Below are 72,089 nucleotides of genomic sequence, written 5' to 3'. Positions count from 1 at the left end.
CGCAGACCTGGGTAGCATTTATCATGCACTCCTACTAAGATACAGAACCTGGAGAAGGGGTGGTTCATTTGTTAGGATTAGATTCACTAGATTTACCTAAAATCTCGAAAATTAAATTTCAAAAGTGTCTCAAACAAGACAGAGTTTCTCTGTCACATAAATGAAGTATAGATATCACTAGTCCTGGGCCAGTAATCTCAACTCCTTAAAAAAGTGATGTCTTAAGTTGATACATATCCACTTACATCTTATTGGTAAAAATTTAGTCACATGGTCATTTACAGTTGTAAGCAACCTGGAAAATGTTGTATTTATTCTGAGCAGCAAAATAAAAACTTCTGAAAGAAGTACTTGAGACACTTTAAAGGACAAAAAGATAAAATTAAATCTATGGAGACTCAGCTTTGAGAGAACTACACAAAAATTAAAACAGACAATAAATTAAACTAGAAAGAATAAAAACACTTTATTGATTAAATAAGTATCTTTGGGTGCCTACTAGGCACCAGCATATTCTAGGCACTGGGATTCCTAAGTGAAAAACACACACACACACACACACACACACACACACACACACACACACACACAATCTCCGCCTTCATGTGGCTTGCATTTTAGTGGATGAAAAGTTTTTTTTTTTGTTTGTGTGTTTGTTTTGTTTTGCTATACTTCCATAGGTATACTGATTTTGCTAAAATTGAGTAATCATTCTGACTTTCTCCTGAGAAGCCTCCTGGTACCTAAAATTCCAGGTGGTTTTGTCTTGATAAAGTGGTCTGTGCCTCCAATCCTATGCCTGTGGCAACAAAGCATTCAACTCCATATTCCCATGTTGTTAATGGTACCATCCTCCTTCTTTGCTCACACTTACACACCTGTGTCTCTAATTTGTAGAGAAACAAAATACCAATTATTGTCTCCACAAGCTGATCTATACTATCCTTCATCTTTAAAAAACAACAATAACAACAAAACTCCAAGAAACCCAGGATTTTAATTTCCTGATTCTTCTTTCCACCAACAAATGGGATATTTGCACCATATTCTCCCCTCTCTCATAATCTAATCCTACACTGGATCCTGAGTTTTGTTGAGATGGATTTATTTGTTTAATTTCAGCCTATGACAGTCTTTTCTCTTTTGTGTGTTTATTCAATTTCAGGAATACTTATTAAGCATCATTATGATTTTTTCACCAATTTTGAACCTTGTGTGAGTTCATTGTTATCTTGCACTGTAATTGCAGTTAAAAATAGTTATAGCTCAGAAAAACAGCTTTATGGCAACATAAAGACTAAATATGACGGTGCATCAGTGTCAAAGAGCCTACTACACAGGGTGAAGTATTTAAGAAGATGCTATACCTCTTTATCCCTATCACTTGTTTAAGGCATGTGAAAGAAAACATGTGCCACCTGATATTCTCTGATAGGAAATTCTTGTGACAAAATAATTGCTGAGCATGCTTTTAACAGAAAAAGAGGGGAAAAAAGATTTGCTGTCTAAAAAGTAATGTAGCTTTTCAAGAGCTAGGAGGATAATTATAGATGTGTACATCTATGTGTATGTATATATATAAACATATAACATATATATATAAGGTATATATAATGCATTGTGTCATGCACTGTGAATATATGCATGACAAAGTAGGTGGAAGAAAGGGTAAAACTAGATTTGTATCAATTTACTTGCAGGTATATCCATTATATATAAAGTTGCTATCGATACATTGTTAAGCAAGTTTTAGATTTATTCATATAGTATGATTATATTCATATAAAACAAAAAAATTAAAATCCATATGTATCTGTGTACATATACAAATATATATGTGGAAACAAGGAGAACTTGGTAAAGGTATGAAAGACTGGACACCAAATTTCCTAACACTTTAACAATTAAGAGCACCTTCTGGAAAACATTTAAGTGCTGTTATTTATGAACTGCATTCTTTCCACTTTGATGCCCTGAGAGAAACAAGTAATAAGGTAACATTTTCAATTAGTATTCAACTGCTTTTTATTTTATTTCCAGAAAATGATAGAAAACCATTCAGAGGCATAACTACTTGGGCTCTGGTATACAATGGGACTAAACATGTTTAAAACATATTTTTCAGATTTTCAATTTGACAAAATACATAGACTCTTGGGTAACTCCTATTTTTCAATTTTAGCTTTCTGCATTTGGCAATATTTTTAGAGGAATATTAATATGTATAAAATTTAGTTTTTTATAAAATAAGTAACCGATTCACCATAAATAATAGTATGCCATGCATTTTAAATTCAATTGCAGAATTTCAGCCAGCTGTAACTGCCAAGATAATACTACAATCAGGCTTGTTTCTAAGTTAGTGATGTGGCCCTTAGTTATAACGTGCAACATGAAGACACTGATCCGCCAAAATACTTAGGGATATATCGGTCCTCACCAAGTTTTAAATTGCTACTTTAATTGGAGCAGAAAAAATTTAGTTTCTGCCAGGTATGTTAATTTGTGCCTATGAGAAACCCTATTAACTGGCTTCAGGTTTTAAATGTATTCCAGTGATCGCTTATCATCCTTGTAGATTGGAACCAGGCATCTGCCCAGTTGGCCCAGGACTTAATGAAGGACTACTCTCAACATCAGCTGGCAGTGAGTAGACAGCTCAGTAATGTGTAGACAGACAGACACACACACACACACACTCACAACCCCCTCCTAGATGCTCTCTGTGTAATTCAGCATCTGTGGGACATCTAAATATCTGGTTTTGCCTTTCATTCCCCATCTCATACTTGAGTTTCTATGCATATATAATCTCATTTCCACCATTCTGCATGAAGATCTGCACATCTTTCAAACAAGGATGGTAAATGGCCTTGACGCCTTTCGATGTACTTCCCATCATTCCATTAAAAGCCTCATTTACCTACAATCTACCTTCATATTCGACAAGGTTTTTTCTCCAGTGTTACTAAGATATCACTGACATAAAACATTGTCAATTTAAAGTGTACAACTTTAAAATTTCATATACATTACCATTTTTTGTGTGCAGTGAGAACTTCTAAGATTTACTCTCCCAGCGACTTTCAGGCATACGGTACAGTATTAACAATAGTCACCACACTGTACATTAGATCCCCAGCACTTACCTTATAACTGGAAGGTAAGTACCACCTTCACGCATTTTCCTCTCTCCCTCCACCACCACCCCCACCAATATTCTGTTTCTGTGAGTTTCGTTTTTTAGATTCCACATATAAGTGAAATCTAACTTATTTCAAGATTTTAAGTTGTGTATATGTTTTAGCTTTTCATTTTAAAACAGCCCTAGTGTTTCGCGCAGCTCTCAGCCTATCGATTGCATGGCTATCATCTAGAAATGCCTGGGGGCCCCGCTCCCAGGGCGCGAGTGGGACCTCCAAAGACATTTCCCCCTCAGAGGCGACCTGTGGCTGCACCAGCCCTTGTTGTTCCCGTTATGATTGCAAGAGGCACATCACCACCGTCAGGGAGCTTTGGAATAAAAGAAAAAGCTTTGTTACTCACACGTCCCACAGGATTCCACTCGCCCAACTCACAGGTAGAGAAAGCTGGCGCATGGGCGCCTGGGGCTCTGCTCTGATTGGGGGCGAGGGGAGGGGCGGGGGCGGTCTCAGGGGTCACTCTTTATTGGTGAATTCAAAACCTAAGGGCGGGAAATAAAGCCCAGGGAGGGAAAAACAAGTGACGAAGCGTCAGTTATCTACGTAAACTTGAGACCTCTAGTGCAAAGGAAACTTCAGGGCTGCGGCAGCCTGGCTCTTTTTCTAGTCATGTAGCTGGCAATGTGTTTATTTGAGATAGTTGTCTTTGAAAAGCTTAATGCCCGGCACCTGCGTTACAATCAAAAAAGCCGACTGTCAGGTGCTCACACGCCACATAGATTGGCAGCAAGTTCCAAAGATGAGAGAGGGCCCAGGTACTCTTCCCCAAGTTCGCCTTAAAGATTACCTCTTACGGGGCTTCCCTGGTGGCGCAGTGGTTGAGAGTCCGCCTGCCGATGCAGGGGACACGGGTTCGTGCCCCGGTCTGGGAAGATCCCACATGCCGCGGAGCGGCTGGGCCCGTGAGCCATGGCCGCTGAGCCTGCGCGTCCAGAGCCTGTGCTTCGCAACGGGAGAGGCCACAACAGTGAGAGGCCCGCGTAATGCAAAAAAAAAAAAAAAAAAAAAAAAGATTACCTCTTACGTAATTCTAGTACAAAATCAAAACCAGGAATCTGGAATTGGTACAAAGTGTGTCTACCTCTATGCCATTCGACCCATGTGTACATTTGTGTCATCACCAATTAAGTCAAGATACAGAACTCTTTCATAACCACAAAGATCTCCCTCATGCTACGCTTTACAGTCACACCCATCGCCCTCCCCCCACCATCCCTAACCCACGGTAAACACTAAAATGCTTTCCATTTCTATAATTTTGTCATTTTTACCTTTTTTTTTTTTTTTTTGCGGTACGCGGGCATCTCACTGTTGTGGCCTCTCCCGTCGTGGAGCACAGGCTCCGGACGCGCAGCCTCAGCGGCCATGGCTCACGGGCCCAGCCGCTCCGCGGACCGTGGGATCTTCCCGGACCGGGGCACGAACCCGTGTCCCCTGCATCGGCAGGCGGACTCTCAACCACTGTGCCACCACGGAAGCCCTAATTTTGTCATTTTTAAAATGTTATGTAAACTGAACCAGACAGGATGCAATATTTTACATTAGGGGCTTTTTACTTGGCATAACATCCTGGAGATCCATCCAGGGTCTATCCTTTATCCTTTTTATTCCTGAGTAGTATTTCATGGTGTGGTAGTACAGTTGACTCTTGAACAAGACAAATTCGAACTGTGCTGTCCCACTTATATGCTTATATATTCTTTTCAATAAGTACTACACAGATCCATCGTTGGTTGAATGCGAGAATGCAGAACTGCGGATTTGGAGGGCTGATTATAAAGTTATATACAGATTTTTGACTGCAGGGGGTGGGGTAAGCACCCCAACGTTTATGTTATCCATGGGTCAACTATACTATATTTTGTTTACTATAGTTGTTTCCAGATTTTGGTTATTTGCTGCTATGAACATTCACATACAGGTTTTTGTGTGGATATAAGTTTTCATTTCTCTAGGTTCAGAAGTACAATATCATATACTTGGGTCATATAGTAAATATATGTTTAGTTTTGGGGTTTTTTTTTTAAAGAAACTGCCAAATTATTTTTCCAGAGTTACTGTAACATTTTACATTTGCAGCAGCAGTATATGAGTGATCCAGTTTCTCTGTGTCTTTGCCAGCCATTGGTACTGTTTCTTTTAAAACTTTAGATGTTCTAATAGGTAATCTCATCATAGTCATGATTTGCATTTCCCTAGGCTAGTTATGTTGAACACCTTTCCAAGTGCTTATTGCTATCTTAGTGTCACCTGCAGTGAAATATCCCTTCATTTCTTTTGCCTATTTTCTAATTGGATTGTTTGGTTTTAACTGGTGGGTTTTGAGAGTTCTTTAAATATTCCAGATATGTTATCAGATAAGTAGTTTGCAAATATTTTCCCCAAGTTTCTCGCTTGTCTTTTCATTTTCTCATTAAGGTTTTTCACAGAACAGAAATGTTAATTTTGCTGCAGTCTGAGTTATATATATATATATTTTTTTCTTTTGTGGATCATGTTCTTTGTATCGAGTGTAGGAACTCTTGGCCTAACCCTTGCTCCTGAAGACCTTCTCCCACTTTCTTTGAAAAGTTTTAAAGTTTTACATTTAAGTCTGTGATCCATTTTGAGTTTATTTGTATAAAAGGGGTAAGGTTCAGGGTGAGGTTCACTTTTTTGCTTATAGATTTCCAGTTGTTCCAGCACCATTTATTTAAAAGTCTATCCTTCCTCCATTGAATTACATTTGCATCTTTGACAAAAATCACTTGGCCCTACTTCTGTGGGGCTATTTCTGGGTTCTTTATTCTGTCCCTTTGATCTCTGCATATATCTCTCTATCAAGAACACAGAATCTTGCATACTATAGCTATAGCATGTGTCCTGAAATCAGATAGAGTGATTCATCTCACATTTTCTTTTTAAATTGTTTCAAAATTGTTCCTTTGCCTTTCCATACAAATTTTAGAAAAATTTGTCTATAACTACAAAAAAACTTGCTGAGATTTTGAAAGAAATTGGTGGGAGTGAAAGTCCAGGCTCCTCAAGGTCTCTCCTTACACTCTAGAGGGATGGAGGGATCTTACTGTCCAGTGGGGAGAAAGTCCCTGCTCCCCAGTAGACCTCCTCTGACACCGATGGTAGATTGGGCTATGTTATTACAGCCTAGCAAATGTAAGTAACTAGGCTCTCTTCTCAGTCTTTACTGACAAAGTTGTAGGGGAACACAGTATTTTTCTGTGGTGTTTAGCTAGAATAAAGCAGTTATTTTCTAAAAGCTTTCTGTCTTGCTAAGCTCCTTTCCTGGTCTCATGGCTACAGAGAACAGCTTTACAGGCTTTTGTTACAGCGATTTTTTTTTTTTTCTGTGCTATTGGTGTTTTAGGGTTGCCAGCTTATTCAGACCCAAGTATGAGATATATGAGGGAAAAAGAAAACCCATGATACTCACCACTGTGCATTCCTTGGGTGATTATCCCATAGGTCTTCTTCTGTTTACCTTTCAGCTTCTTCTTATGGTTGCTTTATATATGATGTTTCAGTCTTTCAGTGTACCCAGTAGGGTACAAAGGAAAAGTATATCTATTCCATCTTCCTTGAAGCCAGCGTCATAAGTTTATAATTTAACATCTCTTATGTGCCCTGTATTGTGCTATACAAGGAAAGTTTAGACCTCAAGGAAATTATTTTCTACTAGAGAAGGAACAAACCTATATATATTATTCCTAAATGATGTAAGTGGGAAGAAATAGATATGTATACTTGTCTAGAAATCAGGGGAAGGAAAGCTACTCAGCTAAAACCAGAAGTTCAGAGACTTTTCTTATAGGGTATGATACCTGAAATGAGACTTAAAATATAAGCAAAATTCACCAGATGAATAGAGTAGAAAAAAAAATCCAATAAAAAATGTACTTACACGAAAAAAAGATAATTTGGCACAATTTATAAAAAAGCTGTTTCAGAATATGAGGATGAAGAAATAGGTAGAGATTAGACTTTGAAAGGCTTTGAATTATGTCATGAAGATCATATATATGTTTTTCTGAAAGCAAAGTTGAATCATTGAAATGTTTTATAAAACTTTAGGATAGGCCAGACTTCTTTTAAATGGAATTATCTAGAAGTTAGGTAAAGAATAAATAAAAAGGAGATGATATTAAAGACAAGGTGAACAAGAATGAAATTATTGCAATATTTCAAGATATGTATAATAATGGTATTAAACACAGAAATGGAAATAGGAATCTTATTAAGGGAAAATAGAAATATTCCGCAGGTAAAATTATCTGTATTAATTGTTGATTTTTGCCTATCCACTGCTATAAGAAAGTATGATATTAAATGTGAAGTTCAGAGGAGACGCCAAGATTTTGAAGGCCTCAATAATAAAAACAAAATAATTATAACATTGTATGGTATACAGAAGTAGAAATATAATGTTATACATATGAAAGTTATATTATAAGTCAATGTTACCTTAATAAAAAAGTAATTATAGTGAAACACACATTTTAAGGGGAACACAAACCAGGAATTTTAGAGTGAGAGTAAGCTAGGACAGAGAACTTTGAGAGAATAACATCTCTGTATTTGTGGGTATAGAGATATTTAACAAGGCAGTACCTATTACAATTATGAACATAGTATAGAAGCCCAGTAGGAAACCTGAAAAAATATGGTTGTTCATTTTGCCAATAAGATAGTTTTGGTGTTCCTCGTAAGAGCAGTTTCTCTGGTGTGTGTGTGTGTGTGTGTGTGTGTGTGTGTGTGTGTTGCAGTGGGGATTGCTTTACTTTGAGACAATGATTTTGACTTTATGAAAAGTGAATGTTAAGGGACAGAATAGTCCAATAATTTGGGGATAACATGCATAAAGTTCACATCTTTGTTATTTGAAATCCCAGGCAATAAATAGGCTTACTTACAAGCTGATATGAATGACTTAGCCGAAAAAGGAAAGGAATAATTAATTCTGAAGAAGGCTGAAGGAAGAAGGCAATCCAGCTTTAAACAGTGCTCCTCACAATGTGTGGCACAGAGCAAGTGCTTTTGAATTCCTTCTTGACTAAATAGAAACTGATTTCAGCCCTTGAAACTGTAGAATAGGAACTATTGATACTTTAGATCAAGTTCCAGATAAATATGTAAGGGTGAGTGGCGTGGCCAGGAATTTAAGATTGTCCGTATCTAGAAGCTTCAATTTCTCAGATTTCAATGGAAATCTTAGTCATCTGTTAAACATAAGAAGCTCGGTCTTGCATGGTAGTCTTGAGGAAAGAGGTTACATTTATAAAAATTGAGAGGAGACTAAGAAGAAAAATGATTAAGAACAAGGATAAAAACAAACTAAACCAAAAGACATATGGTTGTTAACCATGTTGCAGGATCAGTTGAAATTGAGAGAGTAGCAATTCATAAGTGAAGCATTCACAATATAGATTTGTCCTTCCTTTGTTCTTATATTTTAACTTTCCAAAACAAAATTTTTTGAATAAACTATTACTGGGTTTTATAAAAGAAAATTAAGAAATCCTAATTTGGTTTTTTTGTTTGTTCAATTTCAAAATTCTCCCTCATGAAAAAAGGATTTTATTAAAACTTTAACTAGCATCTATCAACTATCAAAGTGTATTAATTATAGCCACTTAATATTTGTTGAGCAGCAAATGGATCATTGAATGAATGGGGTTTTGACATTGTGAAATGGACACAAATATCTGTCCACTACCAAAATGTAGGCTTTTCATCATGTTAATAGTTTCAAGGACAGTGTTAGCCTCTGTTTCATCTATGTCATCCCTTCCTACTATTCATCATTTTCCAATGTTCAATTATTTTCTTTAGGATGGCAACTTGCCACTGTAATATTAAATTTATTAGAAGAGGCAAATCTAAGCAGTCATCTCATCCATCAATCTGTCTTCTGATTAGATTACATCTAAAATAATTCTATTTATAAACACCTGCAAAAGTGGAGATTCCACAGTTTCTCTTGACAACAATTTAAATACTTAATCTTCTTTGCTGCTAAAAAATGTCTTCCTTAGATTTTCTTCAAATGCCACATGTTCAAAAGGGAGCCAGCTTTCTTTTCTTCCATGTGTGTTTAAAAGATTTGGCCACAATTATAAAAGAATCTTGAGTTTATTCTTGAGAACTGAACCATAAGCAATCTGTGAGTGAACCCTGACTAACATGGTAACTAAATGAACACACTTCAAGGACATATTGTTTTATTATTGACTTTTACTATTTTTATTAAAAGACTATATATTTTAGGATAGTTTTAGATTTACAAAAAAAATTAAGCAGATACTACAGAGGGTTTCCCATATATTTCCTGCAGCCAGTTTCCTCTATTATTAACATCTTACAATAGTATGGTCCATTTGTTACATTAATGAACCAATTTTGATCCATTATTATTAAACTAAAGTCCATATTTTATTCAAATTGCCTTAGCTTTTCCAAATTCTCTTTTTCTGTTCTAGGATCTCAACCAAGATACCACATTATATTTAAAAGTCATGTCTTCTTAGTCTCCTCTTAACTGTGACAGATTCTCAATCTTTCCTTGTTTTTGACGACCTTGATAGTTTTGGGGAGTACTGGTCATATATATCACAGAGCCCCTCTTTTGAAATTTGTCCAGTGTTTTTCTCACAATTAAACTGATGTTATTTGTTTTGGAAAGGAAAACCACAGAGTTATAGTGTCATGTTCATCACATCATATCAAAGGTCCATACTTATCAAAATGATTTTTGACTATTGCTGCTGATGTAGGACAGAGATGAAGCGTAAGAAAAATGACCCTATTTAGCCCAATAAATTCCCTTGTTTGAAGTTGACTTTGTCTGAAATTAATATAGCTATACTAGCTTTCTTCTGGTGAGTGTTAGCATGGTGTATGTTTTCTCCTTCTCTTTACTTGTAATCTGTCCGTGTCCTTATGTATTTAAAGTGGGCTTCTTGTAATCAACATATATTTGGGCCTTGCTGTTTTATCCACTCTGCTAGTCTCTGTGTTTCATTGGTGTTTTCATACCATTTACATTTAAAGTAGTTATCCATACAGCATTGGCCTGTGAGGCTCCTCAATTTTACTCCACCCCAGTAGCACCACATAGAGCAGATTCAGAGGTCCCCTTTACAATCCAAGGGATCACCCTTTAGGATTGCAGTCATTTTGCTTTTTAATCCCTCAAACCCAAGGAAAAGGCTCAAATGTTAAAACCATTCTCTCTGTGAAGAAAAAGCTACTTGAAATGCACAAGCCTCTTTACTCTCCTCTAAATTGGGTTTGGCTGAGACTTAGAAAAACTAGGGACATAAACACCCTATTCCAAGTCAGGCAGGAGAGCTTTCTAGAGGTTTTACAATAAAGCAGTGAGAATAAATCTTCAAAATATCTCTCTACTAATTTAGGGTTTCTGCCATCATTGCATTACAGGTGGTTAAACAGCCAACTATGCTGGGGCCTGCTAAACATAATTTTAGTGATGCAACTATCCACCTCACATTATCATGTAGTATACTTTTTTCTCAAGTAACATGGCAGAAATATGAAATCTAGACTTTCCCTCACCTGGACACAAGCACAGACATCCCCTGCAACTATGCACCACATTCTTTTCTTCAGTTGTTGATTCAATGTCTTTCCTTATCTCAGAGTTGAACCTCTTGACCATACTTAACTTCTCAGCCAATCTCACCACAAAGCACGAACACAATCTAATTCAGCAATATGTGTGAACTTTTACTAGCTTTAGATATAGTTCATATGTTGTCTAACAAGCTAGGTGGCTTGTTTATGAACTATATTAGTATAACCCTTTCATGCCCTTTATGAAAAAGTCATGTGCCTAGATTCCAGAGCAGGAAAAAGCATGCTATTCTTGACCAATGCCATGTACTGCTATAAAAGAAAAGGGGAAACCAGCAAGGAAACAGCCTATTTTGAAAAGCAAAGGGATGCTTACTACTGGAGGGAGGGGAAGCTAAATGGAAGTTGATATGTAAATACTGAAGAATGCTCCTGGATTTATCAACAAGGAAGCACTTGGTAACCCCAGAAAGGGCAGATTCATTATGGTAGTAGAGTGAGGGTAGATTGTAATAGAGGAATGAACATGCAGTGAAGCGGTGGAGACATTGAATTTAGGGTTACATTTCACCCAGGAGTTTGAGTTTTTAAGGATCTTTTAAGTCAGGGTGCAAATATTGAGGAAAGCTTATCTCTCTTGTTTCTTCATGTTTTTGTTTGTTGAGTATTTCCCTTTAAAACTTTTACTTTCTATCTTTGAATGCAACCTGCCTCAAACTCTTTTTTCACAGTAAGCACAGCACAATGTATGAAAAAATAAATGAGTTGAAAAATACCCTTTTGTATGAGTTGTAGTCACTGTAATGTTTCAAGTATTTTATTCTTAAAGTCTCTTGTTCATCCTCTTTTTCTTTGAGATTCAATTATCTCTCTACTTTGAGAGAATCAGAAAATCTTAATATCACCATTTAATGACAATTTTATGGTTACAGGTATTTTTCTACATAGAGGATTTCTCCTCGAATGCTTAAATGACTTCTTTCTCTCTCTAGATCTGATTGATAATGTAGGAAATATGAACTAGACCTCATTATATTAAGCCTAGAAAAAAAAAGCACTCTCATCAGCTAGCTGAATGTAGAAGCATAAATAAGGAATATTTATTAAAATATTTGAAACTATATTCATAAATAAACTACCTTTGGGTGGTGATATATTACTCATTTTTCATGATGTAATCAGTTTTAAAGTTTGAATAATCACCAGTGGGGCCATCTGGAGTTACTTCCTTTAAACAGTTCTGTCGATGTGGTTTAAATTTCATATTTCAATTGTTATTCAAGTTGATTTACTAGCATTACTATTCAAATTGCTCTCACTAGCATTAGAGAGAGAAAAAGAAAAAGTGAAAAGAGTAAACTTCTAATTTCTACTAAGCTATACTGTTTAAATTATATATATACCTGTATGTACATATTTATGTAAAATAGAGTAAAACGTTATTTACTAAACCGAAATTACTTAGTGCCAGTTACAAACTGTATTTAGCAGAACTAGAAATAAGAATTGGATGAGCAGGAGAACTAAATGTCATCAAAATAAGATTCATTAATTAACGAAATAATAGATTTTTAGTTCTTCCTGAAGATTGAGGAATAATTACAATCAAACTCTGTTCCATGAAATTTGCATGGTTTTGAATTAAAATTCAATCCTTAGAGCAAGTAAATTCTAATTTGTTTGGAAGCTGATTTTGAAGGCTATACAACAAATTATCAAGCACAGTTCTTCATTCTTAAGTGCACAGTTTTTCTGTGGTACATTTTGTGGATTTTATATATTATTAAGGATTCATTTATGATGATAACTTAATTTGCATGGGCATTAAGATAACTTAGTTAAATTCTTGAGTCAATGAAATTCTCCAGTTATTTCATTTTGTCTTCATTCTTTGCCCAGAGTTTTATCTTTAGGCATGTATTCTTTTCCAAATAAGGTGCTTATTTTATAAACATAGAACTAACTGTCCTTAGTGTTTTCCTTACTGTTTTAACACTAATCCTGCAAATGGCACCTGAAGGAATGCTTTGATAACTAAAATATAGAACTAAAGTCATGTTCTTCAAACATAGAATTTAAAAGCATGCAAATAATATATATTTATTCTGCTGTTACTCATTACCCAACATCTTAATAAGCAAACTAAAGGCCAAAAGAATCAATATTTGCAATTTAAGAGATCAGAATGAATACTATTGCTTTAATTTAACAACTAAGAAATACAATAGACCAAATGTTGATTAATTTTTTAATTAAAAGATCAAAATAAAATATTAGTACCTTTATGATTATGAAGGTTATGTTTGTTTAATTGGTTTTCCCTTTATTTTGTTTCAGTTATCTTTAACTATGTAAGTGTGATTTTTCTACTGTGCTCAGAATTCAAGTTCACGATTGATTAGAGAGTTTGCTGGCTGTATTTTTTTAGATTAAAACCTGCAGTTCTCTCAGTCATTGGACCAAAGGGAATTCTGTTTACTTTTGTTTTCCAAGAGTCATCAAATTATCTACAGTGCTCACCTTTCCACTTTCTGAGGATTCCATGAAGAGAATGAAAGGAGTCATGGGAATCATTAGTGATGCCCAAATTCTAAAAGCATGCATATACACATACAAAAATCATATGAACACAAACACTCTCACAGGCGACTAAAGAATTCCAAGGCAAATAATAGGTACATATTGCCATTGAACTGGGAAAAAAGAAAGCAACAGCTTAATAAGCTAAAGTCATTTTCTTGTTGTTGTTGTTGCAGTGTATATTCAGAAGTCACAAGCAGTACCCTAGCGCTTCCTGAGAATTCTCCCCAAGGACTGTTGTTTAACTAGGTGATAAGGTCACCTTTGGCATCCTATCCAGCCTTGTTTCACATAGCTTTTGCCTGACAGCATCCTGAGTTTGTTGAGACATTTATGCCTCCCCTATGGAGGTCATGCCTGGTATTACTGGTATAATAAGAAAAAAAATAGTTTTACAAGTGCTATTGGATTCCAGAAAGGAGAGATTATTTCTAATCGGAAGAACATAAAAGGTATTACAGAAGATATAATATTTGATCTGAATGCTGAAGAATTTACTGAATTTATGGGATTTTGATGGGAGAGGTTAGAGAAAGAGGATTCCTCTTAAAGGGGAGAATATTGACCAAGAAATGGTGTAGTGAAAGTCTGGGTCATCACCAGGAAATAGCAGATAGTCCAGTTTGTCTAGATTACATGATATATCCAAGGAAAATGTCTAGAGGTAAGACAGATATTAATTGGCCTTGGGTAATTTGTGAAGAAATTTGGATTTTATTTTGTAAATAATTGGAAGTCATGTTTTAGAAATATAAACCTACACTAAGGCATAAGTAAAAGACATATAACATATCCTGAGGTTGGATTCAATTTTTATATTCTAGGATATATTTTGGATTCTAGTTTTTATATACTAGGAAGGTATATAAAAGATGTATTAGTCTGAAAGTTTCTTTAATAAAAGTCCATCAAATCATTCCATCACTTCTTTTTCTTACTGCTCTTATATCCTTTGTATTGTATTTCTATAAATATTTTTCCCTGAAATCAAATTATAAGACTTAATGATAGTTCTTTTCATTTATATGTATTTCTTCTTTAGCTCAAGTCCCTAACACACTCTCATATATAAGAAAACAAAATTACTTTCTCAGTAATTGGGAATAATCGCCCCCAATTTATACTAAGGTCCAAACATGCAGTACTCTAATTAAGAGTACAACTACTAAAAAACTGCTTTAAAGTGTATGATCAATAAGTACCTGCTAACAAGCTAAATAAAGACCCAAGGCTTGTATTTGCTATCCTTTATTTTGCCTCTAGAGAGACTAGAATTGATTGAGGGAAAGGAGAAAAGCTAGACAAACTTATTGTATAAAGCAATCCAGATACATGTCTGTTTTAAAAAAATTTTGCTGGAGAATCTGAGAAAGGAAAATGTTAAGTCCCTTGCTTAGAATAACATGTGATTTAGAAAAAAGAAAAAAAATAATAATATTAGTTATCTAGAAACCTACTCTGGTTTATGTTAGCTCACATCAAATTATATAGTCTCTCATCTATAGCAAGAAAGATTTCTCGAACTAAATCAAACTTATCAATATTTTAGCATTCAATATAGCTACATGAATTATTCTCATTTGTGATAAAAGGACATCCTTAATTTTCTTTTAGTCTACTCATACACTCAGCTCAATGCCATGCGCTGCACTTTGCACACGCTCACAGTGTTTGAAATCTTTAAGCAACCAATCAGATATTGTGAAGAATTTAGCCTTCTCTACATTCTATCATAAGAACTACATCAGGCCCAAGAAAAATAGCAGGCCATTAAAAAAAATGAAATAGAATGCTCTGCCAGAGGAATTATATCTCCTCTGCTATCATAATTTATTTGGCCACTGGAGGACATAAAATATTTGTTAAGGCTGTTTTCACTTGTCTCCCATTTCTTGGGTTAGAATGATACTACATACTCTCATAGCATCAAGTTTATTATGAGCATTGTGATGTGATAATATTTGCTAGACCACTAGGAAAAAAAGAAAACTACTTTGACAATCCATTTGAGATTTTGGAAGAGGTTTATTTATATTCAAACTGCAATTTGTTGGCCTTATGCCAAAAATTGATGCCATAAAACAGGAGGGACTCTACTTCAAAAAATACTAGTGTTTTTACTCTAAATATTAACTACTTGGTGACAGGTATAAACAAAGATCTTTAGGGATGCTTATTTAACTCCAAATATATAAGCTTAGGAAATGCTTATGAGCAGTTATCCCCTGATTTTTTCCATAGGCCAGCCTAGAGCTATCAATCTAAGTATATTTCTCCCAAATTAAAAAAGTGCATCTCTAATAAACTCATAAATGCCAGGCTTTCTGCCAAATCAAATGTTTTGGCTGGAACAGTGATAGATTATGCTGATAAGAACCTAATAAATTACCTGGTGAGGTGATCTGTCTCACAGCCAAGACACCCAGCTAGATTCTCTCTTTATGAAAAGGAAATGCAAGAGCAAGACAATTAAACTGCATGTTAATTTCTATGTTTGTTGAACCTGAAGTATAATTTAGTTTCTATTTCCTCTAGAGAATACTTCCATGTGAGAAAATATTTCTGTAGAGTGTAGCTTAAATATGTCAATTGGTCAGTGATAAACTCTTGAGTATATTCACCCAGGTAATAAAAACTGCTCTTTGATCATAAAATGATTAGTAATATTGAGATGCTTAGGCAGCACTGTGGTATATAAATGATGATTTCAAAATCATTATTAAACCAGTAAACTAATACTTTTATCATGAGGAGTGTTGTCACATCAAGAAAGCCATGTGTTTTTTATTAAGGAGTATATTAATATTTTGAGTTCATAAAGTCAATAAAACATCTTAATATAGAATAATTCTTTTCTTGGACTGGCTGACTTCAGATTATCAGTGCATATCATTTGCTGTTCTTATATATAACAATGAATTCATGTTGGAAATACACAATCATTACAAACAGTGCTCAGCACAATGTCATAAGAAGCTATTTTTCATTAAATCTCTGTAGTGCTGCTGACAAATATTAGGCAGTGTGTTTGTGTATGTGTGTGTGTGCGTGCACACACACACGCCCACATGCACGTGCTTATACATAAAGGATAAGGTAGAAATAGGAAATACACTTTTAGCCAACAGGGAAGAGGAGATATTTTAATGTACATGTTCTAAAAATGAAGTATCTTTACTTAGAGAACCTCAATTTCCTCATCTGTAGAATAAGGATTCAAAATAGTTCCTATATCATAGATGTTTTGTGAGGAATAAATGAAATAACGTATATGACATGTTTAGCACAAAACAGTATAATAGCATACAATTAATGTCCTTTTTTCTATCATTTTTTATCTTCATGTAATTGGTTAGATTCAGTTCATATATTATGTAAAGAGATTATATGTCTACCATATATCTTGAGATATTTTCTTAGTTTGTAGCTTTCCTTCAACTTTTATTAGAGTGTTTATTGCTATACAGATGTTTTTAGTTTGTACATAATTAATTCCGCCCAAGTTTTTCTATATGGCTTCTGGGTTTGTGTCAAAATTAGAGGGTTTCTCCTGTTCAACTTTATGAAAATATATGTTTTATATTTTCCTGTAGTCTTAAAATTTAAACCTTCAATATTTAATCCATTTGAGATTTATGAATGATGTCCAATGGGTATATAATTTATTTTTCCAAATAGTGAGTCAGTTGTTCCAAGTCACTGAAAGGTTAATTTATATATCCCCATAGATCTGAATTGTCATCTTGATAATATACTAAATTTCTCTAAATAATAGGCTATCTTCCTGAACTTCCTATTCTGTTTTGTTGACACCTTCTTTACCTTCATAACCAAGCCATCAAAAATTCCTACCAATTCTATTTCTAAAATATAGCTGGAATTCATCTTGATCCCCACAGACATCACACTAGTCCAAATTGCTATCTTTTTTTTCAAATTGGCTAAATAATAGCGTTCTAAACAATGTCCCCCATTCCAGTCTTGTCCCTCCCCACGTCTATTTTCTGCAATATGTACTGCATGATTTCAAAACACAAAAAGTCAGATCCTTTGCTTTAATTACTTCAGTGGTGTACCATTACAATTGTAAGAGTCAAACTCTTTTTAAAGACCTACAAGGCACTAAAGTCTAACCCTAGACTTCCTTCCTCTTCGAATTTATCTGGCAATATTGCTCTCACCCACCAAACTGGCTTTTTAATGGTTTTTCAGGCAGGCCAAAACCTTTTCATTTTCAGCACCTGTTTTCTTCAACTATGGGGTATTCTTTCATTAGTCCTTCATTGGACTATTTCCTAGTTAAAATTGTGTTTTCATTTCAGATGCCCTTCCCTAACTCATGCCTTCAAATCTAAATGAATGCATGCTCTGAATACAAATCCTATTGACAGATTTCTCTTAAATGTCAAAGACTTATCAGTTAATTTTAAAGATGTAATTGTTCCTTCTTCATAGCCGAATATTCATGTTTTATGAATATGTTGTCTTCCTACCTTTCACTTTGGATACTACTTTAATATTTTCAAAGTACCAGCTTATTTCCTGAGTTAGTTCTATTTCAGTGAGAAACATTTTCTCTGATAACTTGTTCTCCTCTTTTTGGAAGTAAATTTTCTTCAGTTGTTATTTTCTCATAGTCAAAAGTTCAGATTTAGATTAAGAAATAATATTAACAGGAATGGGTTTCCTCAGTATTGACATAGGGCACTTTTAAATTTACCCAGAACAACTCCCCAAAGCACTGCAGTTGACCAGAGAGGACAACAGAAGGAATCTGCCCTGGATGAAGTGAGTGGGTAGGAGTAGGCATCATGTAAGCCTCCTTCAAGTGTACAGCTTAATCCTTGTGATGGTTAATTTTATGCATCAACTTGACTGGGCTAAAGGATGTCCAAATAGCTGGTAAAACTATTTCTGAGTGTGTCTGTGACGTTGTTTCTGGAAGAGACTAGCATTTGATTCAGAAGACTGAGTTAAAAGAAATGCCCTCACCAAAGTGGGAATGTCATCCAATCCACTGAGTCTGAATGGAAAAAAAAAAAAAAAAAAAAAAGGAAAGGTGAATCCTCTCTTTCTCTTTTCTTGAGCTGGGATATTCATCTTTTCCTGACAATGGAACTCCTGGCTCTAGGGCCTTCGGACTCCAAGACTTACTTTACCAGCTCCTCTGATTCTCAGGCCTTCAGAGTCATACTGAATTATACCACCAACTTTCCTGGTTTTCCAGCTCACAAATAGCAGATTGTGGGATTTTTCAGCCTCCAAAACTACGTGAGCCAATTCTTATAATACATCTCACACACAGGCATACCTTAGAGATATTATGGGTTCAGTTCCAGACCACCGCAATAAAGTGAATATTGCAATAAAGCAAGTCACACAAATTTTTTGGTTTCCCAGCACATAAAAAAGTGATGTTTATACTATACTGTAGTCTGTTAAGTGCGCAATAGCATTATGCCTAAAAGAAGCAATGCACATACCTTTAATTAAAAAATAACACACCATTGGAAAAATGGTGCCAATAGAGTTGTTTGATTCAGGGTTGCCTCAAACCTTCAATTTGTAAAAAACACAATATAAGTGAAGCACAGTGAAGAGATACACAATAAAACAAAGCATGCCTCACAGGCATAGTATTTGCTCATGTCGTATCTGTCACATTTTGGTAATTCTTGCAACATTTCAATCTTTTTCATTATTATATTTGTTATGATGATCTGTGGTCAGTAATTTTTGATGTTACTATTGCAAAAAACATTACAACTCTCCGAGGTCTCAGATGATGGTTAGCCTTTTTAAGCAATAAAATAATATTTTTAAATTAAGGTATTACTTATATATGTATATATATATCCTATTGGATCTGTTTCTCTGAAGAACTCTGACTAATACAATCCTCCCTTAAATAAGGTGGAAGACAGACCTTTTGGCTTAGTTTCAATTATGTTGTTTTTCTGAAAAGCTAAGCCTGAGGCCTATGCCTGGACAAACTGCTCCACTTTTAAAACTCTGTGGAGTTCTGAATGCCTTTCAATATGCCACCCAGCGTGTTCTTGAAATATTAAGAATGTCTGCATTTAGCTAGAGATATAGTTGCAACTGGGGAAAAGGAGATTTGTCTGTAGAGTTAGTAAAACCATTTTTTTTCTTTCATCTCTGTTATTTTTTATAGAACTAGTCATAAATAATTATAGGAAAAAGAATGAATGATTTTGGTGCAGGAAAGAGAAATGAACAAGTGCCTAGTTAATTCAAATGAATTCATAAATATAGTACATTTTTCACATTTTTTTACTTTGGCTTAATAAATATCCTGAGGTTGTATTGTAATTAGCAAACTGTATACCAAGCCAGGACTTGTGTGGAAAATAAGGTGCTACTAGAGAAGGAGGTCTGTTGATTGATGAAGAGACTCCAAAGGGACTGAAAACAGAAAAAGAAACTTATAAAAAGATATGGTGGGCTTCCTGGTGGCGCAGTGGTTGAGAGTCCGCCTGCCGATGCAGGGGACACGGGTTCGTGCCCTGGTCCGGGAAGATCCCACCTGCCGCGGAGCGGCTGGGCCCGTGAGCCATGGCCGCTGAGCCTGCGCGTCCGGAGCCTGTGCTCTGCAACAGGAGAGGCCACAACAGTGAGAGGCCCACGTACCATAGCAAAAAGAAAAAAAAAAAAGATATGGCAACGCAGTACTTAAGTTAGAAACAAGTTAGAAGCTTGGAAGTCACTACTCCACACTAAACAAGTTAAAACTGAACACAGTGAAAAATCAACTCTTCTTACATCCATAAGAGAAGTGAGATCATGAGGCAAACAACTGCCCCCCAAGTTAGAGAGACCTACAGGCTAATACAGAGAATCACAGCTTACTAGAGAAGAAACCCACAAGCTGCAACCTCGCCAGGAACCAGTGCTGGGGTAGGAAAACCTGAACTGTAATTGACAAAGTACTGAATTTAACAATGACATACCACCCCTGTTAGAAAGTCCAAAATCCGGTAATACTGAATCAAATGCTGGCAAGGATGTGGAGCAACAGGGACTCATTGCTGGTGGGAATGCAAAAGAGTACAGCCACCTTGGAGAATGGTTTGACAGTTTTGTACAAAGCTAAACATACTCTTATTATACAGTTCAGCCATTGGGTTCCTTGACTTCAGTCACTGTGAGTTAGTGGAAGGGTGACTTTAGCATGGTTTTGATTGCAAGGAAAAGTTAACCTTCATGTTATCTACTAATTTTTCATGTGCACATGTTTGTGAGGAGTGGGCTTGGGTAGGTGCTTTATAAATATAATTATATACAGCAGCAGTGGCAGAATTTTTTTAAATTGAATAACAATATTGAATTTTACCTGAGCCCTGTGCTCTTGGAAACAGGAAAGGTTAAAAGAACCACTGTTCCTGGCGAATTAAAGTTCTTTCTTCTTCGCAAAAGAATTTGGAGACAAGCAGAGAGGTTAAGAAAGTATAGTAAGAGTTTCTTTAAGCAAGGATAGGCTCTCAGAGGGAGAGCGGGCAGACAGGTGAGGAACTGCTGCCCTGTTTCTTTGGCAAGCTGGTTATGAGGGGCACACAAATGAAGGGGAGGAATATTCACTGGGGAAAGAGAGGCTTGGGGGTTGTATTCCCTGATTTTCATCTCAGCTCCGTCTTCCCAAGAGGAGGAGGTATTTTTGTCGTTATTTAGCTTAGGTCAGAAGTGTCACGGCGTCGGTGCATGATGGGTACTTCTTACCTGTAAGGCTAATTGTATTGTAATGAGAGCATAATGAGAAACAGGTTACATACGGATGCAGGAGATTCCCGCCTTTCCCCCACCTTTCTTTGTCTGCTGCCTACACTTATCACCCAGAATGTGTGGCTTCCTGTCAGTCTGGAGGTTCCTGCTTTCCTTTGTCTGCCTATGGACCCCCCGCTGTTTACAAGCTGCGTGATTTCCTGCCACCTGGCTCCTGCCCCCATTTCTCTACTCTTACCTAGCTACCTGCCTGCTGTAACACCACCACCACCCTCCCCACCCTTTGTGTTCTGGAAAATAGCTTCCTGCAAAGAACTACACTTCCCAAAAGGGCTTAGACTAGATGCCACACTTGTTTATCTATGATAGGACCAGATACGGACTCTCAATGTTCCCTTTCTTTGCCTCATAAATGATTTTCTGAACTGCTTGTCCCCACTGATCAATTACAACAAAATGCTTTAAAACCAAATTTTGGTTAAGCTTCTCTCCTTCCTTCAGGACCCTGAACTTTGGCTCACTCGCAGCCTGAGCCAGCATACAGCCCCTCCTGAAAACAGACTGTCCTCAAGGTAAAATATTCTCTGATCTATTATCAATCCTCTCACCGTTTCTTCCCTCCCACTTCCTCACACCTGTTTTTTTCCCCTAGCATTATTTCCTCTCTATAAAAAACCAAACAACAACAATAAAACATTTTTTTTCTAACTCTTGAGCTGCTTGCAGACCTTGTGGTCAGAGCATTCTCCTTACTGCAATTGTCCCTTTCTCCCCTTGCAATAATCCTTTTGAATAAAAGTCTCTCCTAACTAAGTTTAGACTTGTTTGCTATTTACATGAGGATAAATACTAAAATATTTATTGTAAATATGGCTCTGTCATAATACCTGGAGGTATTAGTTTTGGGTTTTTTTTTTTTGCGGTACGCGGGCCTCTCACTGTTGTGGCCTCTCCCGCTGTGGAGCACAGGCTCCAGACGCGCAGGCTCAGCGGCCATGGCTCCGGGGCCTAGCCGCTCCGCGGCATGTGGGATCTTCCCGGACCGGGGCACGAACCCGTGTCCCTGCATCTGCAGGCGGACTCTCAACCACTGTGCCACCAGGGAAGCCCTGGAGGTATTAGTTTTTGATGTGCATTCTGAAATCTGAAATTATAAATATTACTGTCAAGTAAGTTGGTACCTCACTCAAAATATTCCTTCGGTTTTGCAAAATATGCAAAATAAATAAATACCTATGAACTTTTGCTTAATAATACTTACCCATGTACAGCAACCAATACCTGGGAAGTTTTTTGTTTCTTAGTTTGTTTTTCTTTCAAATTTACAAATCACTAAAAGCATTTGGCATATACTGGGCATGATTTGATTTTATGGAATTTTGTTCCTGATAATGTGTGTGATTTGAGATTTTAGGGCTAGAATCCCTAGGTACAGGTTTATTAATCAAACAACTAGTCTTTAAGGAAAAAGAAATTGAAAAATATATCTCATCAAAGTATCATTTCGATTAGCTATGGCTTCGGCTTTTTCCCATTCCTCACATATACTCAAATAACAATTTATTGTTTTATAATTTTTGAAAACTAGCATTACTTTTTAAAAGCCATAAGTTGGAAGAATTTTAATAAACTGAGGAAAAGTTCACAGTATTTAAGTGGAAAAAATGGTTACAGTAAGTTGTAAATAGGAAGGTCCAGATTGATTCCAGTTGTGTGCATATTTGTGGGTATAGATATAGATCTACATGAAAGAGAATATTAGCAATGGTGGTTATCTCTATAAAGTAGAACTTTAGATATTGATCACGTAGTCTTTGTACTTTTCCATAGGTCCCTCATTTTCTTCAATTAATATATTTTTAATCTATAAAAGTCTAAAAGGAATGCTATTCTTATTAATTTTAAAACTAATCTCTAAAATTTTATTTTTATAACAATGATTTTTTTCAAACATTTTTAGTTCATATCATGTAAATTTGATGCAATTTTATAACTATGGAGTGTTTCAAAATGTCAGTATTATTTTCTTGTATAAGGCGTGGTAAAATTTTAATTTTGGATTACTGAGAGGCTTAAATGAGGTGAGAAATATCACTAAGACAGTCTGGTAGGATATTCTACATATATATGTACACATAATTGTGTAATATATGTATAATTGATTCATAGTATATATATATATGGTATATACATAAACATTAAGACAAAATGATTTCTGTGGAGATATAACAATTATAAAAGCATAGATTCTATCTAAAAAAGAAGAACAATTTACTTTTCTGGCAGAAACTGTTCTACATTTCTACTGGCATGTATGGATGAGCCATCATGTCTTCTTTGTGGCCCACGTGTACCAGATAATCTTCCTGTAAGAAAAATCGAAAATACATGGAAATGTATAAGGTTAGAATTTGATGCAAAATCTCTTAAATAAATGTTATGACTGGGGCAAGACCACCCCTACTCTATTAGATAATACCTGTGGATGAAGGGAAAGGAAATTTACCTGAGCTTACAACAGAGACCTATGCTCTATGAATGATTAAAAGAACACAGAGAAGAATATTTTCTAGTGCATGTTGTGGGGTGACACTCAAATAACCCCTGACCAGGAAATGAGATGAGTTTCTTGACAGAGGAAGCTGAAAACAAGAGAGCAGTAGTCACGTAAGTGGAAGGGTGCTTCAGTCACTTCTGTGAAGCAGCTCAGCAGTGACATGAGGATTGCAGTGGAAGATTGGCAGTGACAGGAGGAGCCATGCCTCTGTGACAACGAAAGGAGAGCTATGTGCCAATAGTAATGTCAAGCATGAACCACGAGGCGGAACTTGTAACAGCTGGTGAAGGCCTAGAGGCAAATAAATGTATGTAGATGAGCACCAAGGACTGCAGCTAATTTTAATTGCTGTCAAGGCAACACTGTGGATTTTTTTTTAGTTTCTTACAGAGACAAAAATAAATAATAAATTTAAGATTTGAAATCTTATCAATTCCAAATGGCATAGGTTCAAAATAAAAGAGTATTATTGATATTACTACCAAAATGAATATTTCCTGCATTCATTAGGAAATTAGAATCAAAGGTTACTAAAGGGAGAGGGAATGGGATGTGGAGATGGGAAGGTGGTCAGGGAAACATTCTGAGATTCAAACTAGACAATTATTAAATTCGGTTAATCCAGTACCTTGTGTTGCAGCATGTCTCAAAGAATATTTTAGCATGTCTAATTTTAATTTTCTTCAGCAATGCAAGATATCACAGAAGGAAGGAGAGGTCAATTTCCCCTTTTCCTTCCAAGAAGAAAAGTTGAGCTTCGAATGAGAAAGAAATAGCGTTCCTTTGCACCAAGTAGAAAGATAGGGGAGTTCTGTTCTTCCAAGACTATGCAAAAAAGCAAGTAGTTGTATTGTGCCAGATGGACTGTTTCATACTAGCCAAGGATTCTGAGCCATGAGAAATAGAGAGAGGAACTCAGACCTTGGGAAGGGAGAAGAAAACTTTGAGGTTTTCCTCTAGTGCAGAGACCAGGACTCAGCAAATCATAAACTGATTATTTTTGGATGCTGATATAAAAAGCATCACGGACTTAGAATGTCATTAAGGGCAAGGACAGATGGAGAGTTTGTAAGTAAGTCGAGAAGCTTATACAGAATGCAACAAGGAAACTCTTCAAGAAAAAACCGAAAATTATGAACACAGTATTAAAATACATGTTTATTTAAATAAGAAAAAAAATCCCAACAAATTATAAATTTTTAAAGAACTGACAAATAGCATGATACAAATTCAAAATAAGAAAATAAGATTTTTTTTTTTTTTTTTTTTTTTTTTTTGCAGTACGCGAGTTTCTCACTGTTGGGGCCTCTCCCGTTGCGGAGCACAGACTCCGTACGCGCAGGCTCAGTGGCCATGGCTCACGGGCCCAGCCGCTCCGCGGCATGTGGGATCTTCCCAGACCGGGGCACGAACCCGTGTCCCCTGCATCGGCAGGCGGACTCTCAACCGCTGTGCTACCAGGGAAGCCCAGAAAATAAGATTTTATTAACTACCCTGTTATATCTCTGTAATACATTTTTGGTCTTTATTTTTGGCTATATACTCTAGTGTGTATATGTGTGTGTGTATATATATATATATATATATATATATATATACACTCTCCTTATATAAAAACTATTTTAAAATATGGTTTCTCTATGGAGGAAAAAGAAAAGTTAGTCTTTCTACAAAATTATCAATCAAAATTTAATTTTTGTCATTAGTAGTTTAATAAATTCTTCACAACTTGTTATTAATAATAGTATCTATATTTTCAGGATTATTGTCAAATCTGGGAAACCTTTATCAAAATGTAAGATATTCATGTATTTTAAGTTCATTTTGGCAGTGACTAATTCTAAGTAGTCTTTAAATTGGTAACATTCATTAACCTGTTTATCATAGATGTCTGTGTTATAGAAGCATTTTTTAAATTATACAAATCTCTATGTCAGGATTTCATGTCAAATCAATGAGCTTACATTTTTAATGTGTTCATGTGATCCACTCCTTAATATTAATTGGCTTATCAAACAAACTGACTTTACATTTTATTTCATTGAAATATATTCATTCCACTGAAGCAAATTCCTCTTATTATTTACCATGTGATCTAAAATACTTTTGTTACAAATAACTTCTTGATATCCGTATTAACGTCCTAAGGCTACTATAGTAAATTGCCACAAACTTGATGGCTTAAGACAACATAAATTTAGTCTCTCACAGTTCTAGAGGCAAGAAATCTAAAATCAAGTTTTCAGCAAGGCCACAGTCCCTACAGAAACATTAGAGGAGAATCCATTTTGTGCCTTTTCTAGCTTCTGGTGTTGACAGCTTCCTCAGCTTGTAGCCACGTCACTTCAGTCTACCTCTGTCCTCACATCACCTCCTCCTCTATGTCTGTCTTCTCATCTGGTATTTGACTCTTGTAAGAACACTCGTCACTTGATTTAGGGACGACACGGATCATACAAGATAATCTTGTCTCAAAATACTTAATTACATTTGCAAAGACCCTTTTTCCAAATAAGGTAACATTCACAAGTTTCAGGGATTAGGATGTAGACATATCTTTTTGGGGTCACCACACATTCAAACTTTTCTTATCTGAAGACCAGTAATTTTCATGAATAAACACTTTTCCACTATCTCAATCTCATCAGTCTTTTTCCAGAGCATCATAATGGTTGATTTGATACTTTTATTCAACTTTACAGTTGCTTTTTGGAGAAAGAATTTTTAGCCTCTTCACTCCATCATGCCAGAGCAAATCTCCAAACTTTGTTTTTCAATTTTCTCCCTATTTTGCATTGTTTCTAAAATCTTCTTGATGCTTAAGATAATAAAGAGAGTTGTTATTCTGATTAGTTTTTCAAGCACATGTATTTAGTAGTCCAAAAATTAGGGGCAATTAGATTTTTGTTTTGTTCAAATGGATAGTTTAAGTTTAAAATCTAGGCAAATGATACATCATATTTTATAAGATGTTTCTTAATCATTGCAAAATCAATTGGTTGCATTATGTATTCCGTACAGGTGCTGAGTCTTTATAAAACCCAAAGTGCATTCATTTTAATCAGCTTTTACATTGTCTACTAGAGATTTATTTATTTATTTACTTATTTATTTATTTATAGTTACAGCCTTGTCTCAATGTTATATGTCATTAAAATGTGATCTTACTTTGCTGGTTGAATTTAAAGAATACATCATTTCTGTGATGGTCAAGGTGAAAAATAAAGAATGTTAAATGCCAATGCCATTCTCACACATACTAGCTATAAACTATGAAATACCAGTGTGAAGATCAAGAAATAACAGGTATTTCACTCAAGGTCAGTAAGGTATCTCCAGGAAAATATACCAGCAAAGATTAGGTGTCAGTGAGGGTTAGGTTGCCTTGGTGGGAATCTTAGAATGGTTTCCTAATGGAAGTAAAAAAAAAAAAATTCTAAGGGAGATGGACTCTTCTGAGTTTTCATATGTTCATGAAAACATTAGGTTTAATATAATTAGCATGTGGAAGGAGAGAAAATTTTTACCAGACATTGCAGAACAAACTTTAAAAAAAAATCAAATAAAAATGATTTTTCAGGAACATTATTCCAGAGAATAATGTTCCTGGACACCATTCTATAATCATGGACAAAGGACGGTGGTAAAATCAGAGCATAGCATGGTGGAGAGTGTGTGGGAGTGAGGATGAGGAAGTCTTTGTCTAACTACAGGATAGAAGAGTTAATCCTAGGCACCATCAAAAGGAGAATTCTGTGTCTACACAAACACTATGCTTTTAAACAGGAAAAATCTTTTTCAAAATTAAACAAACCAAAGGAAAAAAAAAAAACTGTGCTGTGAAAGAGGAATCCCATAGAAAAATATAAAAATAGGTACCAAGGGAGATGAAAGAGAGACACTATATAGACAAGGGAAAACTTTTCTAAGTTTTCACAGTGGAGGTGGGTAAAAATGGGTACAGCTATTATGCTGGGCGTAAAAGTTGGGTACCTTCAATGTTTGCTCAAGTTGTGTTAATGGCATTCATATGTTTTTCTACTTCATTCCACACTTACAAGATTCTTTCTTATACCTGAAATACACTTTTCCTAAGTTCTATCCATATTTATGCATGAATTCAAATGTCATCTCTGTAAAATTTTAATATGCTAGCGTAAAAGAATTTAACCCATCTTCTCTTCTCTCTCCCTTTCAGTCTTATCTCCCATTATTCTGCTCTATAAACTTTGCGATCCTGCCTCATTCATTATTTGCTATTCCTCACTTTCTCTATTGTCTTCCCTTTCCATAAGCTATGCCCACTGTATGGAGTTGTCTTTCTCTGCCTCTCCTTGATTCTCTAGGCTTTCAAATCCTTTCAATATATTTTAAGACCTATATGAATTAGTAAATTCTGTTTGTGAAAAACTCATCGGGGGTTTAAATAGTGAGGGAAATGGGGCTGAAATTCTTTATTGAAAAAAAAATGAGAAATTTCAGGAAAGTTTAAATATTCTAATTGGGAAAGATAGAGTAAACAAACAAATGGATAAATAAATATAATAAAGTATACTATAATTTTGGTTAGTAAAAATTGATATGAAGAAATAAAAGAGGGTAATGGGTAATAATATAGGAGAGTAATATGACTGAAAGAAACTCAGACACAGGACAGACCAAGAGACAGGGTGGTCAGCTCATCTTGGTTAAAGAGATAATATTTGAATTAAGGCGTTAATTTTGAAAAGGAGCCAGCTGAGCTGAAACTGGTAGTAGAGGTGGGAACAGAACACATTCCAGACAGAGGTTACAGCAGTTACAAAGACACTGACATGGGAACTAACTTGAGCTATCTCAGTATCAGAAAGAAGATATATACTATTGGAACATAATATGGAAAAAAGTAGCAGAAAATGAATTCAGACAGACAGGTAGATATCACATCTTCTAAAATGTGTTCAGTATTGTCACAAAGTAGGGGTAGATGCCATATGAGTTACATCATTCTCCAATATCATCAAAATAAAACTTCATAGTTATTTGTTGACATAGTGTCTTCTCTTGAACCGTTCTATCATTTTGCAATTTAATTATGGATTTTACTGGTCTCTACACCATGTTATTCATGCAGGGTTTTAAGTTATTTAGCAGATAATCTCCCTGAACCTGAGGACCATATCACTTATTCATGTATCCTTGAAACACTTAATTTGGTATCTTTATCATGCATTAGTAATTGTTTTTTGGCATGTTTAGTATCTTGGGGATATGTTGCTACTTATAAATTAATCTGAAAAGAATTTTTGTTGGATTAACTGGCATGATTTACTATATTCTAGCAAGTTGTTATTCAGTGAAGAGTTTTTTTGATGTTATCCGTGATTCTTTGTTTACTTTAAAGTATAGTTGAGGTTCTTATAAATGACACTGGTAAAACAGTATCTAAGGACACGTTAGATTTACTGGAGTGTGGAACTTTATCTCATCAAACTTCATTAGCATACTTACTTTAGACATTAAAGCAATTTTAACAGTTAATAAATTCAAATGGAAATCTTCTGCGTGTTGCAAATTCTATAAAATTAATTAAAGGAAACTCAGGGTAGTAAATACCACAGATGCAATATATCAGATCTGAAGAAGTACAAGGAGACTAGATTACTGAATGCCAAGAACTTGCTTACATTTCAGGGATGAGGTAAATCAATGATGTGGGAAATAAAACTTTACAGCCCTTGTTGTCTTTAGTGTTCAGATTCTTTGTCCCAATCTTTAAGATGTAATGATAAGAATACTGCTATATTCTTGAAAGAACACTAAATTTGTATTTGAAAGGTTCTACTGCAAGGTAAGTCAAGTCGATAGAGCTGTATATAGAGACATTAAGTTAAATGCATTTAATAAACATGGAAAAATTTAAGAGGAGAGTAATAGTATTTTCTTCCAGTCTTGTAAACGTGACTGACATATACAGAAGTCTCTAAGTGTGGATTTCAACTATGTGGGCTTCAGTGTGTAGTATTTTATTTCCTGATGGTTCATAAAACTTTGTTCTTTGGGTCATTGTGAATAATGTGAAATAAATCACCTTTAATAAAATAAGTTCATTAAGTGACTTTTCTCCTTCCTTGTGTTAAACAGAAAATGGTTTCTGCACAATAGCACGTAGTTTCTCAAAAGAATACAAAAGAAAAGCAAGGCCTATCTTTAGTTTTGTTGGTGTCCTCTCTGTCAAAGAGTATCTTAATGTTAGACCACCATTGGTCACCGAGGAAATTAACAGCTTTTGTAAGGATTTTTAAAACATAACAAAGGAATTGTGAATGGCAAGTGTACATTTCTATATGTTTCTTTTGCAGTGAATGAAGTAAATAACATTCCTCTCTAAATTATAAAAATCTGCCAGTGTCAAGTGTTCTAAGGAAACATGTCTTTATTTCTAAATATTTACTTTTTGAAAAGTCCCATGTAGTCAAGCTGTTTCTTCCTATTTACCAGTTTACTTATTCTTTGTTAACCTGAACATAAAGCATAATTTTACAATTATAGGATTGGAAAAACTTTGTGTTCGAGTGTCTGTTGTCTTTGTGTGTGGGGTTCTTACCCTTTTGAGAATCTGATGAAAGTTGTGTACCCTCTCTTCAGAATAATACACTAAGACTCCCACCCACAAACTTCCGTATACAGTTTCAAAGGGTTTAGGACCTTTGATTTTGTTCATTCCATTGTCTGATAGACAAAAAAAACAAAAAAAACAAAAAACAGTTTTCTACCATGTTCCTAAAGCTCTTAAGAAAAGATATTTCATAACATCACTCGGTAATGCATTCCAAATGCTGCAAAAACTTTCTTAATCAGTACCATATCTCAGAAGGGATCAGATCTCGTAAGTCACTGTAGACAAAAACCAATTGCCCTCCTTTTCACTGTTCTTGGGTTAAATTGAACTTTTAAAATGATAGAAAAGCAACTAAAAGTAATCCAGATTTTCTTTGTGCCACATTGTCGGATGAAACTTTCCCTCTGAACTATTGAAAAACTGATAAATACAGAAATTACATGGTGACCTGTTTTATAATACAGACATCTGTATTAAAAATTTCCTCTAGTATAGTCAGGGAAATCTGGAGGCATTTCCCAAGATTACGGATCATAAAGAACTGAGGGTTGAAAGCAATGACTTTCTCAACAGATTTGAACATCTGCTCACTGTCAGTAATCTCAACATCTCATCTATTCTACATTCCCGCTATTTTTCCTTGGTTCTACCTGAAATATAAGTGAAAAGCAGCCTTGACACCATGCAATCTATATTTTGTCTTTACACTTAAGATATTTCAGCAGCATAAATTCAAAAAAATTATTTGTTTACATATAAGCTTGTTAGATTTTTGCCCTCCGTAAATTACAATAGTTTCTTTAGCCTTCTTCAATCTCTTTTTTTTTTTAATTGTTGGTTTCAAAAGTCACAGATTATCCTACAGATTTCCAACCTTGCCAAAAGAGGACAAAAAGAAAAGATTTAACTATCCTTACTATTACAGGCAGACATACAAGTGAGGGTAAACCTGATATGTAAAAAAGTGAAAATGTATGTCATTATCATATGCTACTGAATAATATGTAACATCGTTACCTTTATTTAAGACAAAATGAAATATTCTAGGACACTTCATTATTTCACTCATTTCTACCATTTCACCCACATTCTGTGTGATTCTATTTAAATCATATTTTGTTTTTAGAATTTACAAGCATTCTTTTTTTAAATTTATTTTTTAATTGAAGTATAGTTGATTTACCGTGTTGTGTTAGTTTTTGGTGTACAGCAAAGTGATTCAGTTTTATATTTTTTTATACTCTTTTTCATTATGGTTTATTACAGGATATTGAATATAGTTCCCTATGCTACACAATAGGACCTTGTTGTTTATCCACTCTATATATAACAGTTTGTGTCTGCTAATCCCAAACTCCTAATTTATCCCTCCCCTCCCTTTCCCCTTTGGTAACTGTTTCTTTTCTGTCTGTGCGTCTGTTCCTGTTTAGTAAATAAGTTCACTTGTGTCATTTTTTATATTCCACATATAAGTGATATCATATGATATTTGTCTTTCTCTCTCTTACTTCCTTCACTTAGTATGATAATCTATAGGTCCATCCATGTTGCTGCAAATGGCATTATTTCATTCTTTTTTATGGCTGAGTAATATTCCTTGTATATATGTACAACATCTTCTTTATCTATTTGTCTGTTGATGGATATTTAGGTTGCTTCCATGTCTTGGCTATTGTAAATAATGCTGCTATGAACATTGGGGTGCATGTATCTTTTTGAATTATGGTTTTCTCCAGATATAGGCCCAGGACTGGGATTGCTGGATCATATGTAAACTCTATTTTTAGTTGTTTGCGGAACCTGCATACTGCTTTCCATAGTGGCTGAACAAATTTACATTCCCACCAACAGTATTGGAGGGTTCCCTTTTCTCCACACCCTCTCCAGCATTTGTTATTTGTAGACTTTTTAATGATGGTCATTCTGACCAGTGTGAAGTGATACCTCATTGTAGTTTTGATTTGCATTTCTCTAATAATTAGCAATGTTGAGCATCTTTTCATATGCCTGTTGGCCATCTGTGTGTCTTCTTTGGAGAAATGTCTATTTACGTCTTCTGCCCATTTTTTGATTGGGTTGTTTTATTGTTGTTGTTGTTGAGTTTTTCAAGCTGTTTGTATATTTTGGAAATTAAGCCCTGTCAGTTGCATTGTCTGCAAATATTTTCTCCTGGTCCATAGGTTGTCTTTTTGTTTTGATTATGGTTTCCTTTGCTGTGCAAAAGCTTATAAGTTTGATTAGGTCCCATTTGTTTATTTTTGCTTTTATTTCTATTCCCTTAGGAGACTGACTAAATAATATTTTTAAATACAAAATTTAAAATACTTGTGTAATTTTAATAAAATTTTAATTCTCATGCCAAACAACTTTCTAGGAATGACTAGAATAATGATGCATAGACCATGGGACAAACAGGGGCTGGTAATTCACTGAGATATAACCAACACTACTTAGAGAAATGTGCTTCTCAAAAACCCACTGAAATGATGAATAAAATAATAAAATAACATTTAAATCCACAAAGAGAAGGATAGAGTGCAAACTATAGCCTATGAGAGGTACAAATATTTTTTCCCTTTTTTGAAGACTGATAACTGATTGAAAGATTTCTAGTTTTTGGAACATCAAAACCTACCAAAAATTTTTGTAAATGCCTTAAAAATAAAAATAGCTAAATATAAAGCTTTGTTTGAAAGAAAGCACAGGGAATCCCCTGGAGTGCATAGGAATCTGAAAATCAGAAGAGTAAGTACAAGATCCAAAACTGAGAATGCCATCTGGAGATGTCAAAGGAAAATAAGACATTTGGAAAATTTGTATCTACCACTATGACCTTGACATGTTCTCAATACTTAAAGACTATTCTGATGATATCAATAATTATACAATTTTTTGAAAGTATGTAATGAAATGTGGCAATGCTTGGAAGATATACATGATTCAATAAACCAATATTTTCCAAAATCATACATAGGTAAAGAATTCATTCAAAGTGTAAGATAGACTGATGAGTTTTAATATAACAGTAGGAACTTGTCCTTCATATGGTTTCAGTTTCCATATTGCAATGACCATTCAGAAACTATATATAGTGAGTTAAGGTTTAATATTAAAGAAGAATATCTATAATCATCTGAAAACTATATATCTGTGTGAAGCTGAATTTATTTCATATACTCCAAGCAAAACAGTATTTTCCAACACAATAAATACCAAAACAGGTATGGCAATATATTAAACAAGACATTCAAGAGATTTGGTGAAAATAAAAAGCAATGCCACTTTTCTCATTAAATTTTTGTGGGTTTAGGGCTTCCCTGGTGGCGCAGTGGTTGAGAGTCCACCTGCAGATACAGGGGACGCGGGTTTGTGCCCCGGTCCGGGAGGATCCCACATGCCGCGGAGCGGCTGGGCCCGTGAGCCATGGCTGCTGAGCCTGCGTGTCCGTAGCCTATGCTCCGCAATAGGAGAGGCCACAACAGTGAGAGGCCCGCGTACCGCAAAAAAAAAAAAAAAAAAAAAATTTTGTGGGTTTGGAAAAGATTATTAAAATGTAATAAGTTTATTATTGTCATTTTAAAATGAATTAATATATAAATATCTTTTAAATGTCTCTTTTTTTTTAAATGTCTCTGTTTTTTCTTTAACATAATAACTGTCAACATAGTACCACACAAAACAAAAGTTCTCTAGGGCTCTCAGTAATTTTACTAGCGTAGAGTCTTGAGGCCCAAAAGTTTGCGAACTGTTGAGTTAGAATGCTACGTAACTTGTCCAGTGATATACAGGAATAGAAATTAGTCTGACACTTCAAAACCCATACTTTTCTGACTCCACCAAGCTATTCTACCTCATCTCCTAATATCACCCAGATCTTTTGGGACTCAGATAGTCACCAAACAGAAAAATATAGTGTATGTATATATGTGGGCATCCATATCCTTTCTAGGTGTTGGTGTGTGTATGTGTATGTATGTTGTATGTTTGTATGTGTGTAGTTTGTGTGTGAGAGAATTCATAGATGTGTGTTGACAAAGGTTAATGGCTTTGCTCAATTATTCATATACCAGTAGCTTTTTCTGAGATAATCAAAAAAATATATGCATTTCTTTGAAATGCCAATCATTTTTAAACTTTTTCTTTTCTTTACTATTGGTCTTAATTATTTATAATTAAGTAAAGAGAGTGAGATATTTGAAAATATGCCCTAGAAGTTGAAAAATTTAATCGTATTTTCTTTACTTATGCTGTTTATTAGAATGCAAGCTCCGTGAAGTGTTTTTTGTTTGTTGGTTGGTTTACCAATTTTGTTGGCTACCTTATTAGGTAGTAGCTAGAAAAATCCATGACATTCAAAAATTGCTTTATAAATTAACAAGTAGTAAGAATATATAGCAGAGAAATTATAAAAACAACAACAACAAAAAAGAATCACAGATAAGGTGACATCTACATTTCTCACTATTGGATATTTCTTTCTATTTTTTTCTTTCTAAAGATTTTATTTCTTTACTTGGGTCCCTTTCTCTGCCAACTCAGTTCTGTCCTCTCTTGATTATACTTTTTTTTTCTCCAGTCAGTTCCAGGGTCCCCAAGCCTTGTTAACACAACCTCTAAGCAGATAATCTAAGTTCATATAACAGAATTACTATAATATCAGTGCAATATTTTGTTATTGTTGGCTAAGCCTCTTTTATCTGGGCTTGCCTTTCATGACCAAAATCACTAAATAAAGTTGTTTTTCTTTTTTTCCTGATGAAAAGAGTAACTAACCTTTATCATATCATAAAATACAGATTTTTATCTGTAAGAAATGGGGATCCTTATGACACTTTAATTAAAGGTATGACATCATGTGATATGTCCTTTAGAAAGATAATTGGCAGAATTTAGAAGAGAGACAGACCGGAACCAGAGAGACTTGTTAGGAAGCTATTGCAGTAAATAGGAAGAGTAAGACTATGAACTAAAACAAAAGCAATTAGCTTGGAGCAAAGGAGATAGATTCTAGAAACATGCAAGAGAAAATAATTACATGTGAGATAAGGGAGAACTCAGGAATGACTGAAATAATACGTTCACTTTCTGGGAGAATACAAAATGTTATGCTTGAGATACTGGCTATAAGAAAAAACCCATGTGTGTAGAAAGAAAAAATTAGTTTGGAAATCTTGACATGTGGTGCCTGTGAAGCAGTGAGATGAAGATGTCTAGAGGGGCTTCCCTGGTGGCACAGTGGTTGGGAGTCCGCCTGCCGATGCAGGGGACGCGGGTTCGTGCCCTGGTCTGGGAAGATCCCACGTGCCGCGGAGCGGCTGGGCCCGTGAGCCATGGCCGCTGAGCCTGCGCGTCCGGGGCCTGTGCTCCGCAACGGGGGAGGCCACAACAGTGAGAGGCCCACGTACCGCAAAAAAAAAAAAAGATGTCTAGGGAGTATTTAGAAATATGTGGTGATGACATTTAGGAGAAAGACCAGAGCTGGGGAAAGAGATTTGACAATCACATATTACAGGTGGAAGGAGGAGCCAATAAGAAGGATGCAATCAATTAACAAAGCAGAGAATGAGCCACAAAAGTCCCTAAGGGTAGAGACCTATGGCTCAATGTTCTCAAATATCTTTGGAAAGTTAAGTAGGACAAAGAAATATATTTTAAAAACCAAAAATGCAAAAGGACATTCTTTGTATCATCTATCCAATTACCTACAATTCAGCGATTCCCAACCATTTTGGCACCAGGGACTGGTTTCATGGAAGACAATTTTACCACAGATGGGAGAGCGGGGAAGGGGGATGGTTCAGGTGGTAATGCAAGTGATGGGTAGAGATGGGGAGCAGCAGATGGAGCTTTGCTGGCTTGCCTGCTGCTCACCTCCTTCTGTTCCTAACAGGCCACAGACCTGCATTGGTCCACAGTCCATGGGTTGGGGACTCCTGACCTACATCAATCCCAAAATATAAATTAAGAAAATTTGTGTATATCAAACTCCACAGATCATAATTGAATCATAAGATGACTGCACACTATATATTCATTAGGAAAATATAATACTAGACTAACTATAACATGGAATCATAAAATACTAAGTGCTATGTAGTATGTAATACTATGATTACACTGTATAAAAATGTCATCATATAAATAACTGTTGGGAAGCAGAAGGGAATATTTCAATATGGGCTCAATTACCAGATTATCCGGATTTGAATACAAACTTTGACAATATTTTCTGACTCCTGTAAGTGTTTTGCTATTTCTTTAAGCCTCAGTTTCCTCTTTTGTAAATTGGGAATAATAATAGTGTCTCTATCTTGCAGAGTTTTAAATGTGATAATTCATGTGTTTAGAACATAACTAGCACTTGGCAACTGCTAGATATAATTATTAATTTTGATTAGTGGAAGAAAATAGAGAAAATAAATTGCTATTTTTGGATTGTTGAATGCTATTTCTGAGAGAGTGGACACCGTGGTCAGTCTGTATTAGTTCAATTTCTGCATCCTGGGCAAGTTACTTAACCTCTCTCGGCAAATAATAAATAACAGTAGCATTTACCCAATAAGAGTGTTGTGAAAATTGAAGAAGATAAAACCTAGAATAGTGCTTTTACGTATTTAGAACTCAAATTTTGTGGTAATGTTCATAAATTTTAATTATTACTGTAAAATGGTCATGTTAGTTTTCTCACGTGTAAAAGGAAAATAATTATAATTACCTATAATAGTAATGCAACTCTTGGAACTATTATGAGTATTAAATGAATGAATGCATACATAGCACTTAAAACAGTGGCTAGCAAACAGTAAGCATGCAATAATCACAATAAGCATGATCTTCTATTAATATATACAAATGCATATGTGAACAGGCTTTGAAGCCTATGAATTTTTGCAGGTAATTTTTTCTGATGAACCAGTAATCCTTCCATAATAAAACTTCCACATCACATTTTAAATTATGGAATTTCTGGACTGCTACAGTTAATACATCATTAGAAGAGGTGTCTCTAGCTGATGATGTGAAAGTCTTGGAGCAGGTCAATAAGTTAATGTTTTCCTTCAGTCCAATTATATTAGTGAATCTATAATAATAGCCTTCATGGAGAAAAGATTATGTCATTTGGGGACTTCCCTGGCGGTCCAGTGGTTAAGACTCTGTGATTCCAGTGCAGGGGGCACGGGTTCAATCCCTGGTCAGGGAACTAAGATCCCACATGCTACACAGCACAGGCCAAAAAAATTTAAAATGTTCCTGGTTAAATATCAAGGCATATTGTACTGAGCCAATTTGGTACAAAGGATGTAACCATAATTCCTCATAAGTTCATGGGATGTGTCTAGTGTACCAAGAGTAAACCAAAAAAAAAAAAAACTATTAAAAAATTGTAGAAAAAGATTATGTCATTTGATGTTTTTGAACAATGTGGTAGGAAATAAGACAGCAGAAATATTTTACAAGAGCAATAGAATATAACAAAATGTTATATCCCTCGTTACCAGTTGAAAGCAACTTTCTCTCCAGTACAAATTTTCTTTTTCTCCACTATTTAGTGTTTGTGTGACCTTGTACTAGTTGTTTTTTTTTCTCTATATCAGTTTCTCATCCAAAAAAAAGGTGATAACATAGGATGTTTCTCATAATGTTGTGAAAATATGAGATGACACATGTAAACAGTTACCAACTCTAATATAGCAACATTCAATTATTGAACTTGTTACTCAGACCCAAAATTGAGTTGTCATCATTTACTCCTCTTTTTTGCTGAACTAATCATTTTGGATCTATATTCAAAATATGCTCTGAACTCCACTTTTCCCCACCATTTCTACTGAAATATCCCAGTTCAAGCTTCCAATAGCTTTAAGCTGGGCTCCCTGCAAAGTTGTTCTGACAGGTCAGTTGGCTTTACTGCGGCACCCCCTCCCTTTTCAGACTATTCTTACACACTAGCCAGAAAATGGTTTTCTTTTTTTCTTTATTTTGCTGTACGCGGGCCTCTCACCGTTGCGGCCTCTCCCGTTGCGGAGCACAGGCTCCAGACGCGCAGGCTCAGCGGCCATGGCTCACGGGCCCAGCCACTCCGCGGCATGTGGGATCTTCCCGGACCGGAGCACGAACCCGTGTCCCCTGCATCGGCAGGCGGACTCTCAACCACTGCGCCACCAGGGAAACCCCACAAAAATGGTTTTAAAATGTGAGTTAAATTGTTACTCCACATCTCATGAACTGCAGTGCTTCCTCATTGCATTTAGAATAACATTGAAAGTCTTTAATAAGATCTGGCTCCTCTTCCACTTGTTTATGACAAATCATCTACCTTCATCTTCTTGAGCTTCCTTGAATAACTCAGAGAAATTTCCACATCATGACCTTTGCACTTACCACTTTTGGTTTGGTTGATTATTGCCCAGAAATAATATATGACTCATTATTTCAGTTCATTCAGGCCTCTGCTCAAAATCCATACACTCTCTTTTCCCTTACTGTTCTCTGTCATTCTATTTATATGCCACTGCTTGACATATATTGTGAGCTTAATGAGCAGAAGTACTCTTTTTTATTCAAAGTTTTATCCCAGTGCCTAGAACAGTGCTTGGAATGCAGTAGGTACTAGTATTAATTAATTAATCTAATTGCTATTATAATTATTATGTAAATAAGATCCAGAGGGTATACATTTCTTTTTCTGATTGTTGAATTGTAACTGCTTATAAATTTATAAATTTCAGAAAATAATGTGGCAAAAATTATATTGTCAAGAATCATCATTCCCCACCCTTACTCCAAGAGATAATATTATTGAAACTTTTTGACATACTTTCATTCAGAATACTTTTAGTATATTTCTATTTTAAAGAATTGAGATGAAAAATAAGTCCTTTGTGCCAGTAAAACAGAAGTCATTAGAGCTATTTAAAACAAGAATAGCTTTAGTACAGGTAATTAGATGTATATAAAATCATTGAGTAATGAATATATAAAGGTACAAAAAGTCACTGTTTAATCGTATTTTCTTTACAATCTTCCCAGTTTGCTGCTTCCTCCCAAGATGTCAGGCTGTTGCAGTAATCACAGGAAGCTTCAAAGGATGTTTATAGCTGCTTACACCAATGAGGTAGGCAATATGGGGAAAACAACCAGAAGCACTGCAAGTCTTGTGTCTGCTGAAGTCCATGCTTGTCCACTAATGCTGGAAGAAAAATAATAAGTCCCAAACTGTTTCTCCTTCATTTTTCTCCCCCTTAATCAATGCTATCTGTTTCTCCAAGTTGCCCACGTCAATAATCTAGATGATATTATTAACGTTTAATCTCGCTTCTCCCAAATTTTTGTCCTACTTGAAGTGCTATTTATTCTAATTCCAAAATTATCTTAAATGTCCCCCTTTTTTTGCATCTTTACTTGTAGCAACTCATCTCATTACTCAATTACTGCAACGTTCTATATTCTAGCTCCCCTCAAATCTATTCTCCAAATGGGAGAAAGAACTTTTTGTGTTAACTTAAATGAGAAGCACTTACATTACACTTAGGGTAACATTAAAATTCTATTTGTGAAACACAAGATACAGCAATTGACTAAAGTATGTAAAATTTTAAAGGAAGGTGGGAGTGGTTTATGCACTTTAGAAGTAGACTGGATAAAGATATCAAGTAAGCATTTGAATTGTGTGTTTGGAGCATTGGTTAGAAATTGAAAATAATAATGAAAAAATGGAAATCAACAGAATTATTTCTTCTAAGTCCAACCTAGTGATAATAACCTTCCCAATACACTGAGTTCTTAGTGTATTAAAATGAAAGTAAGATTCAGTGATTAGTTCATGAAATGAAGCACAGAAAAACAGACTAAAGGTGAAGAAAAAAAGAGCAACAGCAGAAAGTTGTAAAGAGAAAAAAAATAAGATCCAGATGGTAAGCCTCTTTGTAAAAGTGAGTTAGATACCAGAGAAAAATCTATAACTTCATGCAGTGATTCTAGAGCTAAGCACTTCTATACGCTAATAAATTCTCACCAGTTTTAGTCTTTACCAGTGGGATGTTGGAAATCTGCTACACAACACAGATACACACACACAAAACCTCAATTTAAAGACAACCTCAAAGAAAAGTTATCAGAATCTATTGATTATAGTTCTTTTTATACTGTTTATTTCTGTCTTCCTCCTTAGATATTTGATCAAGAGTTATAGCACTCCAATTAAGTAACACTTGTAGTTTTTAAGAAGACATTCCATATAATAACACATAAAAAGCCAAAATGATATGAAATATATATTTGTTAACAAAAATATGCTGACCTATATGTAATCGTATTATAATTTTTAATTTTCTTTTGTCAAACAGGTTTTTTGTGTTTTTAAAATTTTACAGAAGCAGTGTTTTAAATCCATCTGCTAATGCCTCTAAGGTCAAAACCTGTTATTTCTTTCTCAATCCTTTGGTTTTAATATGTTATTTAAAGAAACCGGACATCAGCTTTAACATATCAGATGAAGCCAACTATGATCCAGGTATAGGCTTACCCTTTCATAGTCCCCAATTCTCCTATTTTATTTAACTCAGAACATTTGTTCAGAGATAATGATAGAAAACTGACAAAATGTTAACTGACAAGCATCTGGTACTTATTAAATAAGATCTACAATTAATCATAGATCATATACCTTTTTTTTCAGTAAAAAACTCAGCACAAAGAAACTGACTAAAGCCATTTTCAAATATAAGAAAATATTATTATGATGGAAATATAACTAAATAAACCAATGATTTTTCTAAAAAAATATAAAATTTAATGCTGTTAATGCCCCCCCCCGCCACTTTTACCTTAGGAACAACCTCTTAATTTCATCAGGAACAATTGCTGCTATCATTAGCTCACCAGCTAGAATGACAATCTCTTCAGCAAACCCATTGCAACTAACCATTAAACACCCAATGCAATCTAGTAACAAATCAACCACACGCCAATATGGAGATCACCATCACTGAATGTCTAAACGTTCTTCTCTCTAGCAAGAAACAACTCAACTGAGATAAAACCATGATTTTTAAAAGTCAATCTACCCAATCAGAGAGTCATCCTTTTCGTAAATTGGAAGCAGTTAACTAGTGGTCTAATAGTTAAAGACTAATTAGTACTAGAAAAAGAAAGAAGCTGAGAGTAGAAGTAGAACATTGATTTGCCAATGGCATCTAATATACACACTTATGGAACATCTGCTCTCTGGAAGTTCTGCTTTTCCAAATGAACCCACAACTTCTGTTAAAATTTTTCCGATGTATTTCTGCAGATCAAGGATGCAACAGAATTGCAGTCAAAGGATATTTATATTTATGCAGCCATCTCAGTTGAGACAGACTGGGGTACATTTTATCTAGAAAGTGAGGGAGGGAGAAAGAGAATAAATTTTCACTGCCCTAATTACTTGCAAAAATAGTCCTATATATGACATTCTTAAGATATTTTTATTTGCTGTCTTCTACAAAATGACATTTTATTCAGTTACATATAATCTTTAGAAATTGACCAGCTAAAAGTTAAGATTTCCTTACAGTTAATGCTCAGTTCTAAGATCTACAAATATGGAGATGATCATTCAAAACATCATTATTAGCTTTCTTTGAAACTAGTCCATTCTCCCTCAATATCTGTGAATAACATATACCCCAACTACATGCCCTATTGCATTGAGAGGGTAGTCCTATACACACCATCATCTGAATAACCCCAAGTAAAGAATTTGGGGGGCACACATTCAGTCCTTAGCAAGTATGTTGTGGAAGATGAAAGAAATAATGAGAGGAAAAAAGAAAATTCAGGAGTTCTGTTTTAAATATCATTTAAAGCAGTGCATGCTTTCAAATGAAAATATAATACATTCAATTATCAACCCAAGAAGTGGAAAATAACATGCAAGCTTTGAATATGAAAACATTTTTACTTTAATAAAACTTGTCTGCCAAATGTTATTATAACATATGTACGATGGAATGAATTTCAGCAAAAATAGATACTTTTCAACTTAAACATAAAGATGCAGCATTTGGAATTTTTGAATTCTATACTAATTGTTTAAGTAACACAAGTCACCAAAATAAAATCACAGCAGAATGAAAGAATAGGTTTTTATTTATTTATACAGCAATATCAGCAGCAGTCCTCAATCCATGCAAAGGTCAGATACAGGTTATTATGAATCATGCTGGTGCAGTTTTATGAGTAAAATGACCTTTGACCTTCACGTTTCCAGATGTTACTATTTGCTGTTTAATAGTCAAAACAGCTTTAATCCACACTGAGAACTGGAAGGAATTCATAGTATAGTAGGTTGGGGCTATTTATTTTACATATCAACAGAGTTTGGGCGTGTCCCCAGTCAGTATATTCTCATAAATCACTATTCTACACATGTTTTCTAAGGATTCTTTGAATTAATGGCTTTGTATTCGTCTCCTTTTTCTTTCCTCCCATCTCACTGTGAGTAAATTGTTTCAACTGCATTAGCAGAGAATACAACTTTCATTCACTTCATTCAAGAAAGATTGAGAAAAACAGATAACATTAATTCCTCTGATTTCTATGTATCAGAAGAAAAGTTTTGAGCACTCCACAGATGTAGATGTAAAACAGAATTTAAAACTAGTGCTGAGTAGGGCTTCCTTGGTGGTGCAGTGGTTGGGAATCCTCCTGCCAATGCAAGGGACACAGGTTCAAGCCCTGGTCCGGGAAGATCCCACATGCAGGGAGCAACTAAGCCCGTGTGCCACAACTACTGAGCCTGCGCTCTAGAGCCCGTGAACCACAACTACTGAAGCCCGTGCGCCTACAGCCCGTGCTCCGCAACAAAGAGAAGCCACCTCAATGAGAAGCCCGCGCACCGCAAGGAAGAGTAGCCCCCGCTCACCACAACTAGAGAAAGCCTGCACGCAGCAACAAAGACCCAACACAGCCAAAAAAAAAAAACAAAAGTAGTGCTAAATAAATGTGCTGTAACATATTTTATTTAGGAAAATGGGTTTGAGATAACATTATTATCACTTGCCTTTTTATCATAAGAAATACATTCTTAAACAGCACAGATTTATCATTAAGAATTTTTAATTTGTAAAAATAGTCATATGGGAAGTGGGTTTGTTTAATCCTTTCTATCTATCTGTAATTGGGGGCAATTTTTTACTTCTTTAAAGCTAGCAGAATCTTCATTCTCAATAACCTCAGATTGAAATCTCAAAATTGGGAAAAAATGAGAAATAGTTACCACATATTAATATATCATATGTATTTAAGCCAAAGAAAAGATTTTCATAATCATTCCCATACTTAGAATTTATAATATATTTATCTCAGTGTATAAGGATTATTTGCTATTTGCATAGTATTTGCTTAGTTTTATATAGTATATGCAGTGTATTTGTAAGTTTAATAAAAATGTTTAATCACTGCTTTTATTTTTATAGAAAAAACTTTTAGATTTTTATTAATACTATTATTTACTTTTAGAGTGCAGAATTGGGTAAGAAATATAAAAGTGCTGCTTAGTGTTTTCTGAAAAGTTATAATATTGTGTTTCCTCTTGAAATTAATGTGTAGCACATTGAATGTTTTTCCTCCTAAGGCTCTCCTTCTCTTCCTCTTTCTTTTTCTCTTCATCCTCTTACCAGTGATAAGTACATATCCTGTGGCATCATATCAAACACTTTATGTGGAGTCTATTATTAAACCTCACCACATGTACAAACACTAACAATCCAGATGTATCTTTCTTCTTTTATTGAGAAGGAAATCAAAATTTGGGGAGGTGAACTCACAGCCCTTTGAATAGTCGCCAAATATAAATGAACTCAACTTGTGAGCAATATTGCCTCGTTGGAGTTAACAACATTCCCTGTAAGATACTCAGATTTTACAGATTCTAGGGATAAAATATTCCAGTAAAAGGCAGAAAAAAGACTGTGTTAATGTGGTTCAGGATGGAAGAAAGAATTAATTCTCAGTGTCCATGCAGTCATTCTCAGTTCTTGTCCCTGGACCAACAATGTCAGCATCAAGTGGGTACTTATTAGAAATGCAGATTCCTGGGCCCCTTCCCAGATGTACTGAATCAAAACTAGTTGCAGCTCAGCAATCTGTGTTTTAACAAGGCTTCTGGGTGATTCTAGCTAAATTTGAGAACCAGAGTCTTTGTGTATCTTTTGATACTCTCCCTAACTGATTGAAATTTGCATCTCATAATGAAAATACTCCTTTTTTAGAAAAGCTCATTTGGAAGGACTTTCAATACCTGATCCGGGGCGGGGGAAAAGCTTATAATTAAGGAGAAAAGAGTGGAGAAAAATTAAGTGGACATCTTATACATTCCTTAAGGAGAGAAAGACTCTCACTCAAAATAATTCTCAGCCATTGTTTGTGTCCTCAAATTTATAAATATGAGTCTTTTTTCTATAGGTAAATGAAAGGGATATCTATATTAGGGTAAAAGCAGAAAGGATGCACACAGATGACAATGGAAGTGGATGAGGGTGCTATGTAGTGATGGGAACCTAAAGAGGAGCAAGCCCAACAGGAGCTACTTCCTAAGGCCGTGAGCCATTCCAGGGACTCTCTTATGAACTATTTTCTTTGGTTAAGTCATTTCGTCCTTTTTCCTATTTCTTTTCTGCTAGTTATCCTAGATTATTACTTACCTAATAGGGTTCATTTCCTTTTAGCCTTACTTCTATTAATATTTGCTTAATCTCTTAATCGGCCTTCTGTGTTTATCTTACTTAAAATTGTATTTAAATTTACCTAGATCAATTTATTTTGCTCTTAATTTTTATTTTAAATTATTCCAGATATTTCTTAGTTGCAGACTAATATTTTTGTTTATATATCTTTCATTTTTAATTTCATTCACTTTAAGACTCTACAGGATAATACAAACATTTATTTACATGTACATTCCAGTCTTGATCACCTGGCATTAAACTTAAGCTAAGATTCTAGTATTTGGGCCAAGTTCACTTTTCCAGAAGGAAAAGGACATAGTTTAAAAGTGATGGCCAAAACTTTTTCCATATATAGGTATGTTGGCTCTTTGTTCAACTTTTCCAGTACAGTCCTTATTTTCACCTGTTGTACCAAAATAATTATTAATAGCACCCAGTTCAGTGCTCAAATGTAGCCCGTTTGAATTATAAATTAAATGAATATCTGCATAGAAGAAGTTGAGCTAAGCTTTGGGCTCTTCTCTAAATATGTATTGGCCAGTGTGATATCGTGATATATGTAAGAAATATATATTTAGTTTTCGTCCCTGGTTCCTGGCACAGAGCTCCTAAAACCCTTGGAATTTCCTTAGTGATAGGATTGAGAGGATAGTCCTTTGTTTTTTATAATCAGCACCTTTCAACCATTCCTGAGTTTATAGTAGTTAAGTGACTCTTGGAGGATGGGGGCTGGTTACCAGAGAAACCAACCACATGATTAAAGAGCTAGAGATTGATTTAATCACCAATGGCTAATGACTTAATTAATCATGCCTATGTAATGAAGTCTCCATAAAAAATCTAGCCAAGGGAATTCAGAGAGCTCCTGGGTTGGTGAACACACTGAGGTTCAGGGAAGGTGGAATGCCTGGAGAAGGCGTGGAAGCTCCATGCCCCTAAATTATACCTTGTCCTGTGTACCTCTTTATCTGGCCTTTCATCTGTATCCTTTGTCGTATCCTTTACAGTAAACTCGTAAATGTAAATAAATGTGTTCCTGAGTCTATGACCTATTCTAGCAAATTATCAAACCAGGGAAGGGGGTCATGTGTGCTTACAATTTATAGCTGGTCAGTCAGCTACACAGGTGACAACCTAGCCTTTTTTTTTTTTTTTTACATGTGTATCACACTGCCTAGCACACAGTTGGCACTCAACAAGTTAGGTGATGATGATTCTTGAAAAGATGGTTCTAGTGATGAGTGCAGAGAGCAGGGCAAAACTGAGGGAGCAGACGGAGATGGGCAGTGAAATACGAGGCTAGGGGGTTTAGCTATCATTTTCAACTGAAGTGAATGGGGGGTCAGGGATAGAGTAATCTATCAATAAAACAGAATAGAAGGGGAAATAAGAGGGGACTTCCCTGGCGGTCCAGTGGTTAAGACTCCCTGCTTCCACTGCAGGGGATGCAGGTTTGATCCCTGACTGGGGAACTAATCTCCCACATGCCATGTGGCATGCCAAAAAAAAAAACCACACCAGAATAAAAGGCCCAGAAATAGATACAACATAAATTAGACTTTAGTTTATGATAGAATAAGCATTATAAATTAGTGGAGAAATTATGAGCTGTTTAATAAATATGTTAGGACAACTGGCTTCCTTTATGAAAAAAAATTACATTAGATCCCTACGTCACACCACACCCAAAAATAAACTCCAAACGCCTTAAAGACCCAGATACTTGAGGGAATGTTTTTATGACATGGAGACAGGGAAAGATTTATTTTATAAGATGTGAAAATCAGACATCAAAAAGGATAATGTCAAAATTTAAAGCTTCGGAAAAAATAAAGGCAAGTCATAAGGAAGGACTAATATTTGAAATCTATAAAGAAATTCTTTATGTCAATTTTTAAAAAGGACAAAGAGCCCAGCTAAAATATGAGTAAAGACTATAAACCAGTAATCTACAGAAGAAATCCAATAATCTGAATATCCAATAAACATATGAAAAAATGTCTGGGCCTCACCAGTAAACAGGGGTATTCAACTTAAACAAGGAAATTCAATTTTTCTTGGTAAAAATGGAAAATTATGACAATACAAAGTATTGGTGAAAATGCAGGGAAACAGGAATTCAGCAGGTATTTAAAATAACTTTGGAGAACTGTTTTGGCAAACTCTAATAAAATTGCAAATACACATACCCAGTGACTGAGCATTCCACTTCCAAGATATATCAGAGAAAATTTTGTACATGTTTTATAAACATTACTTATAGAAACCAAAAAATTTAAAAACCACAAAATGCCCACCAGTGAGATATGGATACAATGAATAAACTGTGGAGCATCCACATGGTGGAATACTATATAGCAACTAGAATACACGGATCCAATCTATATGTGACAATAGAGCCAGATCTAGACAACACAATGCTGAGTGATAAAAGCAAGTTGCAGAATCTTATGTATAGGAGATAACCATTTTTCTTTTTTATTTCGTTTTTTAATTTAAATGTAATTGCTTTACAATGTTGTGTTAGTTTCTGCTGTACAATGAAGTGAATCAGCTATATGTATACCTATATCCCCTCCCTCTTGGACCTCCTTCCCATCCCCACCCCCATCCCACCTATCTAGGTTGTCACAGAGCACCAATCTGAGCTTCCTGTGCCTTATAGCAAGTTCCTGTTAGCGATCTATTTTACGCATGGTAGTGTATATATCTCAGTCTTAATCTCCCAGTTCGTCCCACCCTCCTCTTTCCCCCCTGCCCCCATGTCTACATGTCCGTTCTCTATGTCTGTGTCTCTATTCCTGCCCTGCAACTAGGTATCTGTACCATTGGCTTCTGAAGTGGGGAGTAGTCTTGTGGGACTGATCTGTAGTATTTGTGTTTGTAGTTGCTTGTTTGGGCAGTTAGTATCTGAATGAATTAAATTGTAAGACAACCAGCTGGCGTCCACAGAAAGTTGGAGAATCAGTTGTTGTGGGAAAATCCCCACATTTTTGGTGTCAGAATGTTGTAAGAGAACAGGAAAAACTTTGCCTTTAGCCAGCAAACAAAGGGGAAAAATATATTTAACTCTCATGGCCACACTTTTAAAACTTGAAGCACCTTCTGAACATTCTCTGTTTCCATCCTCTGCTTTAATTTTTAACATGGCACTTAACACTGTACATTTTATTGAAATGTTTTTTGTTACTTCCCTCTAGAGTCTAAGTTCTCTGAGGCTAGGAGTTTGTCTCTTTATTCATTTCTCAAATAGTGTCCTCAGCTACTATTTGAGTGTTTTGCATATAACAGATGTAGTCACTTCACCTCTGAATCCAAGAGGAAGATGGCATAGGTTGGAAGAACAGCTAGCCAGTCGATATCACATAGTCTCTATCCAATAATTCTGTTCTGCAGTTCTTGACAGGTTAATCATGCAATTTGTTTCTGTCTGCTGCTGACTTTATGGTAGCTTGCTTCCTCTTGTATTTTGTTACTTTAGATTAAAAGATTATATTTGGTGGGACTTTATCTCAGAAATTCTATGTTGTCTGAGTTCCCAGATCTCACAAGTAACGTAGTATAAATGTTAATACAAAATCCATGTGAAACATGTGGTCACAAAATGTCATGGGGAATATTTTTTTCTAACCTATCCACAGCCCAAACTGAAACCCACAATATTTCTTTTCATTTCCTTTTAAAAGTGGGATTTTTTTTTCTGTCCACATTTACACAGAGGGCTGAGACCCTTTGAAAGTCCAGGCTTCATGCCAAAGTCTGTTTCTCAAATTCTCATATCCTACCTTGACCCTGTACCTGCATAGCCATAAGCACTCAAGCTCTTTGATTATCACTATCAGCAAATGCCACCAGGCACAGTTGAAGCATCAGTACTCACTTTCTGCCCTACTTTTCAACTTACCTACATTCTGTCCTTTGGACTTTTATCAGCCAAGCCTTTGGTTACCACTATAAAGACATGCCTCCTGGCACAGCTGCTGCATCTCATTTTCTGTGTGATGCGGTTGTTCTCACTTTCTACTCTAGCTTCCAGTTCGCTATTTGTTTTTGGACCCATGAGGTTGCGCTTAAAATCCTGAGAATTTCAGTATACATTTGCAATAATGTTTACTATATTCTAGTCAACATCCTAAGTGTTTTGTCATAAGAGATTTTCAAAGTACCTTGTCTTCTATATTTCTGAAACAAGTTTTTTTTTCTTGTATCTTCTTTCTCTTACTTTCATGATAGTTTAACAACTTCAATGAACATAATTTATCTAGCAATGTTCAAAGTTAGCTGTTATTATTAATCTTCTGCCACGATATATAATATGCTTGTTGTCTATTACCTCTAATTATGCCACTGCCTCCTGTCTTACACATTTTTCTTGTCCATAATTTTTCATATCTCCAAATTTTAGGTCAGCCTTAATTGGATTTATCCATATATTTAACATATCCTTTGATCATTATTGCACATAGCATCATACTCATTCCTAGTGTATAGAGAATTCCTTCCTCTTAAACATACTTAGTAAGTTTTTTATGAATGTCTATGAGTGGTGGATTCTCACTCATTGTTTCTTTAGAAATTTTCTATTTCGTGGCTACTCTTAATGGTAGTTTACCTGGGGTTGGAATTTTGGACTAATAATTACTTTTTCTAATCACCACGAATATATCATATTGTCTTCTGACACTTTGCTGATGTCAAGTTTAATGTCAAACTTATTGTTCTGAGTAGTTACCCTGTCCTTTTCACCAGTATGCTAAAAAGATCCCTCTGACTCTGAAATATCCTTTAGAATATTTCTAGGTATAGATTTACTGTTATTTATCCTTATGGGAACTGACTATACTCCTAGTATTTGACAATTTAAGATGTTCTGAAATATTGTAAATCATTTTTACATCATAAATTGCAACTATCCTTCTCTTAAAGAGATTCCATTAGTCTATGTTAGACCATGTAATTCTATCCCACAAGTCCTTTAAACCTCACACATTTTTTTGTCCCTTTTCACTCTGATCTGCATTCTCCTTAGTCCTTTCTTCCACTTAGAATTAGAAGTTAGAATTAGAATAACTAGAAGTCTAATTAGAATTAGAAGTTAGAATTAGAATAACCAATTCTATATTCAACTGTATCTAAAGTGCTATTTTTACCCATGCAATATGTTTTAAATTTTAATAATATTTTTACTTCTCAAATTCCATTTTTAAGCCTATATCCATTGTCTCATGGTATCTTATTTTTAAGATTTTAAGATTGTGTCTTAATCATTTAAAATATTAATTTTACTATCTATCATAACACTTTTATAAATTCTTGGCACTCTAACCTACTTTTATTTAATATTCATTGCATTCAATCATATTAGATTGTTTCCTAATGGGCTTTGTAATTTCAGTTTTTTTAGCTCATAACCTGTCATGCTTTATCTATGAAAATACTGTATAATACAGCTTGTCAGAGAGCAGAACCAAGAACCCAGGAGTCAAAGCCAAGTACCACAGGGAAAACAAACAAAAAAACCTTCAGAGAGTACAGAGAGTAGGACTGAGTCTTAATGAAAGAACTGCCATCATGTACCTGGATGTATGGACCAATCACTGTTATATAACTTTTTTTTACCATCTTTTTAAAGTGGGTGTATCAATAGAAGTTATCCATGCCTGTATCACCATAGATATTGCATACATTTGGGAGAAAAGTGTGGGCAGAGAATGCAGAAAACATATCTCTGCTTCACAGGTCTTCATATCAAGAGTAACTGTATCTGACAAATTTCATCTGACCTGGATCTGATTTGGATTTTGAGATCTGGTCCATGAACCTGAACATAATGCTATAGTGAAATATAATTTTTGAGGGGTCTTGGGAGAAGTTAGGTATGTTTTTCAAGTGGGAGGAATACAAATAATTTGTAGCCAAAATGCAGACTGTGATAGTTTTAAAACATGTCCACAAATCCTTTAACACTTCTCTCACTGAGGGTAGTTTCTGTGTTTCCTTCCTTTGGCTGATATAAATAACTCACTGTTATAGAATATAGTGCATGTGATGCTGCAGGACTTCTGAAGCTCTATTGTTATATTACAAATGGCAATGTCGATTCTGACTTGTTTGCTAAGACACTTCCTTTTGGAATCTTGAGGCCGTGATGTAGTGGAGAAGCCCAGGTCACATGGAAAGGTCACATGTTGGTGCTTCTGTGAATCTTAGCTAAGTTTCTAGACAACAGCCAAAATCAACTCACAGACATGTGAAGACTCTGGTTGATTCCAGCCATCACATGGAGTCACCCCTTCCTGTCAAGTCTTCACAAGTCTATGTCTCAGACATCATGCAACAAATAAACCTCTTATACTATGATCTTTCTGAATTCGAAACCCACAGAACCCATGAATATATGAAAAGGTTGTTTTAAGCCAATAGTTTAGTGGGAATGTGTTATATAGCAATAGTAACCCTAATAGGCTTGTAAATTTACATTTATGTTACAAGCTAAAAATTTGTAATGCTTTATCCTAAAGCTCTTGTATGGCATGGGTTTAGAGTTTGTGCTGCCACAGAAATGCAGTTAGTTTAGAATTTAATTTTATATTTACTTATCAGCTAGACTTTTCCTGAGTAAAGTTGTGGTGTACACTGAAACCATACCTATTTGATGGCATGCATGTAGTTGCAAATTCTTAGCAGACATCCCAGCTCGACCCGAAGAAAAAAAATAAATACTTATTTTTCATTTTTCTTGTTTTGTGAATGGATATTTTAGCCTATTTTTCTTCACTGAAGGTTAGTTTTACAGTAGGGGTTTTATTTTCAAAAACTGACCTTTCAGGGTCCTGACAAAGAGTTCTTCTTTCTGTATAGATAGTAAGTCCCAATCCTCTAGATTATAGAGAAGCTCCCATTCATCTTCACATACCCACCAACTTAGAAAAGCTACAACACAAGCCTCAGCATTGGTTGCTTACTGAGTTTGTTTTGAGCTCTTTCTTCTTTGTAGAAAATGAGGAATTGTGCTTCCCTTTGTAAGATCTCAGTTATGCATGCTTGATATAATTTGTTGTGTACATCTAGATATTTATAGTAGAAAGTTTTTCAGATTATAAATTCATGCATATTGCTATCCCATATTTTATTTTTTCTTATGAACAAAAATATAGTACTATGCAAAAATATAAGAAATAAAATGATAGAGAGCAGGAATTAATGAATTAAATCAATAAGTAAATAGAATCAACAAATGGGAAGTTGCATCTTTGACTAGCTGCACAAAATTTAACAAACTCTCACAAGAGTTGACAAGAAAAAAAACAGAAAAGAAAAACAACAAAATAGAAGTTATTAAGAATGAAAAGAGATAACTACAGACACAGTAGGGAAAATAATATAAAATCAAACAAAAAAGCATGGTGAAACTATGTATTATATAATTCAAGTAGATAGGAATCAACAACAGGTAAAACTTATAACATTGTTTGTTTAAAATGACCGAGATAAGAAACAAAATTATAATAAATTTGAGGCAGAGAGAAGGAAAGGGATGAAGATAAGGACATTCAAAAGTTATGTAATGTTCTATTATTCTTAGGCTGTTTGATGAATTCACAAGTATTCATGGTATATTTTATATTATATATTGTACTTATTCTGTTTTGTGTACGAGATATTTCATAATGAAATTTTTTTTTTTTTCTTTGCGGTACGTGGGCCTCTCACTGCTGTGGCCTCTCCCGCTGCGGAGCACAGGCTCCGGACGCGCAGGCTCAGCGGCCATGGCTCACGGGTCCAGCCGCTCCGCGGCATGTGGGATCTTCCCGGACCGGGGCACGAACCCATGTCCCCTGCATCGGCAGGCGGACTCTCAATCACTGCGCCACCAAGGAAGCCCCATAATGAAATTTTTAAGTGATAATTTTTTTTAAGGATAATAGCAGATTCATAAAGTGAATCTCTCTAACTATATGAACATATTTTACTGTCAATTCAGAAAACATGATACTTATATATCTTTCTAATTGGCTATCTAGCTTGAAGGTAGAAGAAAATGTAACTGTTAATATAGTTATGATTACTTGCATTGCAAAAAACAACTTGTATCTTGAATATTTTATCTATGACTATTCCATCACACAACTTCTCTTCACGACAAAAGAGAAGATTTAATTAATTTAAATAAAACTTCTTCATGACTAAAACATAAATCATATTTTCATTGGGATAGTTCATACAATAAATATTCCACAGATAGCATTTTACTCTAAAATAAAATAACCATATTTTAATATTAACATTATTTAATATTTCTCTGCTCTGTTAGCTCAGGCAATTTCCTATGTGGTTTCAGTTGGCATTTTTCATTGTTCTTTGCTTGTCTTAATGATCCAGAAATTTAAAAGGGGTTATGACATATTCATTAAATTTGTTCAGACCTTGAAATAGTCAAATAATGGGAAGTATGCCTTTGCAAAGCATAGGCATGTTAGTCTTTGATTCTTTCTATGGCTTAGACTGCTTTATGACTTTCTCTCAGTAAAAACCATAAAATTAAAATAACCATGCAAGGGTTTATGAAGCACCTCTGACCCAACATAGTGAAGCTAATAGTAGCAAAATTGTTTCCTAAATCTGCTAAAATGCCTGGAGGGAACAATTTTACAATACATGGGCAGACAGGAGGTCTGGGAAATCCATTTTTTGGGAAACCCCTCATCTGGCAGCTGCACATAGAAAGAAAAGTGTCAGTGTTCACAAATTATATTTTAAATATTGCAAAATATATGTCAAACCACACCTTAGCTATCATACTTGGGAGAGAAACAAATGAATAAAAGACCTTGACAAAAATTAAAGTATAATTATTACTGAAATTGTGAACATTAATAGTTACTAGAACATTACTCAAGTTCCATCTCTCATTGCATTTCTTTTCTAATAGTAGAGAGAAGAAATGAGTGATAAAAACATTGGATTGTTGAATTAAATGCCTCTAACCATTATTTCTTTCCTAAAAATAAAAATCATACCATCCAAAGGATCTGAGTTTATAGGAATAGACTGTATCCTCAAATTATATTAACCCAGTTTTTTCTCTAAGCATCTAAATAGATTTAATTCTCTGCCTTACATAATTTTATATAAGGGGGTTGAAACTTACACATATTGCTCAGTATATAAAACATTACATACATTGATCAACACTTGAGACCTTGGAAATCTTGGTTTTGTGTTATGTTTTGAGGGAGACTGAGATCAGAGGACTGAGAAAAAGAGGCAACATGACATAACAGTGAATTGATGCAGTCACTGTATTTGAGTGCTATCTACAACCTGGCTTTCAAATATTTTATTACATTATTGTTAACTTGGTCTTTATAGTATGTATTATCTTGGTCATTATCAAGAAAACTGTGCCTAACAATGGTTAGGTTTTTTTTTATTATTACATAACAAAAAGAGGTGGTGATGGTAATAGCCGGAACAGCTCAATAATCTTCCAGTCTTCTGTAACTGTAATTCTCATGGCCTTTCACGAACATCCTAAGATGACCACCATGGCTCTAGCAAAAATAACCTTTAAATGGCAGGAAGACGGGAGAAGAGTGGTTCAAGCTATAACTATCCCTTTTATCAAGAAGCAAAAGTCATTTCATGATCACCTCTTGCTCATGTACATCTTATTGTACAGAAAAGTAGCATGCAACTCATTTTCAGGGCAATAAGTCATAATCATTTTGCAGTAGTAACATCAAAGATCACTGATCACAAAGCACCATAACAAATATAATAATAATGAAAAGTTTGTGATATTGCTAGACTTACCAAAGGTGACACAGAGACATGAAGTGAGCAAATGCTCTTGGGAAAATGGCACCAATAAACTTGCTTAAGGCAGGGTTGGCACAAACCTTCAAATTGTAAGAAAAACAATATTTGTGAAGTGCAATAAAGAGAAGCACAATAAAAAGAGGAATGCCTGTATTTTATTCTATTTTGTTTGTAACATCTAAATCTGGATCAAAGGATATTATTTTTAGTCTCTTTTAAAAATATATGCATTGTGCTGTGAGCTCCTATGAAGATTTTTGTTTCAGCCTATAAAATTTGATATTATGTGTTTAGTATCATATATAGTCTCTCTGTATATACATTATAAGTGTGATATTTTTATTTAGCACTTGAAGATATTGTTCTTTCTTCTGCCATCTGTGTTTTGCCAAGAAGTCAACTATCAGTCTAAATGATATTCTTTTGTAGGCGATACTGATTTTTTTCTCTGTATGCTATTAAGATGTTCTTCTTGACTTTGATGCAATGAAGTTTCTATACAATCTGATTTACTTAGGATGTGTTGGACTTTATGAATTTGAGGATTCATGGAAATACCATGACATCTTGCTTGATTTCGTCTTCACTCAAAAGGTTGTGTATTACTTTGGCCAGCTGCCTAGGCAGCTCAACAGCTGTACTCATCTGAAAGCTTACTCCCTCACATGTATAGTACCTGAATGAGAAGACTTGAACAGTTGGAAACTGGAACAGTTGGGACTCCTCAGTTAGCTCTCGACATATGTATGTGTTCTCTCCAGCCTTAAAGCTTCAGGGTACTCGTATTTCTTACACTGCAGCTTAGAGTTCCAAAGGCACTTGTTCTAATAGAAAGGGCTAGATGGAGTCTGTGTTGCCTTTTATAATCTCACTTCAGAAGTCACATAGTATCAATTCTGTCATGCTCTATCACAGGAAGTTTAAGAGAAATACCCAGGTTTAAGAGGAGCGAAGTTTTTTAGAAGAGGTTGTGAGACAGAGTTTATATTGATGAGGCCAAATTTGGAAATTACAATAGAATCCAAACCACCTGATAACGTTTCAGAAAATTTCCTTGGCTATAGTTTATTTTGGAGATTCAGGTAACATGGATATGAGTTCTGAACCTACTTATGATTTCAGGTTTTCAGGGGAGTCTCATTTCCAAATCAAAACCAAGACATGTACGTTTCCTTTGTGGATTGTATTTTGTCATGGTAGTAGTGGTGGTGCTGGTTAAGTTTATCATTTCATCAAACAGCAGTCTTTCTTTAGGGAGCGTTGCCTGTTTCAATCTCCCAACATTGCACTAATCAAATTGTAGACTCTAGGCCTTCTTTTTCATCCTTCCACATCTTTTAAAACCTAAATGAGAAGTTTTACCCTTGGAGAAGAGTCGAGTAGTGACAACAAGGGAACAATGAGAGAGGTTCTGGGCTTTTATAAATGTTCTACTTCTTGATATGGGTATTGATTAAATAGCTAAGTTAACTTTATGAAGACTGATGGGTACATTTATAATTTGTACACTTATATGTATTATGCTATAATTCAATAGGATGTAAAACAAACCAAAAAGTGAAAAACAAAGCTGTGGATAACAAGAGATTTACAAATAATTTTCTAGAGCTGTCTTCTAGTTTAGCATTTTAATTTTTGTGGTTATTTTCATTTTCTAATCTACTCTATTAATAAAAATGGATAAATGGAAGTATAAAGTTTTTCACACTAAATTCTTTTATGAATGTCATTGCTTTTAATTTACCCAAGTCTGACACCATTTAAACTAGTGCATTGCCTCTGTGAGAAGGAATATAAAATTCATAGAAAGTCTGCATATATCAAAGGATAAGTCAAAGGATATTTGAGATTAAACTATCAATTTTCACAAAGAATGTTGTGTTCACAATAGAAGCAGGATTGTCATAGTATTAAAGTCAAAGAGTGGATCTCCTATTATAAAAGAGGAAATTAGATCTCTCAAAAATATGAGATAAAAAAGAAAGTGCAGCATTTTTATTTGTATAATTTACAAAATAATTTCAAACAAATTATTTGATTTTGGACTCATACAAAAGTGTGTGACATAGATCTTATTACCACAGTTACCCTATTGGTGAAATGTTTTCTATTACCTCTAGGTAAACACACTGCATTGTCTCTGGCTTGGCCCCTAAGATACTATTATTTATATTATTATTTAATTATTGATATTGCTAATTTCATACCAGACACATGTATAGGACTTAAGATGTGAAGCTCTGAACCCATAGACACTCCAACAACAAACTTGCAATTGCTATACTTAGCCACATGGCACTGAAGGAGAAAGTTTATTACCCATTTGGCTTTATCCAGGATGGGGTGACTAACCCTGCCTTGAATTGACTTTCAGTCCCACACAGTTCAAACATTAGTACCTTGACGGCCTTCCCCAAAATATAGGAAATGATGCTTAGGTTCTAGAATTTTTAATACTCCTTTGGAAATTTAGGATGTAGGTAGGTATTAGAAAAAATTTTAAAACTTGGTTTGCTCAACTAGTCAACAAATTTCTGAATTCCTCTCATGTGCCAGGTTCTACCCTAAGTTACGGTTGTACAAAGATTGCTAAGACATAACCCATTGCCTTCAAAGAAATCACAGGACTGTTTTCTAATTCAGGAACATTCAGAAAATAAACCTAAAAAACATTTAGTTAAGAAGGTATCCCCCGTATCTATAACTCTGTTTCTGTCTTATGTTTGTTCATTTGTTTTGCTTTTTAGATTCCACATAAAAGTGAAATCATATAGTATTTGTCAAACAGTATTTGGTGGTTGCCAGAGGGGAGGGGTGTGAGGGAAGGAAAGAAACAGGTAAGGGAGATTAAGAGTACAAACTTCTAGTTGCAAAATAAATGAGTCACAGGTATGAAATGAACAGTGTGGGGAATATAGTCAATGACTATGTAATATCTTTGTATGGTGACATATCGTAACTAGATTTATCATGATGATCATTTTGAAATGTATAGAAATATTGAATCATTATGTTGTGTATCAAGAATTAACATAGTGTTGTAAGTCAATTATACTTCAAAAACAAACAAACAAACTCATAGAAAAAGAGATCAGATTTGTGGTTACCAGAGGTGGGGGATTAGGGGAAGGGGCATTGACTGCTTTTTTAAAAAAAGAAAAAAAGAGACATCCCCCTTTTCTATTCTATTCATGACTTAGTCTTTTTCATTCTTCAAAAAGAGTAAGAGAAAATTGAATTTATGCGTAAATGTGTGTGTAGTTGTTGGGATTACATGCTTTAATCTTTCTGGAATTTCAAATTACTACTCTTCCCATTATGTAGTAAAGCATGTAGGCTTTTCTCAGTGAAGGCCTATGCTTCAAGACAGGAGATGATGTGGAAAGGCCAGCCCTTATTCAGATCAGCCAATAATTCTAACTAAAAACAAAATATAGTAGACATTGAGATCCCCAGGGAGAACTTGGCACATGCTCTACGTAAAGGCCAACATCAGCTGTAATCAATGTCTTACCATACCCTTAATCTCTGGCTCCTCTGCTTTTGCAACATGAGCAAGCCACTCAGATCTCATTGGAAACTCTTTTTTTTCTGAAATGCTCCTACCAGGGGGATCCACTGTCAGACAAACAAATTGCAGTTGATAGTGATTGATTTTAAATTGGAATTTTGTACAATTTCAGATATACTTTGTGAATTCTACCAAATGCCCTTGTGCAATTTACAAGTTGAACCCTAGGTATACCACTGATAAAGTAGCTGAAGAAAACATCTGAATTTTAAGTGGAAGAGAAACATTAATTTATTAAGATGAGTAAATGTGTTTATCATAGATGCAGATTGCCCTTTGGATTCTCTGCACTATATATCAATAAAGTATATGTGTAAGAAATGCATTTTTATGTTTATCTTTTCCTGGAAGACAGAGAATATAAGATGCTATTCAGGATTTGTCAAAACAAGTTGCACCCTACACTCCAGCCACACCAAACTACATATGTTTCCTGAATATGGCTCCAGCTCATACTGGGCCTTCTGCCTAGAATCATATTCCCTTTACTCCCCCATCTCTCTTTCACACATGCACATACACACAGACACACACGCACAACATGATTTTTTTTCTGCCTTGTAAACAGTGATTCCTCTTTCATTATCATAAACTCCTTAGAGTATGTTGGTTTATTAATGTTTTAACTTCTTGCTTAGCAGTGAACCTACTACATAGTAGATACTCAATGAATAGTAAATGAAGAAAGGAAGGACAGAAGTAACCAATAAATGGAATATATTCAGTAAAACACTGTGGTGAGGATTCATGATATTTCATTCTCTCAAATAACAAATTTGGGAATTTCAGAGCACATAAAATCTAACTAATAAGTGAGCAAGAATGTTTTCAATTATCACTAATTCATGAAGAATCTGAATATTGAAAACAATTCTCAACATGAAATAAAAATAGTATGTGAAATCATCATAGTAAAGTGAAACTCAAATCTTATATCTGTTGTGGAAACCTACAGAATGTGTGTGTGTGTGTGTATGTGTGTGTGTGTGTGTGTGTGTGTGTATCCTTGTTTTATATATGAGAGACAAATTAGTGAAGCCATAGTGATTAAGGCATAAGGCATGTAAACTTTCCACAAAGAATGAGTTTCCAGGGCTTCCCTGGTGGCGCAGTGCTTGCGAGTTCGCCTGCCAATGCAGGGGACACGGGTTCGTGCCCCGGTCCGGGAAGATCCCACATGCCACGGAGCGGCTGCGCCCGTGAGCCATGGCCGCTGAGCCTGTGCGTCTGGAGCCTGTGCTCCGCCACGGGAGAGGCCACGACAGTGAGAGGCCCGCGTACAGCAAAAAAAAAAAAAAAAAAAAAAAAGAATGAGTTTCCAGCAATGATAATATTACATAAAAAGTTTTCTGGCATGATGAAAGGACACAATTTTAAAAGTCACAGCAGGAAAAATGATTAGCAGTATAACTGAACGCATAAAGTCAAGTTAAGCATTGCAAGACACATGCACATGGCAGATTTTTAGTTAAAAAATATATTAAGAATAATGGTTTAAAGAAAAATTGCCATTTAAGTTTACAGTCAAAAATAAATACAAAGTACCATAAAGTTTAAGAAATGTTTCCTTCTTTCATACCTGAATTTAATGATTGTGAAAAAATATATATCGACTCTATGATTAATATTGTATTATTGGAAAAAGTCACAGTACCTTATTGATATATATGAGTGACTCATACTATATGTTGTTTATATACATATTTTTTTACTGTTGTTTAAAAACCAGGGTTTTTCTTCCCTTGTTTGTAATTTATTTACTCATTGTCAGCACAAGAAAACTCTGTTGCACGTGGATAAATTTTGGGGAGTACTATATGCTTTAAAATTATCCCAGTTTTTCTTTTTTTCCTTCTTTACTTTTCTTTCTGAATCAGTTGGTGTTTTTGAGATTCACTTGTAATAGGAACTCATTACTCTCTGATTTCCCTTATTTGTTTCCATATGCAGAGCTCTCCTGGGTCATGTAAAAACACATGTAGAATGTTTCTATTGTTAATAGGTGCCCTGTGCCTCCATATCCTACCTAAATCTATGTAATTTATATCTATTATCCATAGAATAAAATCATGTTTTTCTCCTCTTTAAAGAAAATTACAGTTGTCCTCAAGTGTGGACTCAGTTGAATAGCTCTGGAGAGTCAAGTGTCCCATGAATAAAACCAAAGAAGATATAAGCTTATAATTCCCCACTGGATATTACAGACACAACATTTTAAGTACAAATGTTTCCTGGACTGAAACATTTGGGAAAACTCAAATACTTCAGTGATGGGAAAATACTCAAATTAATTATGTAACTGGTAATTTGTTTCTATGCAGCTTACTTTTTTATATGTCCCTGTTATTTAAATGTGCTACTAATAGTAAATCCTACTATTTACTAGGATTTTATGAAAAGTGAAATGTTTTTATTCAAACCACATATATTCTGTTGCACCCTAAAAAACAACAAAAACACCATCAAAAATAATAAAAGTAAAATAAAAACACTGACATACTGATATTATGCTGAAGGCTGGAAACTAGCATATGCATCTGTGTTACATTATGGTACATCCTATGTCAGAAACCATTTGGTAAAGAAGAAAGTGGTGTAGTAGAGGGGTTTAGAGATGGGAGTCCCAGAGTCAACTGGTGGTATTGAAAACATCCGAAGTTCATGGGGCTTGGTGTCCTTGTTTACTGGCTTGGACTCCATGATGTCCAAAGTGCCACAATCATGAAACAGATGAAGTAAGAATCAGCTATATACCTTTCAAAACATCAATTTATATATTGATATTCATAGGTTTTCTACAATGAGGTCTTACTTACATTAAAACCTTTACTAGGAGAATGTGCCTACTTCAGAAAGCAAGTTCATACTCATCACACAGCTGATTCTCCGTTTTTCCTTGATAGTTTTGCAGACACTTGGAAACCCTTTAAAATATAATACAGTCATCCTTCAGTATCCATGGGGGGTTGGTTCCAGAACCCCCCAAAATATCAAAATCCATGGCTGCTCAAGTCCCTAATATAAAATAGTGTAGTATTTGCAAATAACCTACACACATCCTCTAGTACACTTTAAATCACCTCTAGATTACTTATACTACCTAATACAATATAAATGCTATATGTAAATAGTTGCCTGCACATGGAAAATTCAAGTTTTGATTTGGGGAAATTTCTAGAATTTTTTAAAAAATATTTTCCATCTGTGGTTGGTTGAATTCCTAGATGCTGAACCCATGGATATGGAGGGCTGACTGTATAGAAGTACATTTGTATATTTTCACCTTGTAAAATCAAATAATACCTTTATTCTTCAAACTTAGTGTTTAGCTATTCTTTACTATTAGTCATTCTTGGTAAAAACTTTTCACACTTTTTTACTTCATCTTTATCTTTTTTCTCTCTTTATAGAATTAAAAAGGAAAAATCAAACAAAAGAGAAAATAAATATTTGTGATACTTAACACTGTAATATGATTAGCACTTTAATGTATTTTCTTCAGGTTTATTTCCCTTGGTACAAACATTGCATTGTAGGCTTAAAATGATAGGGAAAAAAACCAATTGTGTTCTGCTTTTGGTGACGGTGGAATGGTGTCAAAGGAGATTGGTAGAGCATATGGGGCTTAGGGGCTCCACTGCCTGGAGTTGAGACTTGGCTGCATTTTAGAAGCCGTGAAGCCTTATGTAACCTTGCAAAGATTGTCTTCTTGCTTATAAAATTGTGAGGATATATATACATATATGTATATGCAAGGATGTTAGCACAATAAGTACTCTAAATATGAAAACATGATAGCTATTATTATTGTTATTTTTTCTTATTATTACATCATAATATTTCTATGTTATTAAATGTGTTGAAAACATACATAAAACCTACAGAATAACCTATCAAGTGGTTAAAGCTACTTTATTAAGCACCCCTGACATGCCCTTGTATAGAATTTAAATTACATTTAGTTCATCATTATTTTCAGTAATTTTACATTGATAGACTTGCATTCATCTTTAATTATCACCTCAAAATGCTGAGCATTGTATCTGCTCAGTTATTATCTAGTCTCTTCCACTTTTTTAGTTGGGTCGGTTTTGGTTTCAGAGCTATAGTCTTTTAATTACTATAGTGTTTAAAATGTTTTCAAAATATATATTCATCAGATTAGATTCTCTAACCTTATTCTTATCTTCCAAATGTTTCTTGGCAATCTTCCCATGAGGTTTTCCTAGTATGATCTTATAATTATTTTATGTCCTCTGTATACATCCTGATTCTAATTGTCTTTATATTTTCTCACTTCATTCATTTTCATTATTTTAGGACTCAATTTGTTGAAAGCATATTAACTGATGATCAGGAAGCAATTTGCTATGCATTTTACATGCTATTTCAATAGTTTTTATGTTTATACAGACGTTTTACTGGGTGGCAGTTATGTCTAGGATATTTGTTGATGGTTTTGATTTGATTGTGACCCATTAGAACATTTTAAATTTCAAATAGTGAGAAATAGGAGCCTAGCATCTTCCTGCAAAGTGACTGATTTTCACGAATAGATTAAACAGGAGCTGCCTTAGTTATATCATCCAGTCATAAATTACTGTATTTACTGCTACACCCTAGTCCAAGGCATTCTCAACTCTGCCCTCAAGTAATGCAAGAGCATCCTGCTTCCAAACTTGCCCCTTTAGCTTGTTCTCAACCAAGCAGCCACAGTGACTGTTTTGAAATGTAAAATAAGTTAACTTACTCCTCTGCTCAAACACTACTTTGGCTTCCTGTTTCACTTTAAGTAAAACCCAAAGTTATTGCTTAAGTCACCTGACCCCCTATGGTCTCTCTGCCCTCATAATCTATTATTCTCAATATCCTCTCTCTGATGAAGCCATGCTGTTTGTCAAACAGGCAAAGAACTCTCTTTACTTGGAGACTTTGTACTAGCTTTTCCCATTGTCTGGAGTGTAATTCCCTTATATATTCACATACTTACTTCCTCACTTCCATCAAGTTTATTCTCAAATGATAATCGAAGACTAAAGCTTTCCTTGTCCACCCAACATAAAGTAACACTGCTTTCACCAGCAGTGAATATCTTTCACCAGCAGTGGATATCTATCTATCTAATTATCAAGAGAGAGGGACAGAGAAAAGAGCAAGAGAAGGAGAGAGGGAAAGAAGGTGGAGAGAGAGAGAGAGAGGGAGAGAGATAGCATACCAAATGTAAATAACTGGTGAATCTAGATAAAGGTTGTGGGGAGGTTATCTATCATTTTTGTACCTTTTCTTCAAGTTTGGAATTATATTGAGCAAAGTGAAAAAAATTAACACTAGCAATTATCTACAATTTTCAGGTTTTTTTTACAAGAAAAATACTCAGTGCAAACATCAGTACAGATTTAAGTTATATTGATTCTGTTTCTTATTTCTTTATTGAGATTAGAAATAATACAATTTCAATTAGGGAAAATCTGCATTAATATGAATTTAGTTACATGGAAGTTGGTCACCTCAAAAAAATCTTTGATTTAACATTGTTTTAATTCTAATATCTACTACAAATTTCACAAAAGTTAATGTAATTTTTTAAAGAATCCATTTCCTAAAACATGAGCTATTATGCCACTTATGAAAGAAAACCAAAGAAAGAATTCAGTAAGTGCTAATTTAGAAAAGTAAGGGATATCAAGTTAGTTTAAAACAATAATAATTCCTCAGGTTCTAAGTTGTTAACGTTTGTGGACTTTGCTTGCTGGGGTTTCATATTAAATGATCTTCCAGTATACTGCTCAAAAGAGACATGAATCTGAGGAAATTGTTTTCATAATTAATCATAAATTATACTTGCTACTCTAAAGGCAGTGACCTGTTAAAAATTAAGTAAGAAATGAATAGTGTCAATTCTCAATTCTGATGCAATGGCTCTTTGATTTATTTGTTCTGTTGTATTTATTTAAATGAATGTCTTGGTGATATAATGGGAAAATGTCATAGCAGCAGCCTCAAAGATTTAACTCTTTTTTTCAGCTCAGAATTTCTAATTGAGAATTTGGTAATGTCGTATAATTATCAAGATCCCACATAACAAAATCTAGGCCTTACCAACTTCTCAGTATGGAGAAGAGGTTATCATACTATACTAGAAAACAATAATATTATTGCCACTTAACCCTAGTTTTTTGAAGTCCTGGCCTGTGTCTCAAGCTTAGTTTATTGCTGATGAACATAGCATAGAGCTCCATTCATAGTAAGTTTTGATAAATTCTTAATAAATGAATGAACTATGAGTATAAGGTTAACACAATGATCTTCATACAATGACAATTATTTGAGCATCTACTACAAAATACACATAAGCATCAGTGTTGGCAATATAGAGGTGAATAATATATTTGATTAACTCAGAGATGTTGGGCAATATAAAGACTTGCCTTTCCACTTGACCTTATATTCAATCAATACCATATCATCCTGATTGCTTGATTTCTTCTTTGTATCTTTTAGAGTTGTTGGTGAAAGTTCACATGATGGGGAAGTTCAGGATGTAAAGAAGCACACAAGACAGGAGAATTAAACTGAGGCAACAGTTATAAAATGAGTCTTGTTCTTTAGCTTAAGAACAAAGGGAAGTCATTAAAATTTATTAAGCAGAGAATGACATGAACAAATTCAGATCTTCATTTTCAAAGGAGTGATTAGTGCAAATAAAATTGAGGTTGGTGAGACTAGACATTAAAAGAGCATCTAGAAGACAATTGTATCAATCCAAGCAGGAAGTAATGGCCTTCTGAAGCAGAGTGGTATTCGTAGGGAAGAAGGAAGAAATGCAATAAGAGGAAGTATATAGGAGTGTTTGACAGTATTTCATGTTTGATTTGAGAAACAAATCAAACAATTTTAACAATAAGAGAGTTACCACTCAAACCTGCCTTATTTGAGAAGGTATTTGAGATGATTTACAAAAATATATGCAAAGTTAACATAAATATAGTGGTTAAGAGAGATAATTTCACACTGTGGGCCAAGATATACCTTTACTAAGTAGCTGAAGTATATTTTTTCAATAAACAAGTCAATTAATAAATTTGTTTGTGTCAGCTGTTAGTAAATAGTCAGCTATAAATAGTTGAGCATTGTGGTAATTCACAATGATTCTTGCTCACAAGTCACTGACTGTAAAATTAAATGGTTAAAATAAGACCTATGGGCTTCCCTGGTGGCGCAGTGGTTGAGAGTCCGCCTGCCGATGCAGGGGACACGGGTTCGTGCCCCGGTCAGGGAAGATCCCACATGCTGCGGAGCGGCTGGGCCCGTGAGCCATGGCCGCTGAGCCTGCGCGTCCGGAGCCTGTGCTCCGCAACGGGAGAGGCCACAGCAGTGAGAGGCCTGCGTACCGCAAAAAAAAAAAAAAAAAATAAGACCTATGACTATTTGAGGTAACAATATAAGAAAGTAAATGATAGGAGTAAAAGTCATTCATTTACTCAGTAGACATTTATTGAGTACCTACTAGGTTCAGTGCAATTTTGTAGGGTCTGGGCTATAAAAATAAAAGTTAGTTGTAAAAATATATGTATTTTAGTGAAAGTATGCACATATAAAGTGAAAAAAATCAATTTTGCCATCTGGAATTAGATAAATAACACTTCATTATTGGAATGCATAAGAAGAAATAAGCTTAAGGTTTTTAATAATAACATTTGTACTTTCAAACTTAATCATATCCCTTATCCAATTGATTTAACTTTCTTTTTTAATGTCCTAAATTTAGGTGGTCAAATGTGTTCCCGTTCATATTTAGAATTCTTCTGGTTGGACAGTCATAGATTATTGCTTAAACTGAAATTATTAATATCTTCAAACTCACTGTCAGTCCCCTGCTGTTAGACTGATCTTAAATGCAAATATAAACTTTTTCTTTTTAATTCTGGGGATTGATGATTTACCACACTATCTGAGGACTTATGTATTGAAAATAAAAATATTCAAAAACCTTAATCAAAAAAATTTTTAAATTCTGTGTCAAACTGGGTTACTCTAGAACCCAGATTCTGAGCAAAGACTTGAATGAAAGTATCTTATTTAAGAGGTAATGGAAACACCATTTGAGATGTTAGAAGTCAAGGAAGGGAAACAAAAATGAGTGCATTATCAAACCACTTGCCATTGGATTAAGTGCTTAAATGTTTTAAAAAAGAAAACAATAAAACAAAAAAATTTAGGAATATATATGGTACCTAGGATTTGGGAAGATCATTTATTTTATTTTATTTATTTATTTTTTTTTTGCGGTACGCAGGCCTCTCACTGTTGTGGCCTCTCCCGTTGCGGAGCACAGGCTCCGGACGCGCAGGCTCAGCGGCCATGGCTCACGGGCCCAGCCGCTCCGCGGCATGTGGGATCTTCCCAGACCAGGGCACGAACCCGTGTCCCCTGAAACGGCAGGCGGACTCTCAACCACTGCGCCACCAGGGAAGCCCTGGGAAGATCATTTTAATTAAGTCTGAAAGCAATATAAGAAAAGCCATCCTTACTTGAATATATAAACAACTTTTTAAAGTTATGTAGTACAAGATACTAAATCAAAAGAAAATGAAGTTTGCACCACAGCTGGTGGATGATGTATTCATACTGATGTTACTCAAAGACATCTGCATACTGAAAACTATAAAATAAATATCCCGATAGAAAAATGTACAAATTAACAATTCAAAAAGTTGCTTTCAATAACCTGTAAGTATACCAGAAGATGTTGAAGCACTCTGTAAGTTGAGGAGAAAACTGATTTAAGACAAAATTAAAGTAATAATGAAAGCTCACTTATTACCAGTACAAAAGAATGATAACAGATTACAACACTGATGACTGGCATTAATAAGTGGAATGATGAACTTTCATATATTGCTCATAGAAATTTAGTTCATTATCTCAAGTGAAACAATTTAGCAATAGCAATTATAGTTAATTATAGATAAAATAAGTACCTTCTTTACTCCAATACTCCCATTCATGAGCATCTATCTCAGAAAAATAAAAGCACCAATATGCACAGAAATGTAAAATGTAGTTTGTTGTAGAATTGCTTGTTGAAAAAAAAAATTACAAACAAAATGAATGCCCATCAATAGGGGAAGGGTTGAAAAAACACTGAAACATTGTTGAGTAACATAGAATATTTCCCTATAAAAATAATTACTTGTATCTATGCCATTGACTTGAAGAGATTCTCATAAGGTAATTTTAAAGTTAGGCAAAATGTTGCTTGAACAATATGTGATGTATTACTGTTGAAAAGCAATCACACTAAATCTTCTGTAAGTGTGTGTGTGACAATTTTTGTGTAGGATTATATATAGAAATGTGCAGAAGGAAACCCATTTAGTTGTTTCCTTTGGGGATGAATTATTTTAAGGAAGCAAGTAGAAATGACTTTTTAAAAGTTGTCGATCATAAAAATAGAACAGATGATTTCCTACAAAGACACGCATTGAATGTGGACACAGAAAATCAGAACAATGCAATTAACTAAACAGCAGACTTTATTTGTATTCAAGTAGTTTTTGTTGCTGCTCTTTTTACTATTATTCTTTCTATTTACCAGGACCCAATCAGGATCACAAATTGCATTTGCTCCTCATGTCCTTAGTCTCCTGCAGTTTGTGACAGTTCTTATTATTCTTTCCTTATCTTTCAAGACATTCACATTTTTTGAGAAATACTGGCCAGTTATCTTTGCAGAACATCCTCATTTGGGATCATCTGATATTTTCTCATAACTGAATTGAAGTTACACATTTTTAGCAAGAGTACTGCAGGGGTGATATGCCCTTCTCAATACATCCTACCAGGGATGCAGGACATCAATATTACTTATGAGAAGTGATACAGCTACTATGGAGAACAGTATGGAGGTTCCTTAAAAAACTAAAAATGGAACTACCATATGACCCAGCAATACACTACTGGGTATATACCTTGAGAAAACCATAATTCAAAAAGAGACATGTACCACAATGTTCATTTTAGCACTATTTACAATAGCTAGGACATGGAAGCAACCTCAGTGTCCATCGACAGATGAATGGATAAAGAAGATGTGGCACATATATACAATGGAATATTACTTAGCCATAAAAGGAAATGAAATTGAGTTTTTTGTAGTGAGGTGGATGGACTAGAGTCTGTCATACAGAGTGAAGTAAGTCAGAAAGAGAAAAACAAATACCATATGCTAACACATATATATATGGAATCTAAAAAAAAAAAAAAATGGTTCTGATGAACCTAGGGGCAGGACAGGAATAAAGACACAGACATAAAGAATGACTTGAGGACACAGGGAGGGGGAAGGGTAAGCTGGGACAAAGTGAGAGAATGGCATGGACATATATACACTACCAAATGTAAAATAGATAGCTAGTGGGAAGCAGCTGCATAGCTCAGGGAGATTAGCTTGGTGCTTTGTGACCACCTACAGGGGTGTGATAGGGAGGGTGGGGGGAGGTGCAAGGGGGAGGAGATATGGGGATATATGTATATGTATAGCTGATTCACTTTGTTATAAAGCAGAAACTAACACAGCATTGCAGAGCAATTATACTCCAATAAAGATGTTAAAAATTTTTTTTTCATTTTCTTAAAATATTTCTTACATATATATATTTATAATAAACCTGTACAAGTTATATAACCAATGAAAACAAGGGGTAGTAAATGAAAGTTCGGAGATGATGCAGTAATTAAATTACTAACTTTGTTTATAGCCCTAGATACTAAATAGGTTCCTGGTTTTGTGGGTTGTTTTTTCCTTTTTAATTTTCTTATTTGAATACCTATCTGAAGAGTGTTTATTCAGAATAGAATAGTGTTTACTAAAAATAGAGACATGGCAAAAAGAAAAGGATTCCCATCACTTTTAAGACTTCCAAATGAGCGAAATAAAATTTCTCTCTATATCCATACGAAGAAAAGTAGTGACTAAAAAAAAAAATACAAACAGTACAATGATCTTTGTAAGAGGAAGGCCATCAATCCGATGCTCCAGTTAATGGGGTCTGTAAAAAGGCACTATTTTCATTTTATAGTGTAATTATGAAGGATTTTTGGAAACCACATCCAAAAATTTTTTGAAATCCAAAGCATTCTTTTTAAAAGAAACTGACTAGTGTTTAGTGACCAACCTGGCACTCTTTCTTGATTTCAGATGAAACAAAATAGGCTGTCTTCCAATTCATTAAGAATATCTGATGCTAGCCAACTTTTTCCACTATTAAATGTGTTATAGTTCTCAATTGTACGTCAAAGCTATGTTATATAAATATTACAGTAATCAACAGTGACGGTCCCAGATGCATTGTGGAAGAGAAAGGGAAGCCTTTTATCAAAAGCCAGTTCCTGCTTCCTGAACAATGATACAGTTTCTTCAGTTTCTCTCTAGAGACTTAAATTTAGTTAATATTCATGGAATGGGAAAATGAAATTTTATAATACACGTGCACGCACACACACACACTGTATGCACTCAAACTTTTCAATGACCTTATGAGTATTTTTCTTTTGTAGATGTTTGTTTTAATGATTTATTGAGACAAATGTGCTTGTATTAGTGTTTGTATTAGACAACAATTTTTAATGCTCTTCAAGGAAGGAGAGCTATTACTTTTATTTTTCCTTTGTAAAATGATTTTACCTTCTACTGCTCATCTAAAATATAACATGAACTTAGTATAATGACTAGATGTTATACTAATTTATCCAGACCATCTTTGGCCTGTCATTCAATTTACTATAAAATATTTCTCAAACAAGAAAATTTACATTGTGCATGTTGTCACATTAACTTTAGTTATTTAACCTGGAAGCTTAGGGCAATATCTTTAAAAAAATTAGGTTTGTTATTACCATGCTAACAAGAAAACTCACACCATCACTTTATCATTATAATACTTTGTAGCAATCGGAAATGTACTTTACTACCTTAAATATATTTATTTGGTTTCAGGCCTCGGCACAAAACATATGTGTCTTTCTAAGTGTTCATTTCTCAGATATTTAATGCTCTCTTACAGTGTGTTAAGGATATAAGTATATAAAAAACATGGTCCCTGCCCTGGAAAATCTCACTTTATTAGTTTGTGTGTACAATAACGTAAGGATAAGTGTTTTTCACCCTTGGCTCTCTTTAGCATCAAAGCAACATTTTTATATTAATGTGTGTGCATGTGTGTATATTTGAGGGCCTAGGAAGAACATTTTTATTTTGTTTTCAGACTGGTTTTGCTTTTGGATATAGACCATTAGGTCCAAGTTTAAGGTGAAGACATTTTCCTGTCAGTCTTTCCACCTTAGAGAGGCCCTGAGGTTGCACTGCCCTTTCCCTGCTACACCATCAAAGCCAAAGGTTTACATTTGGCTAGATATGTAAATGCCCATGTTTTCAGTCAGGTTCCCCAGGAAAGGAACTCAGAGGTAGATTTTTCTTTTGTGGATTTATAGCAGAGTGCTCTTAGGATTTCTATAGGTAAAAATATTAGGAAAGTAAGATACTACCTGGTGCCTTGGGAAGCTCTGAAGCTGCAATAGCAAAATGTTGACAAGAGAACCAGGGCTTGTGATCTGCCCACACTGATCAATCATTAGATAAGAGTTGTACCCACGGAAGGTATATCAGGCAAGGCAGCTCCTGGGAATAAGGTAGCCTAGATCATATATATGTATTTTGTATATGTATGATTGTATATATATGATTATATATGTTCATATGTATATGTGTTTTGGATATTTGTGCTTTTATTCACATCCTAAGTAATCCAAGTTTTTACATAATGAATACTTGATTAAAATAGCCACACATAAAAATACCCATAGAATAAAACACAAGAAAGTGTATATCCATATATGTAGGACCTTTTTGAAGATATCTTCCAAATAACTATTCTTGCATAAATATTATAAAGATGCTAGTTTACCATAAATCCCTGTATAAATTTAAATAATTATAAAATAGTTTTAAAGGCGATTAAAGAATAGCTAAAAAATTAATCTAAAAAAGGTAGGGAGTATAAATACAGGGTTTTTATAAAATTCAAAGAATAATTTTAATATTGTGCTACATGAGGCTCCAGGCTGTTTGGTGGGGCTAATGGCAGACTCCAGGAGGGCTCATGCCAAGGAGTACCTCCCATAACTTCCGCTGCCAGTGTCCTTGTCCCCGCAGTGAGCCACAGCCACTCCCCACCTCTGCAGGAGACTCTCCAACACTAGCAAGTATGCTTAAGTTACAAGAGGGTGCAAGGGAAGATGGCGGAAGAGTAAGACGCGGAGATCACCTTCCTCCCCACAGATACATCAGAAATACATCTACACGTGGAACAACCCCTGCAGAACACCTACTGAACGCTGGCAGAAGACCTCAGACCTCCCAAAAGGCAAGAAACTCCCCACGTACCTGGGTAGGGCAAAAGAAAAAAAGAATAAACAGAGACAAAAGAATAGGGACGGGACCTGTACCAGTGGGAGGGAGCTGTGAAGGAGGAAAGCGTTCCACACACTAGGAAGCCCCTTCGTGGGCGGAGACTGCGGGTGGCGGAAGGGGGAAGCTTCGGAGCCGCGGAGGAGAGCACAGCAACAGGGGTGCGGAGGCAAAGCGGAGAGATTCCCGCACAGAGCATCGGTGCCGACCGGCACTCACCAGCCCGAGAGGCTTGTCTGCTCACCCACC

This window comes from Orcinus orca, chromosome 11, assembly GCF_937001465.1.
Source record: "Orcinus orca chromosome 11, mOrcOrc1.1, whole genome shotgun sequence".
Taxonomy (NCBI): Eukaryota; Metazoa; Chordata; class Mammalia; order Artiodactyla; family Delphinidae; genus Orcinus; species Orcinus orca.
Note: the sequence above shows the minus strand (reverse complement) of the source record.